Here is a 72,089-nt window from a genome sequence, read left to right as displayed (position 1 = left end):
CTGGTTCCCACCACTGCTTTGGGGATTACAGAACTTGCCACAACCCTGGCTCATACACAGAGGGCGCACAAATGCTGCTTTCCTCTGCTTTTTTTTCCCTCTGAAAAACTCGCTAGCTTGTGTTAGCTCTATTTAGCTGGCTACATTTTAAAGAGTTGGTCTTTGTCCAAACTATTCAGATGCTGCTTTCACGAATTTCTTTCAAATTCATTGTGATACACATTAGTCCTTAAAGAGGCCAATAGTGTCTATGTACTTTTTACCTTTTTTTTAACCTAATTAATTCCCCAAATCCTTTCTGTCAATACTCCGTAGTTTGACCTCTGGCTGCCTCATCTATGGGATCACTGTACAAGCCATCTGCACCTCAGCTTTAAATGTCATGGGAACAAGACATTCCAAGTTACTTTATTAGGAAGGTCCTCCTCAATCTCTTCTCTCTTCTCCTCATTCTCTCGTCATCTCTTTGCATTGGACGGTAGCCTCATTGTTCTCTCAATGAATCATGGGCACATGTCTTTCATGATCGTCATCCTCTCAGAATTTCAGTGTCTGGCTCACATCAACACCATCATCCTGGAAACCATAGACCCACTCCAATTCGCATAACGGCCAAACAGATCCACAGATGACCCAATCTCATTTGCACTCCAAACTGCTCTTTCCCACCTGGACAAAAGGAACACCTATGTGAGAATGCTGTTTATTAACTACAGCTCAGCGTTCAACACCATAGTACCCACAAAGCTCATCACTAAGCTAAGGATCCTGGGACTAAACACCTCCCTCTGCAACTGGATCCTGGACTTCCTGACGGGTGGCAAGGGTAGGCAACAACACATCTGCCACGCTGTTCCTCAACAAGGGGACCCCTCATGGGTGCGTGCTTAGTCCCCTCCTATACTCCCTGTTCACCCATGACTGCATGGCCAAGCATGACTCCAGCACCTTCATTAAGTTTGATGACAAAACAATAGTTGTAGGCCTGATCACCGACAACAATGAGACAGCCTATAGGGAAGGAGGTCAGAGACCTGGCAGTGTGGTGCCAGGACAACAACCTCTCCCTCAACGAGAGCAAGACGAAGCAGCTCATTGTGGACTACAGGAAAGGAGGGCCGATCACGCCCTCATTCACATTGAAGAGGCTGTAAGGGAGCACTTTGAGAGCTTCAAGTTCCTTGATGTCCACATCACCAACAAACTTTCATGGTCCAACACACAAATACAGTTGTGAAGAGGGCACAACAATGCCTATTCCCCTTCAGGAGACTGAGAAGTTTTGGCATGGGTCCCCAGATCCTCAAAAAGTTCAACAGCTGCACCATTGAGAGTATCCTGGCAGGTTGCATCACCGCCTGGTATGGCAACTGCTCGACATCCGACTGTAAGGCCCTACAGAGGGTAGTGTGTATGGTTCAGTACATCACTGGGGCCAAGCTTCCTGCCATCCATGACCTCTATACTATGTGGTGTCAGAGGAAGGCCCCAAAAAATGGTCAAAGACTCCAGTCACCCAAGTCATAGACTGGTCTCTCTTCTACTGCACAGCAAGTGGTACGGGAGTGCCAAGTCTAGGTCCAAAATTCTCCTTAACAGCTTCTACTCCCAATCTATAAGACTGCTGAACAATAAATCAAATGCCTACCCGGACAATTGGCTTTTGCATTACTTTTTTTCTCTGCTGCTACAGTACTTGCTGTTTATTATCTGCGCATAGTCACTTTACCCTTACCTATATGTACATACTACCTCTATCTCGACTAACCTGTAACCCTGCACATTGACTCGGTACATGTGTACCCCCTGTATATAGCCTCATTGTTGTTATTTTACCATTTTAAAATTCCTTGACTATATTTTAAAACTGCATTGTTGGTTAAGAGCTTGTAAGTAAACATTTCACGGTAAGGTGTTGTATTCGGCGCATGTGACAAATACAACATGATGAGGTCATACTGTAGGCCAATATATAAATAACCCACACATGCAGCCTTATAATTTCCTCCCAGTAGTTCTACTCCAAGACTCATACAAAGCCACATCACCCAACAGAGCCTCCCTCCAGCACACAGCCCATCACCCTACAGAGCCTCCCTTCAGAATACAAAGCCCAATCACCCACAGAGTCTCCTTCCAGCAGACATAACCACAATCCTGTTGGAGAACCAAAATAAGAAAGGGATAGGAATGAAAAGAAAAGGAAATAAAAGAAAGTGGTGGATCAATGTAAGAATCAGTGTTCTAGTGTCAGGAGGATTGACTGGCATTCTAGTTTCCCAGGCAGCCTCCAGCCTGGCCCGGCTCCGATGGGCTCCGTGCTCACAGGGGGCAGCTCCACCCAACTCCTGCTGGCTTCTTATGGGCTTAGGCCACTGGACTGGTGGCACCTGTCTCCTCTTCAGCGCCAGCCTGGCCGGGGAGACTGCGCCGCTAGCCCTGATCCCTGCACTAATTACGCTCAAAGCAGCCTGGATTTATTGTGCTCTTCTGCAGGCGCCAATAGAGTCGCAGCCTAGCAGCTCACTACTCTAGACGTCAGATTTGATTTGCCTCTCTATCTGGCCTGGGGGCAGCATGTGGGATGTGTCGTACATGTTGGAGGACACCAGAGAAACACCTATGTACTGTTCATCTTCGAGCTTGAATTGGTCTGTCATGTCTAGAATAAATACATTTTCTTCCATTGGCAGGACACAATGATGACCTGGTTCATATCTTCCTTTGAGAACCCCAACCCCTCCAAGTCATATTCTGATGTTACTACATACAAAATGCTAAAAAGAAAATCACTGAATTCAAGTGTGAGACTGAAAATAACACAGATATTTCAGTAGCTACATAATTTATATTTGGAATAAGAATAGCCTTTATGTTAATTACACCAATCATAACTAAGCAAAACTTCAGCTAATACACTAGCTTAACCTGTTCAACTCTATCGCCCTCTGGTGGCATTTTCTAAAGGACGTGTAATTTTGTATACTCCTTTTACCTAATGGTGACTCTCTAAACATGCGCAAATTCCCATAGGAACACAGACATTTTGAAAGTGCAGGGCTTGTGAAACGTACTTTTTCGGAATAATATACACTGCCGTTCAAAAGTTTGGGTTCACTTAGAAATGTCATTGTTTTTGAAAGAAAAACACATGTTTTGTCCATTAAAATAACATCAAATTGATCAGAAATACAGTGCAGACATTGTTAATGTTGTAAATAACTATTGTAGCTGGAAACGGCTGATGTTTTAAGGAATATCTGTCACGTCTGCTCCCGCTCTTCCCCCCTCTGGCGCTTGAGGGCACCAGGCTGCCCTGCATCACTCACTCCTATCATCTATTACGCACACCTGGCTTCCCTCATCACGTGCATCAGCGATATTGGACTCTCCTGGACTCACCTATCATCTGTTTATTACCTCCCCTATATTTGTCACTTTCCCTGCTCTGCTCCCTGCTGATGCATTCATTGTTTTTTGACTGTGTTACCTGTTTGCTGACGCTGTTACGGTCTTGTTCCATGTCTCTTCTTTATTAAATGTTTTACTCCCCGTACCTGCTTCGTCTCTCCAGCGTCATACCATGTGACAATATCTACATAGGTGTACAGAGGCCCATCATCAGCAACCATCACTCCTGTGTTCCAATGGCACGTTGTGTTAGGTAACCTTTTGCAATTATGTTAGCACAGCTGAAAACTGTTGTAGAGCTTAAAGTTTGTTCTGTTCTGTGAAGGGAGTAGCACACAGAGTTGTACGAGGTCTTCAGTGTCTTGGCAATTTCGCTCATGGAATAGCCTTCATTTCACAGAACACGAATAGACTGATGAGTTTCAGAAGAAAGTGCTTTGTTTCTGGCCATTTTGAGCCTGTAATCAAACCTATAAATGCTGATGCTCCAGATACTCAACTAGTCTAAAGAAGGCCAGTTTTATTGCTTCTTTAATCAGGACAACAGTTTCATCTGTTTCATAATTGCAAAAGGGTTTTCTATTGATCAATTAGCCGTTTAAAATGATAAACTTGGATTAGCTAACACAAAGTGCCATTGGAACACAGAAGGGATGGTTGCTGATAATGGGCCTCTGTACGCCTATGTAGATATTCCATTAAAAAATCTGCCGTTTCCAGCTACAATAGTAATTTACAACATTAACAATGTCTACACTGTATTTCTGATCAATTTGTTAATGGACAAAAAAAATTCTTTTCTTTCAATTACAAGGACATTTCTAAGTGACCCCAAACTTTTGAACCGTAGTGTACATATGAACAGGAAGCTGAAGTCTCTACCTATCCATTGATTTAAATACAGTGGGGGAAAAAAGTATTTAGTCAGCCACCAATTGTGCAAGTTCTCCCACTTAAAAAGATGAGAGAGGCCTGTAATTTTCATCATAGGTACACTTCAACTATGACAGACAAAATGAGAAACAAAAATCCAGAAAATCACATTGTAGGATTTTAATGAATTGATTTGCAAATTATGGTGGAAAATAAGTATTTGGTCAATAACAAAAGTTTATCTCAATACTTTGTTATAAACACTTTGTTGGCAATGACAGAGGACAAACGTTTTCTGTAAGTCTTCACAAGGTTTTCACACACTGTTGCTGGTATATTCCATGCAGATTTCCTCTAGAGCAGTGATGTTTTGGGGCTGTTGCTGGGCAACACAGACTTTCAACTCCCTCCAAAGATTTTCTATGGGGTTGAGACCTGGAGACTGGCTAGGCCACTCCAGGACCTTGAAGTGCTTCTTACGAAGCCACTCCTTCGTTGCCCGGGCGGTGTGTTTGGGATCATTGTCATGCTGAAAGACCCAGCCACGTTTCATCTGATGGAAGGAGGTTTTCACTCAAAATCTCACGATACTTGGCCCCATTCATTCTTTCCTTTACACGGATCAGTCGTCCTGGTCCCTTTGCAGAAAAACAGCCCCAAAGCATGATGTTTCCACCCCCATGCTTCACAGTAGGTATGGTGTTCTTTGGATGCAACTCAGCATTCTTTGTCCTCCAAACACGACAAATTGAGTTTTTACCAAAAAGTTATATTTTGGTTTCATCTGACCATATGACATTCTCCCAATCTTCTTCTGGATCATCTACATTCTCTCTAGCAAACTTTAGACGGACCTGGACATGTACTGGCTTAAGCAGGGGGACACATCTGGCACTGCAGGATTTGAGTCCCTGGCGGCGTAGTGTGTTACTGATGGTAGGCTTTGGTACTTTGGTCCCAGCACTCTGCAGGTCATTCACTAGGTCCACCTGTGTGGTTCTGGGATTTTTGCTCACCGTTCTTGTGATCATTTTGACCCCACGGGGTAAAATCTTGCGTGGAGCCCCAGATCGAGGGAGATTATCAGTGGTCTTGTATGTCTTCCATTTTCTAATAATTGCTCCCACGGTTGATTTCTTCAAACCAAGCTGCTTACCTACTGCAGATTGTATGTCTTCCCAGCCTGGTGCACGTCTACAATTTTGTTTCTGGTGTCCTTTGACAGCTCTTTGTTCTTGGCCATAGTGGAGTTTGGAGTGTGACTGTTTGTTTGAGGTTGTGGACAGGTGTCTTTTATACTGCTAACAAGTTCAAACAGGTGCCATTAATACAGGTAACGAGTGGAGGACAGAGGAGCCTCTACAGGTCTGTGAGAGCCAGAAATCTTGCTTGTTTGTAAGTGACCAAATACTTATTTTCCACCATAATTTGCAAATAAATTCATAAAAAATCCTACAATGTGATTTTCTCGATTTTTTTTCTCATTTTGTCTGTCATAGTTGAAGTGTACCTATGATGAAAATTACAGGCCTCTCTCATCTTTTTAAGTGGGAGAACTTGCACAATTGGTGGCTGACTAAATACTTTTTTGCCCCACTGTATATCACCTGTCTGATTCACAGTTCACTAGATAGCAATAGGTGATCACATGATGTCTCTTTGTCACTTGGATCCAGTTGCGTCTGGTTTGGATAGTGAGTCCCTGTGCCAAAGTGGGAGAATGGATTTTCAAACCTGACATCTTAAAACAACCCTAGCAATCAGGTCTTTCAAGTTATCAAGTTTGTTTTTTGGAAATAAAAATAAATAAACAATCCAACAATTACTGGTCTATAGAGGGACCTCTCTTTGGGGATGTTTTATTGCTTATTGTGTTTTCTAAAACCGAATTTGACAGATTGACCTGTATTGTATTGTTAGGATATTTTTTATTGGAATCAACTAAGAAATATTTATAACGTCACAGTTCCGGTTATATACTGTATTCACCTGATTATAACCAGGTAAAGTATTTGTTCCACTCCAAAGGAAGCGAACCGTAAAACACACAGACCGCTGTGCAGTGACCCTTCATACAGTAGCCTATTCTCTCTAACTCTTTCCTTTACCCTGAAGTTGGACTGGGTCATTAATTTTACTAGTTCCTTATGGCTTAATACATCCTTTGATGTTTTCCAACACACTGCACATAACAGTCCCCCTGTACTTCTGGTCACTTGTGTGTGTTGAAGTGACAAACAAATAACCCATGTACCGTGCAGTTATCAAAACACCATGCAGAGAAATGTTATAAAAGCAAAGTGGCCGAAGCTCTTGGCCCTCTGCCATCATATACTGCTGAGATAAGGTCCCCTTTTGATGATGTCATCGGAACGAGGCCAGCTCTGGGAGGTCAGTGTACTCTTGACCCGGGCAACACATGCAAGCACACTTACTGAATATAATGGGTCAATTGACACAGGTTCGGGTCTGTGGAATGAAAAATATTCCTTCCTTGTTCCTTTCATTCAGTTCTATCACATATGACACCACCCAGAATGTATCATATACCTCACTGGTTCCAAATGTTTTCAAATAAATAACCTGATAAAAATCATATTGATAACATTGCATGAAATCTCATTGAATAATATCACATCATGATTCAAGGGGAAACTCCTAGCTTGATACATGGGTACAATAAATCTCTTTAGCAGCAATACTCAGTTAATGCCATTTCTTATATATTATCAAGATCTGATTTTGATATGAAATACACTATATATACAAAGTATGTGGACACCCTTTCAAATTAGTGGATTTGGCTATTTCAACAACACCCGTTGCTGACAGGTGCATAAAATCGAGCACACCGCCATGCAATCTCCATAGACAAACAAGCTCAGTGACTTTCAATGTGGGACTGTCATAGGATGCCACCTTTCCAACAAGTCAGTTCGTCCAATTTCTGCCCTGCTGGAGCTGTCATGGTCAACTGTAAGTGGAAACAACTAATAGTAACAACAACTCAGCCGTGAAGTGGTAGGCCAGTCAAGCTCACAGAATGGGACCGTCAAGTGCTGAAGCCCGTGAAAATGTGCCTGTCCTCGTTTGCAACACTCACTACTGAGTTCTAAACTGCCTCTGTAACCTACGTCATCACAAGAACTGTTCGTCGAAAGCCTCATGAAATGGGTTTCTATGGCCGAGCAGCCGCATACAAGCATAAGATCACCATGTGCAATGCCAAGTGTTGGCTGGAGTGGTGTAAAGCTCACCACCATTGGACTCTGGAGCAGTGGAAACGTGTTTTCTGGACTGATCAATCACGCTTCACCGTCCGATGGATACATCTGGGTTTGGCGGATGCCAGGAGAACTCTACCTGCCCCAATGCATAGTGCCAACTGTAAAGTTTGGTTGAGGAGGAATAATGGCCTGGGGTTGTTTTTAATGGTTTGGGCTAGGCCCCTTAGTTCCAGTCAAGGGAAATGTTAATGCTACAGAATACAATGACATTCTAGATGATTCTGTGCTTTCAACTTTGTGGTAACAGTTTAGGGAAGGTTTCATCATGACAATGCCCCTGTGCACAAAGCAAGGTCCATACAGAAATGGTTTGTTGAGATCAGTGTGGAAGATCTTGACTGGCCTGCATAGAGCCCTGACCTCAACTCAATCAAACACCTTTGAATTGATTTGGAACGCTGACTGTGAGCCAGGCCGAATCACCCAACATCAGTGCCACTCACTAATGCTCTTGTGGCTGAATGGAAACAAGTCCCCGCAGCAATGTTCCAATATCTAGTGGAAAGCCAACCCCAGAAGAGTGGAGGCTGTTATAGCAGTAAAGGGGGACCAACTCCATATTAATACCCATAACTTTGGAATGAGATGTTTGACAAGCAGATGTCCACATACTTTTGGTCAGTTAGTGTGCGTGGTTATTTTTTCTGAAACTGTAAAATGAATAAATGATGTATTCTTATAAAAGGTAAATCATGTTTAAAATCAGGTATGGCCCTCATATCATCCTGAATTTCATTTCAACATGGTATTGTTTTGAGTTGTTTACACTCTACAGATTGGCAGGATTGTCCGGAACTCTGGCAGTCTCTATTGGGGTGCCACAGGGTTCAATTCTCGGGACGACTCTCTTCTCTGTATACATCAATGATGTCGCTCTTGCGGCTGGTCATTCTCTGATCCACCTCTACGCAGACAACACCATTCTGTATACCTCTGGCTCTTCTTTGGACACTGTATGAACTAACCACCAAACGAGTTTCAATGCCATACAACTCTCCTTCCGTGGCCTCCGAACGGCTCTTAAATGCAAGTAAAACTATATGCATGCTCTTCAACCGATCGCTGTCCGCACCTGCCTGCCCGTCCAGCATCACTACTCTGGACGGTTCTGACTTAGAATATGTGGACAACTACAAAGTCCTAGGTGTCTGGTTAGACTGTAAACTCTCCTTCCAGACTCACATTAAACATCTCCAATCCAAAATTAAATCTAGAATCGGCTTCCTATTTCGCAACAAAGTATTCTTCACTCATGCTGCCAAACATACCCTCGTAAAACTGACCATCCTACCAATCCTCGACTTCGGCGATGTCATTTACAAAATAGCCTCCAACACTCTACTCAACAAATTGGATGCAGTCTATCATAGTGCCATCTGTTTTGTCACCAAAGCCCCATATACTACCCACCACTGCGACCTGTACGCTCTCATTGGCTGGCCCTCGCTTCATACTCGTTGCCAAACCCACTGGCTCCAGGTCATCTACAAGTCTCTGCTAGGTAAAGCCCCACCTTATCTCAGCTCACTGGCCACCATAGCAGCACCCACCCGTAGCATGCTCTCCAGCAGGTATATCTCACTGGTCACCCCCAAAGCCAATTCTTCCTTTAGCCTCTTCGCCTCTCCTTCCAGTTCTCTGCTGCAAATGACTGGAACGAACTTCAAAAATCACTAAAGCTGGAGACTCTTATCTCCCTCACAAGCATTAAGCACCAGCTGTCAGAGCCACTCACAGATCACTGCACCTGGACATAGCCCATCCGTAAATAGCCCATTCAACTACCTCATCCCCATACTATATTAATTTATTTATCTTGCTCCTTTGCATCTCTACTTTTTTCATTTTACCTTTATTTAACCAGGCAAGTCAGTTAAGAACAAATTCTTATTTTCAATGACAGCCTGGGAACAGTGGGTTAACTGCCTGTTCAGGGGCAGAACGACAGATTTGTACTGTGTCAGCTCGGGGGTTTGAACTTGCAACCTTCCGGTTACTAGTCCAACGCTCTAACCACTAGGATACCCTGCCGCCCCTTGCACATTTATCTTCTGCACGTTCCGGTGTTTAATTGCTATATTGTAATTTACTTCGCCACCATGGCCTATTTATTGCCTTACTTCCCTTATCCTACCTCATTTGCACATTGTATATAGACTATTTCTACTGTATTATTGATTGTATGTTTGTTTATTCCATGTGTAACTCTGTGTTGTTGTATGTGTCAAACTACTTTGCTTTATCTTGGCCAGGTCGCAGTTGAAAATGAGAACTTGTTCTCAACTAGCCTACCTGGTTAAATAAAGGTGAAATATATATATATATATATATATATATATATTATTTTTATTTTTTAAATAGGCTGATAAACTGTCTTGTTTCTTATTGACCAACTAGTTCCTTATTGCTTACAGGTAAGAGGCCTTCAAACCATTCACCCAGCATCCCAAAGGGATCTTAAAAAAAACAGACCATAGTGTTTGACCTTTTCAAGAGACTCTTGTACCAACAGGCTAGGCTCCCCTTACAACTCATATCAGCTTCCATTGAAGTCCAAACAAAGGCTCAGTAATAGTATCCAAATAATATTCAAGCTCTGTGTAGGAGCCCTGCTGCTAGAGCCAAGGTACCAAGACATTGTGGGACGTGTGAATGTTGCAATGATGCAGAACCAGCCATCCAGAATTAACATTTTTGCGTCAGACACAGTCAATACAATGTATCAATTCAATTGGTGTTCTCATTCTTCATCCTCGCACAGTATTTATACATAGAGAGAGAGTACACTATGAGAGTACTCTATGAGAGAGAGAAACAAAGTTGTCCTTTTAAGATATTATAATTGATCACTTCTCAGATATTCTCAGTTGTGTTCTATTAGAACCCTGATTTGCTTGTCAGAAATGTGACAGCCTTAAGAACCTGTCTGTAACACTGTACAGTATCAGTGGTCTTTGTGATTAAAAGTCTGGTATCCTCTCTATTTTTATAGATTATAATTTTAATTGACACCGCGAAGGATGGTACCTCCAGGGGAGTAGCCCATTACGACTGCATTTGTAAATATTTAGGCTAAGCCACATTAAGCTGATTTTCTCTGCAGGTCTGCTGTGAACACTTGAGACTAACTAAATCTGCTTTCATTTTTACTGTGCCACTCCACGCGAGCTTCACATTCCCCATGGGAAAATGTAAATGCCTGATCATCAGGATTTCTTTACATTAACAAATGTACTTTATGGACGGTTTCTGATTTTATTCTGCTTTTTTAAACTCTGCCTTGGCGACAGTGTCAGGAGTATGGCGATTTCTTTTGGAATTGGGTATGGTATTTTTGGGGATCGTCATATTAGACGAGAGAGGGACGCTTTCTTTCTTTCTTTCTTTCTTAGGAAGTTGGGAAAGTCTGGGAAGGCCTGTAATAATTGATTTGAGGAGCCAAGAAGCCAAAGGTTTCTAGCTGAGTGTGAGTCTACTGGTCTATTGGGTGAATGAGGGATCCAGCACCAGGTTCTTGTGGCGAGACATTGGAGATGTTGCTGTGAAAGGCTAAGCTCTTCGGGTGAAGGGCTGTAGTTGGGCTCCGAAGGAACAATTACTGGAAGAGTTAAAAAGGGTTCATGATGAGCATTAGGCTAGAAGTTGAAACAGAGATGTTTGTTTTTCCAAAATACTCTAGTCTGTTTTAGATGTTGAGACATTTTTGTGAATCTCAATCAAAAGGTCGGATGCAGAAAGAGAAAGAATGCCTGTGGTTGAATCTTTGATCCGTTGTTTCAAGGTGCAGACCCAATCCAAAACATCCAAAATAAGGGAAATAGGATTCAATTATGAAATTATCCTAAAGTGTTTTGTTTCCTCCAAAGATTTAACAAGACCAACATTTTGGGGAAGGCATGATAATAGGGTTGTCAAAACATAATCCTGGAAATATTTCACCATCCCTGAATTTTTTTACAAAGAAGATGAAATATGCTGTAAATTAATGGGCGACGGTGTTTATTTAAATTGTGGTGTCATCTGTCAAAAACCCCTCCTGCTTCCCATCAACCCTCTGTCCAGAATTCTTCCACATGTGTAGTGCAACACAGCATTCAAACGAATTGGTTTCTGTGATTCCATCTCCAACGTTAGGAGGGCTGTTACCCCAGAAATCCCTGCACTGAATCTTCTATCTCGGGCAAAATTCTTAGCACAAACCAGCCTGAAGAGCCAATGACGAGCTGGTCACACAAGTATTATGTTTTATGTTTCCCCATTACTGTCTACTGTTTCACATCGAGGTTAGGACCATCAAGCAAACTGCAGCTTACAAAAGAATGGGCCCATTGATTCCCTGAGGAATAATTTTAGTGAAGGGAGAATTTAGAACATGCCAGTTAAGAGAGAACTAGCTTCTTCTCCAGTTCTTTGATCCATGACTGGGGCGCCTCAGTCTTAGTCAGAGGGGATAAAGGGGACTCTAGACTGGCACCGATTCATTCCCGTCAGCTCAATGTGTGGGAGTGATGAAGTCATATTTAGAAAGATGTTTGTTTGTTTCATTCCGGAGCATAAGATGGATATGTCGGCTGCCTCCTACCTGGAATTCGGAACAACATAATTAATCCGTGTCTGTTTTCAGATATGCCAAAGTAAGATAAGCAATACCTGTGAGATAAACACAGTAGTTGTTCATTTCAAAAGCTATTGGGTCGTTCCACTTCAAAAAGCAAGAACGAGAATTTCGACACCCACCATTTCAGTTCTGAAATTGTTCTGTTGTTAGATTAGCAATCCTGCAACATTATTTTGTTAAAAATTAATGTAATCACTGAGAAATTAACCTAATTGATTGCACCCAAATTAGCCATTTTAATTTATAGGATTCACATAATATAGAAGAAATATAGTTCCTAACATTCCATTTGGACCAAACCTTTTTCTAACAAGGAGTTAGACATGAGGAATCCAAAGAAATGGTGAAAAGCCACCCAGTGATCCCCCACACCCCACGCCAATCCCACCCCAACAATGAGTATATACTGAGTATACACTGAGTATACCAAACATTAGGAACAACTTCCTTATATTGAGTTGGGGCATAGACTCTACAAGGTGCCGAAAGCGTTCCACAGGAATGCTGGCCCATGTTGACTCCAATGCTTCCCATAATTGTGTCAAGCTGGCTGAATGTCCTTTGGGTGGTGGACCATTCTTGATACACACGAGAAACTGTTGAACATGAAAAACCCAGCAGCATTGCAGTTCTTGACACAAACCAGTGCGCCTGCTACCACAATCCATGTCTCAGTTGTCTCCAGGCTTAAAAATCCTTCTCTAACCTGTCTGATTCCCTTTGTATTGTTTCTTCATCATTTTTTCTCAATGAATTTGATGTTGGTTTTTTCCCCAGCTTCAGAGACATTAGTCATTGAAGCTGTTGGTTTTATGTCCCATTGTACATCCTAATATTACCAGGTTCTGACCATTAGACGGTAATGTTCCTGCTATTAGGTGACCCCTCCCCCCTATTTTTAAAGGGAGAGTTCACCTAAATTACTAAATTACTTTACCGTTCAAAAGTTTGATGTCCTTGTTTTTGAAAAAAAAGCTATTTTTTTGTCCATTAAAATAACATCAAGTTGATCAGAAATACAGTATAGACATTGTTAATGTTGTAAATGACTATTGTAGCTGGAAAAACAGATTCTTTTATAGAATATAAAAGAACAGTAGGCGTATAGAGTCCCATTATCAGCAATCCTCACTCCTGTGTTCATTTTAAAAGGCTAATTGATCATTGAAAATCCTTTTGCAATTATATTAGCACAGCTGAAAAGTGTTGTGCTGATTAAAGAAGCAATACAACTGGCCTTCTTTAGACTAGTTGAGTATCTGGAGCATCAGCATTTGTGGGTCCGATTACTGGCTTCAAAATGGCCAGAAACAAATAACTTTCTTCTGAAACTTGTCTAGTTGTGACATTTTTCTTTGCAAATGCACAACATCAAAATCATAAGTGCACTTATAAATCTATACATTGCATGACCTTTATATGCAATATGCATACTTTTAAAAAACAGTGACATATCATAGGCTTATAATTTAAACAGCTGCAGATTAGTGGCTGTTATACAGTACAAGGTTGTTAGCATTCAGATAGGTCATGTTCATTGGAGTACGCACTCAGCACTCTAAAACAACACTGTAACACTCCTGTCGTCCATCACCTGGTCATGAGCTGTGCAGCACGTTGTACTGTGGTGAACTGTCGACACCTGACTAGAGGAAATATGTGCTCTCTGTGTGCTCAGCCTCTTAGTCAGCCAGTAGAAATATCGTACTACGTTTTTGAAATCCCCCCTTCACTTGAAACATCTTGGATTTCAGAGATCTTTTCAGGTAGAATTTTTTCTCCATCCAATGGCGATGAAAGTAAGACCAATGTAACCTGTTACCAGGTAAATATGCCTTCAGAAAGTACCAGGTATATACTCAAACTGTATGTTGAATATCTAGACATACTAAAGTATAGGCCTACTCTACTGTATTCAGAGTTCATAGAGTGCATAGATCCAGAATTTTAAAAAAGCCAGTCCTCCGACAGGCTTTGTTACATCGAGGCATCACTTCATTTCACATAAAAACAAATTTGAGAAAATGGCTCCACCAGGCCTCATTTGTCAGCCAGATCATTTGACTAGTTTTGTGTAGAGTTGACCCAAATCATGACCCGCTGTCATTGTGATCAGAGAATGCAAGGTGCACCCAGCTACCTCCCCTGGCCCCGGTCCTAGCCGGTTACAGCCAGAAGAATGGAGTGCACAGAGAGAGAAGGCACTGACAGCTGTGGAATAGGGATGAGTAAAATGAATACATGGGAACACACAGCGAGGGAGACAGTTGCTCAACCTGTCGACAGAGTCTTCATAATTCAATAAGTCAAGGTGAAGGACCATTCCTGTGTCACTGCAGCACATCCATAAATACATGCATATGTCAGGCTTGTGAGGGGGTTTTTCATGGTATTCTCGCCTGTCTCTCTCAACAGGTCTGCTAACGTAATTGAAAACATTGTGAAGGAAAACAAGAACCACTGACACAAGGAATGTCTCTTTGTCCTGGTCTGCTATGTGTGTGTTTGCTCTCCTGTTTTAACACGTCGCCAGAATCTCCCAATCCGTCTCCGGGTCAACTCCTTTGACAATGCACCCCTTGTTCCTAACAGTCTCTCCAAATGAAATGATCTATCACTACTTGTGTTTGATACAGATGATGACAATGTTTGACTGTTTTACATCGCTATGGAAAATACTCTTAGGTGGTATGATTTAACAATAAATATTTGTAAGAGATGGCAACGTATGACTGCTTGGTTTTTTCCTCAGTCAATTTGTCTTTCTGACATGTTGTTTAGTCCAACATAGTTTAGTTAACCTTGATTACAGTCTGGCAAAATTGTCTAATACCTTACCATTCATATCTTAATCGTCTTATCCAAGTAAACCTGTAATAATAAAGATAAAGTACATGAACTAAATCGGTAACAATCATGTTCAACTTCATTGCATTGATCAGGTAGCGGAGATGAGGAGGAGTATCCATGGAGTTGGTTTTATAGTGAAACAAACCTACCGCAGACCACCGTTCCAATTTCCTCTTCAGACTGATCTTCAAATTCCCTCTTTTTGTTAAAGAAAAGCAGCATTTCAACTTTCCCACCATCTCCTCTCAATATCTCTCCCCCAGTCCTCATTGTGACTTAAGTCTCACTTGGAACCAGGCCAGTGTGTTAACTCCTGCAAAATCAATGGATTAACGAATTTCACCCCCCTGATCTTAAAGGGCCGACCTCAGCCAACAAATGATCAAATTCACACAAAATAGAGATCCGCCCCCTCTTCTATGAGAGGTTCCCATTGAAATCCAGCAAGCCACACTTGTTGAGTTCTTGGTGACAGATATTTAAGTGCCTCTTGGTTAAACAAGACCCCCCTATCCACTGGGATTCAATTTGGTTGGCAAACACTGGCCTTGCCGACAAAACCAGCCAGTGTGGGAATTCGCACTAAGGCAAACATCTAGCATTTGTGGTTGGGATTACAGCAGTAGCTAGTGCTGTAGGGTTGTAGGACTCAGTGCATTCCTCAAACTCACTCACATTTCTGCCACGTTTCATTATGTCATTTACTATTGGCATGTCTTACGAAGTTAAAATACAATGGAAAAGAAAAGAAAAAACGAATTGGGATGGACCCTGATTTGCACAAAAACATAATTAACTATAACACTGTTGGTTGACAATGAATAAGACAACATTTAATTCAGTAAATTGAAAGTGTGTTTGAATTGGCATCATGGACTTTGATATTGACTCAAATGAGGACAAATGTGACAGTGCTCCGTGAGGTTCTCTATTAATGTAGCTCACTAAGTAGACTGTTTGAATTGCACAGCTGGTGAGACAGAGGGATGAAAGGCAGTCTGCCCACTGCCTTTCATCCTGGACACTAAATCCCTGTTCTGCTGCAGCTCTACAAGGGAAAAGGTTTCCTTTATACAGCAATACTGTTTAATATTGTTTACTACTGTTGAAAGAATACCAGAAAGATTCTGAGAGTCATTGAGAGAGTGAGACAGATAGCGAGGGTGCGAGAAAGGGAGGAAGAGAAAAAGAGAGCGAGAGAGAGAATGTGAGAGGCAGAGGGAGAGAGAAAGCAAGTAGGTAATAGGCACTGTACACTCACAGGTTGAGCAGAGAATATTTGTGTTAGAATATCTGATTTTACGGGCTACTGCAATAACTACCTTACTTAAGCTAGTGCTGGTTATGACCCATGAGTTCAGCATTTCTGTTGACTCTGAGCCATAGTGTCTGGTACTGTGTGTGGACTCCTTGAACCATGTGCAGCTGTGCAAGGCTCTGAGCTGGAGGGCCTCGGGTGCTCACAGCACACACCATGCTGTCACACTGTTTGTCATTCCACATGTCAGTCAATTCAAGCTCTACCCAGCCAACATGAACACATTTCGGTAAGAGGATACGGTGGAAAGCCAGGGTTATTCCTATCAACGTCACTGTTTCCCATGTTTTAAAGCTTTCCCATGGTTCCCATCAAGACCTTGTAAGTTGTTCCGCTTTGTAGAAATCAATGACTTCCCAATAGTTACTCTTCAGTGAGAGCATGTATTCAATGTTTAATCGGCTGCAAAGGGAACTTGCTATTATGGTCATTTGGACTGTATTAGAATCAACACGTTCATCTGGGTAAATTCTCTGCCTACATGAGCTGGTATTTCTCTACCTCCAGGGTTGTCCATGGATGGCCTTTAGTGTGCCCATGCCCAGCCTCATGGTGTGTTGTGCCCAATCCTGCCCATCCCATCTCATCCCATGGTGGCATCACCCATCCCATCTCACATTCCCGGCGTGGGCCAGAGGCGCCTGGTCTAGCCACAGTGCCATGTGGCCTAATCACGTAAGCACAAAGCCTAATCCTTGCGACAGCTGGATAATCTTTACTGGACAAACTTTAGCAGGATCTGCTATGGACTGCAAACTGCAGCCTCACCGTCCCCATCACCATCCATCTGAACCCCCTGATTGATCAGACTTTCCAACAGGCTACAGGCAGGGCATAGAAAAACCCTAATAATTGTCCCATAGTCAATGATCTTGTAGAGAGACGATTCCATGTTTACTAATTGGCTAAACGCTAAAGTGGGTATAGAATTTCACCAATGTTTTTATTTTGTGTAGATGTTTGCGGTAAATTGTGTCATACAGTATTAATGTTTACCATGTTGAACCTTACCGTGCCCTTTGTTGTTCTTACATACAGCTGGTTGAGATATTACATACAGCCGAAACTAACTTTTGGATATCAGAGCGGCAGTAACTCACCAGCATTATGACCAGGAATATGACTTTCCCGAGTTGGATCCTTTGTTCTCACCCCCCAGGGCAATTTAACTTATCCCAGAGGCTGTTCCAACACACCACCGGCGGAGTGGACTTCTAGTCTGACTTAGGAGGCAGGCACACCATCCACCGCTTCAGAGTATATTATTTGTTAATGTTCAGTCTCTGCACAATAAAGTAGACGAGCTCAGGGCGAGGATTTCCTTCCAGAGAGACATCAGGGACAATAACATACTTTGTTTCACAGAATCATGGCTCTCTCTGGATATACTGTACCCGTCCATACAGCTAGCTAGGCTCTCAGTACATCGCACAGACAGGAATAAAGAACTCTCCAGGAAGAAGAAGGGCGTTTTATGTTTTATGATTAACCACTTGTGGTGTGATTGTGATAACGTACAGAAACTCAAGTCCTTTTGTTCACCTGACCTAGAATACCTCAGAATCAAATGCTGATCGTATTACCTCCCAAGATATTTATCCTTCAGTTACAGTCACAGCCGTGTATATACCCCTCAAGCCGACTCCACGGCGGCCCTCAAGGAACTACACTGGACTTTATGAAAACTGGAAACCACATATCCTGAGGCAGCGTTTTCTGTAGCTGGGGATTTTAACAAAGCAAATTTGAGGAAAACGCTACCAAAGTTCTATTAACACATTGACTGTAGCACTCGCGCTGAGAAAACACTCGACCACTGCTATTTTCTCTTCCGGGATGCCTACAAGTCTCTACCCGCCCAGAACATGATTCCATTTTGCTCCTCCCTTCCTATAGGCAGAAACTCAAACAGGAAGTACCCGTGCTAAGATCTTTTTGATGCTGGTTTAACTAATCGGAATCCATGCTCCAAGATTGTTTTAACCTGGGAAATGTCCTGGATAGCCTTGGATAATAACATTGATGTATACACGGACATGGTCAGGAAGTGTATAGGGGATGTTGTTCCCACTGTGACTATTAAAACCTACCCAAACCAGAAACCGTGGATAGATGGCAGCATTCGTGCTAAACTGAAAGCGCATTTAACCATGGCAAGGTGACTGGGAGTATGGTCGTATATAAACAGTGTTGTTATTCCCTCTGTAAGGCAATAAAACAGGCAAAATATCAGTACAGAGACAAAGTGGTGTAGGAATTCAATGGCTCAGACACGAGACATCTGTGGCAGGGCCTACAGACAATCACGGATTACAAAGGGAAAACCAGCCACGTTGTGGACACCGACATCTTGCTCCCAGACAAGCTAAACACCTTCTTTCACCCACTTTGAGGAAAAAACAGTGCCTTCAATGTGACCCGCTCCCAAGGACTGTGACCTCTCGTTCTAGCCGACGTGAGTAAGACATTTAAGTGTGTTAACCCTCGCAAGGCTGCCAGCCCAAATGGCATCCCTAGCCGCGTCCTCAGAGCATGCGCAGACCAGCTGGCTGGAGTGTTTACGGACATATTCAATCTCTCCCTAGCCCAGTCTGCTATCCCCTAATGCTTCAAGATCTCCACCATTGTTCCTGTACCCAATAAAGAAAAGTTAACTGAACTGAATTGCTATAGCCCCGTAGCACTCACTTATGTCATCATGAAGTGCCTTGATAGGCTTGTTAAGGATCACCTCTACCTTACCTGACACCCTAGACCCACTTCAATTTGCTTACCGCACCAATAGATCCACAAACGATGCAATCGCCATGCACACTGCCCTATCCCATCTGGACAAGAGGAATACCTATGTAAGAATGCTGTTAATTGACTATAGCTCAGCCTTCAACACCATAGTACCCTCCAAGCTCATCATCAAGCTCGGGGCCCTGGGTCTGAATTCTGCCCTGTGCAACTGGGTCCTGGACTTCCTGATGGGCCGCCCCCAGGTGATAAAGGTAGGAAACAACACCCCCACTACACTGATCCTAAAAACAGGGGCCCCACAAGGGTGCGTACTCAGCCCCCTCCTGTACTCCCTGCGCAATTGAGAGCATCCTGTCGGGCTGTATCACCGCCTGCTTCGGTAACTGCACCGACCGCAACTGCAGGCCTCTCCAGAGGGTGGTGCGGTCTGCCCAACGGATCACAGGGGGCACACTGCCTGCCCTCCAGGACACCTACAGCACCTGATCCTCATGGACATCAAACACCCGAGCCACAGCCTGTTTACCCAGCTATCATCCAGAAGGCGAGGTCAGTACAAGTGCATCAAAGCTGGGGACGAAAGACTGAAAAACAGCTTCTATCTCAAGGCCATCAGACTGTTAAATAGCCATCACAAAATCCAAATAACTTCAAAGATCTTCATTGTAAAGGATTTATGCTTGTTCAATGAACCATAAACAATTAATGAAGTAGGAACGGTTATGAAAACTCAGGACACTAAGGATGCATTTCTACTGACTCTGAAAAACACCAAAAGGAAGATGCCCTGGGTCCCTGCTCATCTGCGTGAACGTGCCTTAGGCATTCTGCAAGGAGCGATGAGGACTGCAGATGTGGCCAGGGCATTAAATTGCCATGTCCGTACTGTGTGACACCTAAAACAGTGCTACAGGGAGACAGGTAGGACAGCTCATCGTCCTTGCAGTGGCAGACCAACACCCTCACAGGATCGCTGTATCGACACCCTCACAGGATCGCTGTATCAACACCCGCACAGGATCGGTACATCAGAACATCACACCTGCGGGACAGGTACAGGATGGCAACAACAACTGCCCGAGTTACACCAGGAACGCCCAATGACCCTCCAGCATGACAATGCCACCAAACATGCTGCTCGTTCTGTGCGTGATTTCCTGCAAGACAGGAATGTCAGTGTTCTGCCATGGCCAGCGAAGAGTCCAGATCTCAATCCCATTGAGCACATCTGGGACCTGTTGGATCGGAGGGTGAGGGCTAGGGCCATTCCCCCCAGAAATGTCTGGGAACTTGCAGGTGCCTTGGTGGAAGAGTGGGGTAACATCTCACAGCAAGAACTGGCAAGTCTGGTGCAGTCCATGAGGAGGAGATGCACTGCAGTACTTAATGCAGCTGGTGGTCACACCAGATACTGACTGTTACTTTTGATTTTGACTCCCCCTTTGTTCAGGGTCACATTATTCCATTTCTGTTAGTCACATGTCTGTGGAACTTGTTCAGTTTATGTCTGTTGTTGAATCTTGTTATGTTCATACAAATATTTACACATGTTAAGTTTGCTGAAAATAAACGCAGTTGACAGTGACCTTTCTTTTTTTGCTGAGTTTACATAGACATGGAATCACTGGCCACTTTAATAATGGAACACTAGTCACTTTAATAATGTTTACATACTGCTTTACTCATTTAAATGTATATACTGTATTCTATTCTACTGTATTTTAGTCAATGCCACTCCGACATTGCTCAACCTCATTTTTATATATTTCTTATTTCCATTTTTTTATTTTAGATTTGTGTGTATTGTTATGAATTGTTAGATATTATTACACTGTTGATGCTAGGAACACAAGCAATTCGCTACACCCGCAATAACATCTGCTAAATATGTGTGTGACCAATAACATTTGATTTGATTTGATGTACCTAATTTGTTGAAGTCTGCCATTTCATTTAATGTAGGCTACCTGTGGATTTTGTGAGAAAGCACAGCCTCTCCACTCGTCCAACTGGTCAATATTTCATGCCTCCCTGATGCAAATAACATGTGGAAGTCCGGTGGGGGGAAGACTGTTAAAGTCCTTGTTTTTCAATACTTAGCCCAGATTCTTCTACACTGTAGGTCCATTCACGTCCTCTGAAGAGGGCATTGTACAACTATTGAGTGATGAAGTCAATAGGAAGTGTGTATCCCATATGTCCTTCAACTTTCACATATGATATGCGTTTCTTTCCTGGTTGGATATCTATGGGGATGAATCGTTTTTATTCGGACTCGTCTCTGCTAGAGCATTTAGAGCGTCCAACCCCTCAGAGAACATGATGAATAATGGAGAAATAGAAGGAATTTCCTCTCAGAATAAAATGTTGCTAACCCTGCATCTCTCCTGGCAAGTGCACCAATTCCCCCGATGCAATCGCGAGATCATCAGCTCTGCCAAGAGTATAAGGCTTCTACACAGATCTATGTTTATCCAATCCCCCTAGAAACACTGCTATGGGATCTCCAGGGCTTTTCGCACTCCCTAAGTATGTAAGCCAATGAAAGAAACACATTCTCCATTATTATTTATATGTATGTATTTATTTTGATGATACTTCTCCTGAAGGAATATTTTTTTTAAAAGTGAAAAACAGTCCCAGACCATAATTCCACCTCCGCCAAACTTTACAGTTGGCACTATGCATTGGGTTGGGGTAGGTAGCACTCCCCTGGCATCCGCTAAACCCAGATTGGTCCATTGGACTGGCAGATGGTATAGCGTTATTCATCACTCCAGAGAACGTGTTTCCACTGCTCCAGAGTCCAATGGCGGCGAGCTTTACACCACTCCAGCCGACCTTTGGCACTGCACATTTTAATCTTAGGCTTGTATGCGGCTGTTTGGCCATGGAAACGCACTTCATGAAGCTCCCATTGAACAGTTCTTGTGCTGACATTGCTTCCAGAGGCAGTTTGGAACTCGGTAGAGAATGTTGCAACCGATGACAGAAGATTTTTATGTGCCACGCACTTCAGCACTCTCAAATCAAATCAAATCAAATTTTATTTGTCACATACACATGGTTAGCAGATGTTAATGCGAGTGTAGCGAAATGCTTGTGCTTCTAGTTCCGACAATGCAGTAATACCAACAAGTAATCTAACTAACAATTCCAAAACTACTGTCTTATACACAGTGTAAGGGGATAAAGAATATGTACATAAGGATATATGAATGAGTGATGGTACAGAGCAGCATAGGCAAGATACAGTAGATGGTATCGAGTACAGTATATACATATGAGATGAGTATGTAAACAAAGTGGCATAGTTAAAGTGGCTAGTGATACATGTATTACATAAGGATGCAGTCGATGATATAGAGTACAGTATATTCGTATGCATATGAGATGAATAATGTAGGGTAAGTAACATTATATAAGGTAGCATTGTTTAAAGTGGCTAGTGATATATTTACATCATTTCCCATCAATTCCCATTATTAAAGTGGCTGGAGTTGAGTCAGTGTCAGTGTCAGTGTGTTGGCAGCAGCCACTCAATGTTAGTGGTGGCTGTTTAACAGTCTGATGGCCTTGAGATAGAAGCTGTTTTTCAGTCTCTCGGTCCCAGCTTTGATGCACCTGTACTGACCTCGCCTTCTGGATGATAGCGGGGTGAACAGGCAGTGGCTCGGGTGGTTGATGTCCTTGATGATCTTCATGGCCTTCCTGTAACATCGGGTGGTGTAGGTGTCCTGGAGGGCAGGTAGTTTGCCCCCGGTGATGCGTTGTGCAGACCTCACTACCCTCTGGAGAGCCTTACGGTTGTGGGCGGAGCAGTTGCCGTACCAGGCGGTGATACAGCCCGACAGGATGCTCTCGATTGTGCATCTGTAGAGGTTTGTGAGTGCTTTTGGTGACAAGCCGAATTTCTTCAGCCTCCTGAGGTTGAAGAGGCGCTGCTGCGCCTTCTTCACGATGCTGTCTGTGTGAGTGGACCAATTCAGTTTGTCTGTGATGTGTATGCCGAGGAACTTAAAACTTGCTACCCTCTCCACTACTGTTCCATCGATGTGGATAGGGGGGTGTTCCCTCTGCTGTTTCCTGAAGTCCACAATCATCTCCTTAGTTTTGTTGACGTTGAGTGTGAGGTTATTTTCCTGACACCACACTCCGAGGGCCCTCACCTCCTCCCTGTAGGCCGTCTCGTCGTTGTTGGTAATCAAGCCTACCACTGTTGTGTCGTCCGCAAACTTGATGATTGAGTTGGAGGCGTGCGTGGCCACGCAGTCGTGGGTGAACAGGGAGTACAGGAGAGGGCTCAGAACGCACCCTGCGTCCTGTTCTGTGAGCTCTTATGGCCTGCTACTTCTCGGCTATGCCGTTTTTGCTCCTAGACGATTCCACTTCAATAACAGCACTTACAGTTGACCAGGCAGCTCTAGCAAGGCAGAAATTTGACAAACTGACTTGTTGGAAAGGTGGCATAATATGATTGTGCCACGTTGAAAGCCACTGAGCTCTTCAGTAAGGCCATTTTACTGCCAATGCTTCTCTATGGACATTGCATGGCTGTGTGCTCGGTTTTATACATCTGTCAGAAACGGGTGTGGCTGAATTAGCACACCACGGGGCCGGGCGTGGGCACGCCTTACCATGGAGCTGGACGTGTGCACGCCACACCCGTGACGTGCACACCCACTATGTATTAAATCGTTTTTTACGTCATCAATTTACACACAATCCCCCATAATGACAAAGCAAAAACTGTTTTTTTCAATGTTTGCAAATGTATAAAAATTACAAAAATGAAACATCACATTCACATAAGTATTGAGACCCTTTACTTAGTACTTTGTTGAAGCACTTTTGCAGTGATTATAGCCTTGAGTCTTCTGAGGTATGAACCTATAAACTTGGCACACCTGTATTTGTTTTTCTTTCTCCCATTCTTCTCTGCAGATCCTTTCAAGCTCTGTCAGGTTGGATGGAGAGCTTCGCTGCACAGCTATTTTCAGGTCTCTCCAGAGATGTTCGATTGGCTTCAAGTCCGGGCTCTGGCTGGGCCACTCAAGAACATTCGGAGACTTGTCCCAAAGCCATTCCTGCGTTGTCTTGGTTGTGTGCTTAGGGTTGTTGTCCTGTTGTAAGGTAAACCTCTGCCTCAATTCTGACTAGTCTCCCAGCCCCTGCCGCTGAAAAACAACCCCACACCAAGATGCTGCCAACACCATGCTTCACCATTGGGATGGTGCCAGGTTCCCTCTAGACGGGACGCTTGGCATTCAGTCCAAAGAGTTTAATCTTGGTTTCATCAGACCAGAGAATCTTGTTTCTCATGGTCTGAGACGCTTTAGGTCCATTTTGGCAAACTCCAAGTGGGCTGTCATGTGAAACAAGATTTTTGCTCTGGCTTGGATTTTGCTCTGACATGCACTGTCAACTGTGGGAACTTATATAGACAGGTGTGTGCCTTTGCAAATCATGTGCAATCAATTGAATTCACCACAGGTGGACTCCAATGAAGTTGTAGAAACATCTCAAGGATGATCAATGGAATTAGGATGCACCTGAGCTCAATATCGAGTCTCATAGCAAAGGGTTATGTAAATAAGGTTTGTTTTAATTTTTCATACATTTGCAAACATTTCTAAAAACCTGTTTTGGCTTTGTTATTATGGGGAATTGCATGTAGATTGATGAGGACAATTTGTAATTTAATACATGTTTAGAATAAGACTGCACCATAACAAAATTAGGAAAAAGTCAAGGGGTCTGAATACTTTCCGAATGCACTGTATATAGTGTATGACTAGTAAGGCTAAAATCCACCCATCATTAATCATACATATGTGTTTACTAACTATTGATTCTCATTCTCATTGGTGTCAAATGCATTGAGTGATATGAGTTGGTAGTTGCTCCAAATTGTTGATCGTTCACCACTTTGCTCAGACACCTAACTGACTCGAAGATTCCACTACTATCACATAGCAGACCAGCATTTGAGCTCAAACAAAGTTTTCCTTGTCTTCACAGCAAATACCTTAGCACAACTCACAACCAGATGCGAACAGGTGTAGGATATTACTTTGAACCGGCAACAGGAAATGTAAATTATTATGTGAATTATAATGAATGGAAATTTCTCATTAGGGCAAATCTAGTCCCGTGTTGCCATACCTCCAAAATCTCATCGTTGTCACGGCTCCCTTGGGGATCTGGAGAATTTTGTATTGCAGAAACGGTTTGAATGGCCCTCCTGGCTCCCAGCGGCAAGATTTTGATTGAATTTCAAGAACCTTCCCCCCTCATGCCCGTAGAAGGGATGCTGTGTGTTATATGCATCACTGTTTTCCGTCCGGGTAGTTGTTGACTATGCTACTTGTGGCCGACAGCCTGCAATTTATATGTTCTAAACCGCTCTTGAGACAAACACTTTTTTCATTGTCTCCATTCGTCCACAAGGCTGCTGGTTGCGCTTTGCCTCCCCCCAAAATATTGTGAAGATTGCCCATTATTTTGTTTTTGTAAGGACCCAAACAATGGAGGCAGTGGCAGAACCTATTCAAGTAAGTAAATACATTTTTAAAATGTAAAAACGATTATCTATTATTAGCTGGCTAGCTAGCTGGCTACATTAGGCCACTTTATAGGCTAACTCAATTGAGCTGCTAGCTAGATATCTAGCTAACTTTACACACTGTTTAGCTAAGTGAATGAAATGTAATCAGCTAATGTTCTATTAGCTAGCTATCTTGATGTAATCATTGTAAATGATTGCAATATAATATTCAGTGCTGTCTAATTTGAGTATAATGAAGCCTCTTTCTGATGTTTTCTGTCCTCTGATAATCAAAGCTGTGAAAGCCTGTTTACAGATGAAGAGAGAGGCCCCAAGAGCCTAAGGGTATATCCTATATGCCATGGGTTATATGGATAGGCCTACCTATGGGTGTTTGACTGCAGTTGTTAGGTCAGCTAGCTAACGTTACGTGTATCTGTGTAGTAATATTATTCATACTGTATTTCAGAGCCATTTGCTTTGCTAGTTATAGCCTAATGTTAGCTAGTTAGCAGATTCATGCAGGGTAGTAACGTCATGAGTTGGGATTATGGTTCATTGTTTACCTAGCTAGCTAGCTGCATTTCTTAACAAAAGACTCCACTATGTAAGTAACCATTTTAATAGAACGTCACTGCGACAACTGTTGATAGACATAGCTGGTATATTAGCTCTGGCTATCTACTCCCGTCTGAGTGTGCCAGAACATAGAATAACTGACAAATTTACAAACGCTCAACACCCGATGATTATGGCCGGTGTCTGTAAACGTTGGCAAGAAAACGTAAATTGTTGTCAGCAGCACAGTTGCAGTCATCAATGCTCTGCATAACATAAAAACAGCCTAATCAGCTCTTCTAGGGTGAGTAAAATTGTCACTGAGCTGTTCTCTCATTTATGTCTGGAAGTAGCTAGCAAGCTAGGCAATGTTAACCAGTTAACTTGGGTGATTGACTGCTGTTGTTCAAAAAAATCAAATGTTATTTGTCACATGCGCCGAATACAACAGTGAAATGCTTATTTACAAGCCCTTAAACAACAATGCAGTTTTCAGAAAAATAAGTGTTAAGAAAGTATTTACTAAATAAGCTGAAATAAAAGCAACAATAAAATAACAGTAGCAAGGCTACATACAGGGGGTACAGGTACAGAGTTAATGTGCGGGGACACAGGTTAGTCGAGGTATTTGAGGTCAAATAGGTAGAGGTAAAGTGACAAAGAAATAGATAATCAACAGAGCAGCAGCATAAAAATGGGGGTGTGGGGGGTTGGGGGTCAATGCAAATAGTCTGGGTAGCCATTTGATTAGCTGTTCAGGGATCTTATGGCTTGTGGGTAGAAGCTATTAAGAAGCCTTTTGGACCTAGATTTGGTGCTCTGGTACCGCTTGCCGTGTAGTAGCAGAGAGAACAGTCTATGACTAGGGTGGCTGGAGTCTTAGCAATATTTAGGGCCTTCCTCTGATACCGCCTGGTATAGAGGTCCTGTATGGCAGGAAGCTGGGCCGTATGAACTACTCTCTGTAGTGCCTTGCGGTCGGAGGCTGAGCAGTTGCCATACCAGGCGGTGATGCAACCAGATGCTTTCGGTGGTGCAGCTGTAGAAACTTTTCTGCCCTCCTTTTCCTGTAGTCCCCAATCATCTCCTTTGTCTTGATCACGTTGAGGGAGATGTTGGTATCCTGGCACCACACTCCTCCCTATAGACTGTCTCATCGTTGTCGGTGATCAGGCCTACCACTGTTGTGTCATTGGCAAACTTAATGATGATGTTGGAGTCGTGCTTGGACATGCAGGCATGGGTGAACAGGGAATACAGGAGGGGATTTAGCACGCACCCCTGAGGGGCCCCCGTGTTGAGGATCAGTGTGGCAGATGTACTGTTTACCTACCCTTACCACCTGGGAGTCCAGGATCAGGGAGAGAGTCCAGGATCCAGTTGCAGAGGGAGGTGGTTAGTCCCAAGGTCCTTAGCTTAGTGATGAGCTTTGTGGGCGCTATGGTGTTGAATGCTGAGCTGTAGTTAATGAACACCATTCTGACATAGGTGTTCCTTTTGTCCAGGTGGGAAAGAGCAGTGTGGAGTGCAAATGAGATTGCGTCATCTGTGGATCTATTTGGGTGTTATGCGAATTGGAGTGGGTCTATAGTTTCTGGGATAATGGTGTTGATGTGAGCCATGACCAGCCTTTCAAAGCACTTCATGACATCAGAAGTGAGTACTACGGGTCGGTAGTCATTTAGGCAGGTTACCTTGGTGTTCTCAAGCACAGGGACTATGGTGGTTTGCTTGAAACATGTTGGTATTATAGACTAGGTCAAGGACAGGTTGAAAATGTCAGTAAAGACAATTGCCAGTTGTTCAACGCATGCTCAGAGTACACGTCATGGCAATCTGCCCTGCGGCCTTGTGATTGTTGACCTGTTTAAAGGTCTTACTCACATTGGCTGCGGAGAGCGTGATCACACAGTCGTCAAGAACAGCTGGTGCTTTCATGCATGCTTCAGTGTTGCTTGCTTCGAAGCGAGCATAGAATTAATTTAGCTCATCTTTTAAGCTTGTGTCACTGGGTAGCTCGCGGCTGTGCTACACTCTGTAGTCCGTAACAGTTTGCAAGCCCTGCCACATCCGACGAGCATCGGAGACGGTGTAGTATGATTCAATCTTAGTCCTGTATTAACACTTTGCCTGTTTGAGGACGATGTCATCGATGAACTTATTGATGAAGCCAGTGACTGATGTGGTGTACTCCTCATTGCCATCGGAAGAATCCCGTAACATATTCCAGTCTGTGCTTGCAAAACAGTCCTGTAGCTTAGCATCTGCGTCATCTGACCACTTCTGTATTGAGTGAGTCACTGGTACTTCCTGCTTTAGTTTTTGCTTGTAAGCAGGAATCAGGAGGATAGAGTTATGGTCACATTTGCCAAATGGAGGGTAAGAGAGCTTTGTACACATCTCTGTGTATGGAGTAAAAGTGGTCTCAAGTTTTTTTTCCCTCTGGTTGCACATGTAACATGATGGTAGAAATGAGGTCAAGCAGATTTAACCCTTGTGTCGCCTTAACATTCTGTATACTCCACTTGTCCTAAGGGTAAAAAAATTACCCGCCTTCACTAAATCCCTAAAATAAAGCAGCTTAATTTAATTTCAAACCCCAAATCTATTTTACATGAAGAAGCAACCTGTCATTCATCACAAACTTTGTGAATATCTGGGTTTTCCCTCTTAACAATGCAGAAAGACTGCATTTAATCAGTGAACACCACTTGTTTTTATTACAACACACCTGTCATAATTGTTTTATTTACTAAAGTAGAGATGCATTATTATTATTATTATTACCAAAGGTACTGCATAGGTATAAAAATATTTTGTGTTGCAAGACATAGCACTTGTATAGCCTAAGAAAGTAGCAGAAACGTGCAGAAAGTAGTTTTGAATGCATTTTATTGAAGGGAAACAATAACAGTCTTGATCTTTTTGTCAACATAGTGATATGCTCAAGGTGTATGAACAACACCAATAAATAAGAATAAAATAAGATAATAGATACAAAACAAAAATGTGAAGAACATAAATCAATCAACTCTAACTAGCACATGTAGGACAGTAATCAAGTGTGTGTACATGGACTTTGCAGATGTATTTCTTACATGTGCAGGACATAGTATTTGTTTAACGGTCCTTCTTTTGGGGGCAGAAATGGCAACTCCTCCTCTTACCTACCCCAGCTGCAGCATCAGGTGGATCAGGACAAGATTTAGCCCCCTGAACAGCTTTCACAAGCTCTGCAGAGGCTGCTGTGCGGGGGAGGCGCTCCCTTCTTTGAATGTGTGGGGTTACAAGTGCCTTTCCCAGCTGCTCCAAGAACACCATCCTCTTGTTCCCCTTATCAAGCATCCAGGTAGGATTGATCTTGTTCCATATCACAAAGGCATTGTATGAGGATACATCAATGATGTTATGAAAGATGACCAGGGGCCAGCGGGCAGTCATCCTCCTGCAACTGTAAGTTCCAATCACCTTGTCCAGGTTGTCCATGCCTCCTTTGTTGTGGTTGTAATCCAGGATTCCTGTCCTCACGATCACTGATCTCAGCCGTTTTGTGCAGTGTGCTCAGGAGGACCACGTTCTTGTTCCTCTTTGGAAGGTAAGAAACTAGAGTGGTGGTGGGAGTGAAGGCAAACTTTGATGAAAAGGCCTCTCTCCCCATTGTTGGGAGGAATGCAGGGGGGAGCTCAGGCTTGTTCTTTCTAACTGTGCCAACCATGGTGTTCTTCCTCTTCAGGAGCTGCTGGCTGAGTTCATAAGAGGAGAAGAAATTGGAACACGTTGGATTGTGTCCCCTCGGTCCATCTGTCACATCAAGCACAACCCGCATCCCTGGTTCTTCTCCGGGCCTCTACCAGTCGGCTTCCCTCTGTTGTCGTGCATCTTCCAAGCATAGCTGGATTGTGCGTCACAGGCCACCCATATCGTGATATCATACTTTGCTGGCTTGCTGGGCACCTACTGCCGGAAAGGACAGCAACCTTTTGTCAAAAGAGATGACTATCAGTAATTAGTATCAGTGTCACTGAAAACAATCACAAAAATCTATGATATTACAGCAATACATAATACAACTAACAGTGTAAATCCCTTACATTACAGATATGAAAATATAAATGTACCTCTGAATGGAACCAGTTGCTCATTCACCGTTACTTCAGGCCCAGGGTTGTAGAGGTATGGCAGGCGCTCCACCCACTTCTCCCAGAATCTCTCTTATGGCCGCCAGTTTGTCCCTCACACGTCTTGCAGGTCTTGACTCATGGTTGTCAAATCGTAGCATTCTTGAGAAAGTGTGAAAGACTTTCAGTGGCATCGTGGCACGGAAAATCTCCCTTCCACTCTCTGCATCCCAGAGACTACACGTAGCCTCGCCTTGGGACCTATGCACACCCGCTAAGATTAACAGCCCTATGTAGGCACGCAGGTCAAACTCACCCATCCTTTTCCAGTTGTCTCCATATTTACAGAAACTCTCCAAATTTTTCATCTGCAGGATGATTTTTTCGATGGCTGTTGTGATGACCATGTAGAATGTTGAGTCGATGTCCTGGGCATGAGCAACTGCATGTCTTGTGGGCCCTGAGTCATCCTTGTGACATTTTGTGCTGCCATCCTGCCCTGTTTGTCATATGATGACAAGGACCATGTTATTTTGCTGTTCTTGTCTCTCTTTCAGCTTGGGGGTTTACTTCTTCATCTGAAGACCAGCCCCCCAGCCTCTCCATAAACGCCCTCAAAACTCTGGACGTGAACTGGGGACCCCGATCAGAGACGATGTCCTCATCGGCACCCCGTAGTGCCGGAAGACATGGGTAAACAGAGCCTCCGCAGTCCGCAGTGCCGTAGGGAGACCGGGCAACGGGATGAGACGGCAGGACTTAGAAAACCGATCCACAACGACCAGGATCGCGGTATGTCCCTGGGACAGGGGAAGGTCGGTGAGGAAGTCCACCGACAAGTGTGACCACGGCCGCTGTGGAACGGGGAGGGGCTGTAACTTCCCTCTAGGCAGGTGTCGAGGAGCCTTTCTCTGAGCTCACACCGAACCGGGCAAAGTACGTGGCCCATCTAGCCTGACGCGGATTCATTCTCCTCGCTGCCCGGATAAACTCGAGATTACGATGGTCAGTCCAGATGAGAAAAGGGTGATTAGCCCCCTCAAGCCAATGTCTCCACACCTTCAGAGCCTCGACTATAGCTAACAACTCCCGGTCCCCCACGTCATAGTTTTGCTCCACCGGACCAAGCTTCTTCGGAAAAAAAAGCACAAGGGCGGAGCTTTGGTGGCACTCTGGGACAGCACGTCCCCGACCCCAGCCTCGGACGCGTCCACCTCCACTATGAACGCTAAAGAGGGGTCCGGATGCGCCAACACTGGCGCATTGGTGAACAGCTCCTTCAGACGACTGAAAGCTCTGCCCCCCTCTGCTGACCAGTGCAAGCGTGCCAGTCCTCCCTTGAGCAGTGAGGTAATGGGAGCAGCCACCTGACCAAAACCGTGGATAAACCTCCGGTAGTAATTGGCAAACCCTAAAAACCGCTGCACCTCTTTTACCATGGTCGGAGTCGGCCAATTACGCACGGCTGTAACGCGGTCACACTCCATCACCACCCCGGAGTTGGAAATGCGATAACCCAGGAAGGAAACGTCTTGTTTGGAGAACACACATTTCTCAGCCTTGACATATAGGTCATGCTCCAGTAGTCGCCCAAGTACCTTACGCATCAGAGACACATGCGCGGCGCGTGTGACAGAATAGATCAAGATGTCATCGATGTACACTACCACTCCCTGCCCGTGCAGGTCTCGGAGAATTTCGTCTACGTAAGATTGGAAGATGGCTGGAGCATTTCTCAACCCATATGGCATGACGAGGTACTCATAATGGCCAGATGTAGTGCTAAATGCAGTTTTCCACTCATCTCCTCCCCGAATACGCACCAGGTTATACATACTCCTCGGGTCCAGTTTTGTGAAGAAACGTGTCCCGTGAAATGATTCCACCGCCGTAGCGATGAGAGGTAGTGGGTAACTAAACCCCACTGTGATTGAATTTAGACCTCTATAATCAATGCACGGACGCAGACCTCCCTCCTTCTTCTTCACAAAAAAGAAGCTCGAGGAGATGGGTGACGTGGAGGGCCGAATGTACCCCTGCCCCAGAGATTCAGTGACATATGTCTCCATAGCCACTGTCTCCTCCTGGGACAATAGGTACACGTGACTCCTGGGAAGTGCAGCATTCTCCAGGAGGTTTATCGCGCAGTCCCCTCAACGATGGGGTGCTAATTGGGTCACCTTCTTCTTACAGAAGGCGAAAGCCAAATCGGCATATTCAGAGGGAAAGCGCACGGTGGAAACCTGGTCTGGACTCTCCACCGTAGTCGTACCTACGGAAACTCCTATACACCTGCCTGAGTACTCCTCTGACCACCATCGATGAGCCGCCTGTCTCCCTGAAATCACCGCGTTGTGATGAGCTAGCCACGGAATCCCCAGCACCACTGGAAACGCAGGTGAATCAATAAGGAATAGACTAATCCATTCCTTATGACCCCCCTGCGTCACCATGTCCAGTGGCACCGTGGCCTCCCTGACCAGCCCTGACCCTAATGGTCAGCTATCTAAGGAGTGCACAGGGAAAGGTTGGTCTAACGACACCAGGGGAATTCCTAGCCTTAGGGCGAGCCCATGATCCATGAAGTTCCCAGCTGCGCCTGAATCGACTAGCGCCTTATGCTGTAGAGAGGGAGAAAACCCAGGGAAAGAGGTTAGCACAAACATTTGGCCGACAGGAAGCTCTGGGTGAGTCTTGTGCAGACTCACCTGGGGTGAACGATTAGTGCTCCGCCTGCCCTCCCGACTCCAAGACGAGCTCCTCCAGCACCGGTAGGCCGTGTGTCCTCACCGACCACAACTGGTGCAGGAGGAAACTCCTCCTCCGGTCCCTCTCGATGCAGCCCCCCTAACTCCATGGGGATGAGAGCAGGAAGGCCTGGGGGTGGAATCAACAGGGCCCGTTCCGGACGCCCGCGGGTAGCCAGCAGGTTTTCCAGACGAATGGACATGTCTATCAGTTCATCCAATGAGAGAGTAGTATCCCGACACACTAGCTCCCTGCGGACATCCTCCCTGAGTGGAGGACGTCCGCAGTGGTTCATCAAAGCCCTGTCGTTCCACCCCACTCCCGCGGCCAAGGTCCGGAACTCCAGGGCAAAGTCCTGCGCGCTCCTCGTCTCCTGTCGCAGGGGGAACAGCCGTTCACCCGTCGCTCCGCTCTCCAGTGGATGATCGAACACAGCCCGGAATCGGCGGGTGAACTCGGGATAGTGATCCCTCGCTGAGACTGGGCCATTCCACACTGCATATGCCCACTCCAGGGCTCGCCCCGTCAGACAGGAGACAAGGACGCTCACGCTCTCCTCCCCTGAGGGAGTCGGACGGACGGTAGCTAGGTATAATTCCAGTTGGAGGAGGAACCCCTGACACCCAGCCGCCCTCCCATCATTCTCCCTGGGGAGCGCCAGATGCAGGGCCCCGGAGCCGGATGCTGAAGCAGGGGTAGGTGGTGCTGGTGGAGGGGGCGCTGGAGATGAGGTGGGAAGGCCGCTCCTCTCCCATCGGTCCATCCTCTCCATCATCTGATCCATGGCGGACCCAAGCCGGTGAAGAACGGTGGTGTGATGGAGGACCCTCTCCTCCATCGATGGGAGAGGAGGTGTGGCTGCTCCTGCTGATTCCATATATTGTAGATGCGGGATTCTGTCACGGCTGGCTAGGTGTGTAGCGAGGAATCAGGTGCAGAGAGCAGAGAGGTCCAGGGGAAAAGTGCACTTTAATACGGCACCAAAATGAAATGCCCAACACGCAGTGCGCAAACACTGACCAACCCAAAACAACAGGTAACAAGGTCCAGAGCACTAACAACACCAACGATACAACGTGAACATCAAAATAATCCCGCACAACAAAGGGGCGGGTTCCATACGCTAAATAGGGAAGAAAATCAAACACACACAAAATAGGAACAGGTGTAACAAATGAGACAAAACTAACCGAAAAGAAAAAGGGATCGGTGGCGGCTAGTAGGCCGGTGACGACGACCGCTGAGCACCACCCGAACAGGCGGGGGGTGCCAACTTCGGTGGGAGTCGTGACAACCACCCCATAGCACTCACTTCCGTCATCATGAAGTGCTTTGAGAGACTAGTCAAGGACCATATCACCTCTACCCTACCTGACACCCTAGACCCACTCCAATTTGCTTACCGCCCAATAGGTCCACAGACGACGCAATCGCAACCACACTGCACACTGCCCTAACCCATCTGGACAAGAGGATCACCTATGTGAGAATGCTGTTCATCGACTACAGCTCAGCATTTAACACCATAGTACCCTCCAAACTCATCATCAAGAGACCCTGGGTCTCGACCCCGCCCTGTGCAACTGGGTACTGGACTTCCTGACGGGCCGCCCCCAGGTGGTGAGGTTAGGTAACAACATCTCCATCCCACTGATTCTCAACACTGGGGCCCCAAGGGTGCATTCTGAGCCCTCTCTTGTACTCCCTGTTCACCCACGATTGCATCGCCATGCACGCCTCCAACTCAATCATTAAGTTTGCAGACGACACTACAGTGGTAGGCTTGATTACCAACAACGACGAGACGGCCTACAGGGAGGAGGTGAGGGCCCTAGAAGTGTGTTGTCAGGAAAATAACCTCACACTCAACGTCAACAAAACAACGGAGATGATCGTGTACTTCAGGAAACAGCAGAGGGAGCACCGCCCTATGCTCATCGACGGGACAGTAGTGGAGAGGGTAGTAAGTTTTAAGTTCCTCGGCGTACTTATATATACTTATTTTCCACCATCATTTGCAAATAAATTCATTAAAAATCCTACAATGTGATTTTCTGGATTTGTTTTTCTCATTTTGTCTGTCATAGTTGAAGTGTACCTATGATGAAAATTACAGGCTTCTCTCATCTTTTTAAGTGGGAGAACATGCACAATTGGTGGCTGACTAAATACTTTTTTGCCCCACTGTAAGTAGCTTACCAGGTTAGCTGACTTTTTTCAACACAAATCTAATGTTGGCTAGCTACTTGTCCTTCGTGCTAGCGTTTACAGCCATTTCATCCCTTCAGAAATGGCATAATGAAAAATATTGATACGGACAGCTTTGTAGACCTTTTCTCCCCTCTTGCTGCAGCTTTACCTTATTTCATTCTTAAATGTTTTGTCACCAGTGCTTGTTTTGTTGACATGTTTAGTCCTCACCCACTGTTTCTCCTAACGCACAAACCTTTTGAGCTCCACCAAGCAAGGCATTTGATTGTTTTAATGTGTTGCAAGGTGTCACTGATTTACATTGGGTTCCGAACCCTCTTCCCCAGACTTCCCATTTTAGGGAAGCCTGGTTCCCACCGAGGATAGGTAAAATCAAGTCTGACATTTTAAAGTGGAAATGTACTTTTAAACCTTGAATACCCTACAAAATTGCATGTCCTGCTTTGCAGGGAAATTCCCACCAACAAAAGAGTGATCAAATTAAGATACTACATCTGTATTTTCCCTCCACCTGGTGCATTTTATTTTGCTCCTGTTTTGAGAAATGCTGAGCTCACATGTTTTTCCAGGCAAGAGGGACAAGTGGGAACCTTGACAGGTACTTAACAACAATCAAAAACAGTTGTAAACAGGGGACGTTATTGGGCAGGGTGCAGGAAGTGAGCGAGCTAAGGCACATACAGTACTGCCGAGCCTACAGACCCTTCCTATCACACTTTCCAGACAGGAACTGACTTTTTCCCAAAGAGCTAAAAAAGACGAATAAAAAAGTCTAAATCTGTGCGTTCCATAGACCTGTATGAGCTAAGGTGTTTTTACAGGGTAGGGCATTGCCGGGTTTCGTCCTGAGCTTGTCCTTGGACAACAAATATTTTGCCTTGATACTGTACGAATGGTTGAAGCATTCAGATGAAAGGTCTGCAATCATATGCACTGTTGAGCTTTTGCGTAACTGGTGTTTGATAAACACTCTCTGCATCTCTCATACAATTGTTAAATTTCTGTCACTGGCCAGTCTTGACAGTCTCTTCTAGGTTGCATTCTAGTTCACCAAGCAGCAGTAACTCACTTAGTAGTAGCTAAGTGGTAGCAACTTCTCTGGCCCGCACCTCCTGGGCCTCAACACTGCATTCAATTACAAAGAAATTAACTACACCACAATCAACACTCCTTAGCAAAACCTCTACGAATACAGTGCCTTCAGAAAGGATTCATACCCTTTGACTTATTCAACATTTTGTGGTGTTACAGCCTGAATTCAAAATGATTACATATATTTCTTTCTCACCCATCTACACACAATACCCCATAATGATTATTTTTGTTTTACAAATTTAATCTGAATAATCCTTCCACATTTTTGCAAGTAGTGAAAGATTTATTGTGCAAAAAAGATTCACAGCTCCCTGAACAACTGCGCCCATATCACCTATATCAACCATATCGGTGGACATACCGGTATGTCAGATTAGCTCAATTAGCTCAATCACAGCCTCTGAGTATTACAGAAACACAATACTTTGAATGATTAACAGATAGATGTTCATAACAAGTGGCTATGGATGAAATTGATAAAAATATCTGTTAAAAATATTAAAAACATACAAAAACGTCTAATCATTCTCAATTTGGGGTCATAAATGACCCCTGTTGGCACTTTTCTCTCTTTTTTTAAAAGATTTTATGTAATTTTCAGCATTTCAAGGGTTATCTTATAGCCTTATTCACTAAGCTTGACGGCCTCAGACCTATCCTATTGTGTGCCTCAGCAGACCAGAAGGATGAGAATGAGAGAGAGTAAGGGGGGGGGGGTATTTGAGGCGTGTATTAGATAATGTTTTACTATTTTTTAGTTGGTCTGTGCTCTAGCTGCACCCACTTCCTCTATGGTAACAGCTGTCAAAACCTTGCTGGATTACAGCACACCACAGAGCTACAGCTCATATTAGAGCCTGGTACTGGGCAGGAAGTAAGGAGGGGTCCGGGCCGAGCAGGGAATATTCAGGACACACTGTTCCTCAGGGCAAGGCGAGTAGGACCCTGGGGAGTTATATCTAAGACCAGGTCCCTGCTGCTTGTAACTGTAGTGTCTGGTTGATTCAACTACACGTGTTGAGGATACCACAGGGCTTTTCTAGTGATGTTTTAGGTATTAGAACAGATACACTCCCTGTAATTGGGTTTTGTTTTTCACAATCTGATGGGAGGTTATTTTTCACAGACTCAGATTCAGGGACTCAAGTCTCATTCTTTTGGATGAAGTCAGGGCTTCCAGGCTTGTGCGCATGGAGCAATGAGAAGCTTCGCCTCGTGAAGGTTGTTGAGAAACAAAATTCTTTACACATCTGGTAGGGGAATTGGGCTTGTTGAAATAATAGGAGTTCAACAAGGAGATTGTATCAGTTTTGGCAAACATGTCCTGTTCTGTGTAAACCAAAACAGACTGAAATGTTTGTAGTAATATTTCATATTAATGAGTTAGAAAATAATTGTGCTTGACTTTCTGGTAAACGGACACCATGACAGATTGAAATGTTTACTGTACAATGACAGAAGACAATCGTAGGGTTTTATAATAATTTTAAAATGCTACCCTTGGGCATCGGGGGAAGACATTTGAAATGTCATAGCAAATAGTGCGTGAGTCTCCATGCTGTATATGGTAATCCAACAGGAGTGGGTATCAGATTCTAATAAACACTTATTTCGGCATGACTTAACTCAGTTCGTAGACATGACCTTCCTTGTGTGTGACATCACTCCACAACACGGGATGTGTTGTGGTGGGTACCTCTCGCTCTCTGTAGCTTCACTACTCTCAGCACCTCATCTTTATTATTTTGCACGAGGGTTTACCCCCTTTGTAGAAAATGCATTGAAAGTTAAGCAGGAGCGTTACTTTATTCACCGCAAACAGTGATCAGAGTTTTACACACCTACTGTATTTCAGTACCACTACATCACTGATTGATCCCCGTTTAACATGCATCTTTAATCTCATCCAAGAATCTTCTGAAATACCCAAGTTGTGGAAGTCAGCATTTGTCCTACCTCATTGTCCTACCTCTTTAGAAAGGAGGTGATCCTACTCTACTGAATAACGGCCCATATGTCTATTCTGGCAAAGGTATTGGAGTCCCTAGTCATAAGCAGCTTAATAAGGTGTACCTCCAGGAAAACAATATTTTGAGTGGTATTTCAAATCAAATCGAATCAAATGGTATTGGTCACATACACATGGTTAGCAGATGTTAATGCTAGTGTAGCGAAATGCTTGTGCCTCTAGTTCCGACCGTGCAGTAATATCTAACAAGTAATCTAACAATTTCACAACAACTACCTTATACACACAAGTGTAAAGGAATGAATAAGAATATGTACATATAAATATATCGATGAGCGAGGGCCGTGCGGCATAGGCAAGATGCAGTAGATGGTATAGAGTACAGTATATACATATGAGATGAGTAATGTAGGGTATGTAAACATTATATAAAGTGGCATTGTTTAAAGTGACTAGTGATACATTTTTTTTCATACAATTTCCATTATTAAAGTGGCTAGAGTTGAGTCAGTATGTTGGCAGCAGCCATTCAATGTTAGTGATGGCTGTTTAACAGTCTGATGGCCTTGAGATAGAAGCTGTTTTTTAGTCTCTCGTTCCCAGCTTTGATGGATCTGTACTGACCTCGCCTTCTGAATGATAGTGGGGGGAACAGGCAGAAGCTGTGGTTGTTGTTGTCCCTGATGATCTTTTTGGCCTTCCTGTGACATCGGGTGCTGTAGGCGTAAATGGAGGGTAGGTAGTTTGCGCCCGGTGATGCGTTGTGCAGACCTCACTACCCTCTGGAGAGCCTTACGGTTGTGGGCGGAGCAGTTGCGACAGCCCAACAGGATGCTCTCGATTGTGCATCTGTAAAAGTTTGTGAGTGTCTTCGGTGACAAGCCACATTTTTTCAGCCTCCTGAGGTTGAAGAGGCGCTGTTGCACCTTCTTCACCACGCTGTCTGTGTTGGTGGCCATTTCAGTTTGTCCATGATTGTCACGCCCTGACCGTAGATTGCTTTGTATGTTTCTATTTTAGTTTGGTCAGGGTGTGATTTGGTTGGACATTCTATGTTTGTATGTCTAGGTTTTTGTATTTCTATGTTTCGGCCGGGTATGGTTCTCAATCAGGGACAGCTGTCTTTCGTTGTCTCTGATTGGGAACCTGTGTTGCCATCTTAGTGTTATTCACCTTGCAGGACTATTTCAGTTTTCCTTTTTCTTGTTTTGTTTATTCAGTGTTAGTGCAATTATTAAAGATGAACATGTTCCCTGCTGCGTTTTGGTCCGATGATTCCTCTTCTTCCGATGCAAGCCGTTACAGAACTACCCACCACAAAAGGACCAAGCAGCGGGGTAACAGGGAGCAGAAAGTGTTGGACTCATGGACATGGGATGAGATATTGGACGGTAAGGGACCCTGGGCACAGGCTGGGCAATATCACTGCCCCAAAGAAGAACTGGAGGCAGCTAAAGCTGAGCGGCGGCGATAGGAGGTAAGGCAGCGCAACAGGCAAGATAGGCAGCCCCCCCCCAAAAAAATGGGGGGGGGCACACGGGGAGATTGGTGGAGTCAGGCAGAGACCTGAGCGAACTCCCCATGCTTACCGGAAGCATTGTGGTACTGGTCAGGCACCTTGTTATGCGAGGAAGTGCACGGTGTCTCCAGTGCGCGTTCATAGCCCGGAGTGCTGTAGGCCAGCCCCCCGCAAGTGCCATGCGAGAGTGGGCATCCAGCCAGGGCGGATTGTGCCAGCTCAGCTTGTTTGGTCTCCGGTGCGCAGGTTCGGTCCAGGGTATCCTGCGCCGGCTCTGCGTACTGTGTCTCTGGGGCGTTGGGAGGGTTCAGTTCGCCCTATGCCTGCGCTCCGCTCATGCCGGGCGAATGGGGGCATTGAGCCTAAGGGAGATGTGCGTTTTGTATGCACCAGATCTCCAGTGCTCCCCCACAGCGCAGTTCGACCTGTGCCGGCACTCTGGAGGGGCCGGGCTAAAGTGGTCATCCAGCCTGAAGGAGTGGTGCCAAGGCTGCGCACCAGAGCTCCAGTGCTCCCCCACAGCCCGGTTCATCCGGTGCCTCTTCCACGCACCAAGCGTGGATACCAGCCCTGTTTTTAGCCTGGATAATACTCGCCTGTCTACCAATATCGCTTGTCTACCAATATCGGACTGTCTCTCCACAACATCGCCGGTTACTAAAGCACCTTATACCACCCACCACTGCAACCTGTATGCTCTAGTCGCAGCCCTTCAGTCCGGAGGCGCCAAAGTCGCAGCCCTTCAGTCCGGAGGCGCCAGAGTCGCAGCCCCTCAGTCTGCATTCGAGATGCTCGGGCATTCGATATGCTGATAGAATTTAGGGAGCCTTGTTTTCAGATTAGCTTTGATAAAATCCCCAGCTACAATAAATGCAGCCTCAGGATATGTGGTTTTTAGTTTACATAGAGTCCAATGAAGTTCTTTCAGGGCCGTCAAGGTGTCTGCTTGGGGGGTGTGATTATAATCGAAGAGAATTATCTTGGTAGATAATGCAGTCGGCATTTGATTGTAAGGAGTTCTAGGTCAGGTGAACAAAAGGACTTGAGTTCCTGTATGTTGTTATGATCACACCATGATTTGTTAATCATAAGGCATGTACCCTCTTCTTCTTCTTACCAGAGAGATGTTTGTTTCTCTCGGTGCGATGCGTGAAGAAACCGGGTGGCTGTACCAACTCTGATAACTTATCCCGAGTGAGTCATGTTGGAATGTCTGGAAGGCAACCCTTGCTCGAATATCGTCTACCTTGTTGTCAAGAGACTGGACATTGGCGAGTAGTTTACTCGGGAGCGGTGAGCGATGTGCCAGTCTATGGAGGCTGACCAGTTGACCGCTCTGACTGCCCCTTCTGCGGCGCCGTTGTTTTGGGTCGCCTACTGGGATCCGATCCATTGTCCTGAGTTCTTCCCGGCTGTATGTAATAAGACTTAAGATTTCCTGGGGTAACAGTGTAAGAAATACTACATAAAAAATAAAAAAATACATGCAAAGTTTTCTAAGAACGTGAAGCGAGGCGACCATCTCTGTCGGCGCCATGTTGAAATCCATGGCGCCGACATAGATGTAATCATGTTTGAAGGTTTTGAATGATACCCACTGGGCAAAAACTGCTTGAATCAACGTTGTTTCCAAGTCATTTCAACCCCAAAATGTTTTGTGATAAAGTTGAATCAACGTGAAAAACTACACTGAACAAAAAATATAAACTCAACATATGAAGTGCTGGTCCAATATTTCATGAGCTGAAATAAAAGATCCCTGAAATGTTCCATACTCACAAAAAACATATTTATTTCAAATGTTTTGCATAAATTTGTTTATATCCCTCTTAGTGAGCATTTTATCCTTTGTCAAGATAATCAATCCACCTGAGAGATGTGGTATTTCAAGGAGCTGATTAAACAGCATGATCATTACACAGGTGCACCTTATGCTAGGGACAATAAAGTGCCACTCTAATGCACAATGCCACAGGTTTGAGGTTTGAGACAGCATGCAATTGGCATGCTGACTGCAGGAATGTCCACCAGAGCTGTTGCCTGATAATTGAATGTTAATTTCTCTACCATTAGCCACTTCCAATGTTGTTTTAGAGAATTTGGCAGTACGTCCAACCAGCCTCACAACCGCAGACCATGTGTAACCACGCCAGCCTAGCTTCTTTACTTGAGGGATATGTTTGTAATAAAGCCCTTTTGTTGGGAAAAAAATGAATTCTGATTGGCTGGGCCTAGCTCTCCAGTGGGTGGGCCTGGCTCCCTGCCCAGTCAAATCCATAGATTAGGGCCTAATAAATGTAAGGGATTTCTTATTGTTTTCACATAACGTTGAGCCTAAGTCCAATGACAGGGTGACATTTTTGGGTTGATTTTTCATTGAATTCATGTTAGTTGACAACTCAACCAAGTATAAATAAAACCTAGCCATCGAACTGAAGTCTGTGCCCAGTGGGGTATTCACTGTGCCCTGGATAAGAAGTTGCATTGTATATCTGTATTCATAGAGGCGTTTGACATGTGGAGCGTACTGTCTTGGTGCAGAGATTGGACTGTATTGGGATTACTGGTCATGTTCTGGAGTGATTTGTGAACTGCCTGTCAAATCAAACCCAGTGTGTTAAGGCAGATGGTTGTATGTCGGACACTGTAGAGTTGTGCTCGGGTGTGCCTCAAGGACCTATTGTAGGTCCCCTGTTGTTTATTATCTAGATCAACAATATTGGAAGACATATGGAGACTGCTGATGTATTATTATTTGACCCTGCTGGTCATCTACGAAGATTTGAACTTCTTGAAGAACAATCTGGCCTTAATGGCCATGTACTCTTACACTCCACCCGGCACAGCCAGAAGAGGACTGGCCACCCCTCAGAGCCTGGTTCCTCTCTAGGTTTCTTCCTAGGCTGTTGACTTTCTAGGGAGTTTTTCCTAACCACCGTGCTTCTACATCTGCATTGCTTGCTGTTTGGGGTATTAGGCTGGGTTTCTGTATATGCACATTGTGACATCTGCTGATGTAAAAAGGGCTTATAAATACTTTTGATTTGATTTACATTTTTATGCAGATGACACTGTTCTCTATTCAAGTAGCAGCAGTTTGACTTTGGCATTTGATAAAGCTCAAAAACAGCTTTAACATCATTCAACAGAATCTGTATGATTTGAAGCTTGTTCTGAATTCCTCTAAAACAAAATGCATGGTATTTAATAGTACTAAACACTGACAACCGTGTAATTACTACCTTGGAAGGACATTCTATAGATCAAGTCAATATGTACACATATCTGGGAGTTCAAGGGATGAGAAGTTGAGCTTCACCACCCATGTAGAGAACCTTGTCAGGACACTCAAGCTGCGTGTTGGGGTTTATTACAGGCACAGACTTGTTTTTCCTTTGCCGCCAGAAAAGAGACGATTCGTTGTACTTTTCTCTCGGGTGGACATCACTAGCAATATGCAGGCTCTGACACTGGTACATTCTAATTTATTAGGCCATTTTATTTATCCTGTTCTAGCTCAAAATGAAAACACATACAAGCTCAAACCTCAATCTTGTTTTATGCTAACAGTCCCGAAAAATAGAACCCGAGCATGGAAAAAGTTTATTTCCTTACTCAGCCCCCAGGGTGCTGGAATTCTCTCCAAGCCAACCTAAAGCCACAGGACCTGGTGTCCCTGGAGGAGTTCAAAGGACAATTCAATTAACAGGTTGTTGAGACATGTAGTTGTCTCTAGTTATCACCTGGTGTTACTAGTTTGCATTGCCTTATGTAAGGAAGAGTGATGTTTTACTTGACACACACCACACACATGCCCAGTGGTGGAAAAAGTACCAAATTGTCATACTTGAGTAAAAGTAAACATACCTTAAAAGAAAATGACTCAAGTACAGTTGAAGTTGGAAGTTTACATACACTTATATCCTCTTGAAGCTAGGGGGCACTATTTTTATGTTTGGAAAGATAACATTCCCAAAGTAAACGGACTATTTCTCAGGACCAGATGCTAGAATATGCGTATAATTGACAAGTTAGGATAGAAAACACTCTAAAGTTTTCTTTTCTGATTTCTGTGACCAAGTTACCTGATGCTAAGTGTACATATTATTTTGTCGAGCGATCGATAAACTTACACAAACGCTTGTATTGCTTTCGCTGTAAAGCATCATTTCAAAATCTGAGACGACAGGTGGATTAACAAAAGACTAAACTGTGTTTTGCAATATTGCACTTGTGATTTCATGAATATGAATATTTTCTAGTAATATTATTTGACTGTGGCGCTATGCCATTCAGCGTTGCTGATGAAAATTATACCAGATCCGGGATGGGTCATTCAGAGAGGATATTGGAGTTATTAAAACTTGTTTTTCAACCACTCCACACATTTCTTGTTAACAAACTATAGTTTTGGCAAGTTGGTTAGAACATCTACTTTGTGCATGACACAATACATTTTTCCAACAATTGTTTACAGGCATATTATTTAACTTATAATTCACTGCATCACAATTCCAGTGGGTCAACAAAGTCAACGTATTGGAGTGGCCATCACAAAGCCCAGACCTCAGTCTTGTAAATAATTTGTGGGCAGAATTGAAAAGTGTGTGCGAGAAAGGAGGCCTACAAACTTAAGTCAGTTACAAATCTATTGTGGGAAGCTTGTGGAAGGCTACCTGAAACATTGACCCAAGTTAAACAATATAAATGCAATGCTACCAAGTACTAATTGAGTGTATGTAAACTTCTGATCCACTGGGAATGTGATGAAAGACCGAAAAGCTGAAATAAATCATTCTCTCTAATATTATTCTTACATTTCACATTCTTAAAATAAAGTGGTGATCCTAACTGACTTAAGACAGGGCATTTTTACTTGGATTAAATGTCAGGAATTGTGAAAAACTGAGTTTAAATGTATTTGGCTAAGGTGTGTAAACTTCCGACGTCAACTGTAAAAGTGAAAGTCACCCAGTAAAATACTAATTGAGTAAAAGTCTAAAAATATTTGGTTTACAATACATATAAGTATCAAAAGTAAATGTAATCACTAAAATATACTTAAGTATCAAAAGTAAAAGTAAAACAAAATATTTTCGAATTCCTTATATTATTAAGCAAAAAAGACAGCACAATTTTCTTATTTATTTATTTATTTATTTACTGATAGCCAGGGGCACACTTCAACACTCAGACATAATTTACAAACAAAGAATTTGGGTTTAGTGAGCCTGCCAGATCAGAGGCAGTAGGGATGACCTGGGATGTTATCTTGATAAGTGTGTGAATTAGACAATGTTCCTGTTCTGCTAAGCATTCAAAATGTAACAAGTACTTTGGGTGTCAGGGAAAATGTAAGGAGTAAAAAGTACATTATTTTCTTTAGGAATATAGTGGAGTAAAAGTAAAAAATATAAATAGTAAAGTATAGATACCCCCAAAAAGTACTTAAGTAGTACTTTAAAGTATTTTTTACTTAAGTACATTACACCATTGCACATGCCGGCACATACACACAAACACATCTACTGTTTGGTTGCTGTTGCCAGTGTCTTCTGTCTGTGTTGTCCATTTTGTCTTACATAGTTTTTTATCCCAGCCCCGTCCCCATAGGAAGCCTTTTGCCTTTTGCCAGGCCATCATTGTAATGAAGAATTTGATCTTAATTGACTTCCCTGGTTAAATAAAATAAAACAAATACATACAAAAAGTTACTTTGAGTTATGGGGAGAAAGAAATATGGAATATTAGTGTTGTAGAACTTTTACTGTTTGCTTACTTAGACTCGGACCAAGTTCCAATTAGCAATAGCTAAATAACCACTGGGTATGAATGAGACCAAACATTAAAATAATTTAAAAATTAATTTATTATTTCAGATTTTCTTGCCTTTGTTTTTACAAAGATGTTAAATAACTTAAATACATTCTTACCAGTCATTCGTGATCTGTTTATACCTACAGGCTATACACATGAGGTAGAGGAAAATAATTTACGTTCCCATAAGACATGAATAAGTGAACATGGACAAAGCTTTGTTGGTATAGTATTATCACAAAGGGTAATACATGTTTGTTTTGTTATTAGCAAGCACAGCACAAATCCTAACAAAAATGTACACGGTGATTGTGACCCTCTAAATATCATTTGTTGTGATCCTTTGCAAGAACATCAGAGTATACCAATAGTTGAATGAGTTCGCACCAATACTACTTTGTGTTTGGTCAGTGTGTTTATCTGCACAGATGGCTATGTTACTGGGTACAGACAGAACCCATATACCCCTCACCAACCCCTCAAACAAATGGGTCATGCTACAAATCGGGATGCTACAAAAATACTTGTGTAGTATTGTGCAATGTCAATGACATAAAACAGCTGATCATGATCCATTTAATAGCCTTTAGAGTTGCCTTTCGATGTGTTGTACTGTATATAAAACAGTTGAAAAAGGGAAGAGAATTGTTGATTTTCTAAATTTGTTAGGATTTGCTTTGTGCTTAGGAACGGCAAATGTTAGAGTTATCTTTAAGAACAATTATGCTGACTTTACAGTATTCACTGTCTCTTGAAGCCTCCACCGCAAAGAAGCCAAAACCCCATACAAGCCTCAAGAAAATAAACTGAGTAAAAAATACAAGTATATAAAATCAGTTTTGACTTAATGTTATTTACATTGAACACATGCTCATAATATATTTTTAAATAATTTATCTTTCTTTTATTTTCATTTTTCCTATAAAATAGATTTTTTTATACATGATCCTCTGACATCTACACAGTGCAGAGCTATGAGTTCAAAAATAGAATATGAAGGACTAAGACAATGACATTGAAGAACAACCATTGTATCATGCCGTCCTTTGTCTTGAAAAAAGTAGAATATAAAACATACAAAATACATGCAATGTGCATACTGTATTCCTCTCTCCATGACTCTGTTGACCATTTGTATCCATTCAATAAATGACCACTGTAGAGAACCACAGTCTTGGGCAGGGGAGTGTGGAAGCTGTGGGAAGCAGGCATTTATGCTCAGGCTTTCAGCAGAGCCATTATGGTTTCCATGTAGCGTGCAAAGTTCTATGTATATGTTTTGACCAGTCTTTATTTGGCATGTCTCCTCATTTTGAAAATGTTTGGAATTCAGCTCTAGAGGATGAACCAACCAACCTTCGTTAGGCTAGACTCCCTTCTGAGAGCATGCTGCTTTTTCTGAATAAATCATGGTGGGTCAAATCAGATAGAAATCCTGTGAGCGTCACTGATTTAAAACTGTGGGCGAACTGTAGTCTATCTATCATAGTCGGTGGTCAAAGCTATTTTCGAGAGTATTGGCATGCTATTTACTAATGTTGGTACTCGTTTGGCACTTGTTTTTCACTTACTGATGATCACTTACAATCAAAAGTTTACAGCAGCAACCATTTTCATGGTTTAGCCTTATATTTTATATTTTACCACTTGCCTTCCCAGCATCAAATGTCTTGGTCCTAACCTCCTTATTGCTACCAACTTCCTCTTTAATTGTCTGTGAGATTGTACCATGTGCCTCATTCTTGTCTCTATACCACAGGAGAATAAACCACTGCTTTTTACAATAAACAAAAACATCTGCACTGTATATATTCATAAATACAAGGTCTTTAAATACTTTAAAGGCAAATTATAAAGGGCTTCTGGGGCTTCAGTGCGTAAATGGGGCTATCTTACAATGTTGGGTTCCTCACTCAGTAGTTCATTCTCACCCACTTAAAACAAGGCAAAGACGGTATACCTAAAGGGAATCTAAAGATGACTTTGCATCTGACGAGTTATTGTAGCTGTTTACAGGGTTGGCTCTGCCTTTGCCACCAGTCATTTTAAACTTCAAACATCCAATATTAAATGTTAGTCATACAAATCTTACTGTACAACATAATGGTAACCTGCCTTAAAGAAAATTACTGTCAAAACAACACAAAAGGAGATTGTACCTTTGCAGTCACAGAGTTCTGTTAGCTATGCCCCAAACAATGGATAGAAAATGCATAGGCTACAGCTAGAGCATACATTTGCTTTGTTGTCGCAAACACATTTTGTCACCATAATACACCTTAAGCTTCAGCAGGACTATCTGTAAAAGACCGCATTTGCCTCAGGGTGTTAATTTTGAAGCCATTTTGCAGACATGTCAAGATGGATTTTAGTTTCCATAGCATAATACTGTTCATTTTCAACCTCAACCATTTATCCTTGTCAATCAAATGGTGCACTCTAGAGAGAGGAAGGAAGGATATGAGTGTATGTATAGAAATAGGGGTTACATTTCTCTTGTACCCATAGTTTGCTGTTTTCTTTACTTTATAGTAGTATTACTAGCAAGATTGGCTTTTCCTTTTTAAACAGAGTGCTAACTAAGTACCAAGAAGCAAGGTGACATAGTTGGGTTGCTATTACTTAGCATTAGTCAGCTGATTGGAAGATGCATTCTCTACTGGTCAAGTGGTCGGTCTCCTGTTGTCATGGTGACAGTAATAGACACCAGACTCAGAAAAGCAAAGCCATTCTCTCATTGAACTTTCAATTACATGCAGATTTTCAGTTTTTCTTTTTAGTCTTTCTAAATAAGTATAGTGGTTTCAGTTATTCCCTGAACATTAGTTGAGTTCGCCCAAAAGTAGCCTAAAATTACTGGCAAAAAAAATGAAATTTCTGTACTCAGAAATGTATTCACCAACAATTTCACTCTAGCGAAAAAGAATCAAAGACAAATGAGCGTGTTTCCTCTCCTCGGGAAGGAGTAGTCCCAAAGGGTCCATAAATGATCCACAGAGAGACACAAAGGACACAAATGTGCTGCTTTCCAAAGGGCCTTGTCAAAAGAAATTATAAAGCAAAAGAGAGCGAGAACACACAAACAACAATACATTTGTGTAGTTAGTGGTTTGTTTAAACATATTCAGAGAAGTGGCAAGTGTATATAATATCATTATAATACAATTTAATTTATTTACATACATATGCATACACACATTGGTGTGCGAGTGTAAATATGTGTGCGTATAATAAATCTTACACCCTGTCTTCTTAACAGTTTCAGAATATGGTTGCCATGATTGCCATATGAGTTGTCATTTGACTCCCCTGCACCCTCACTCGCTGCCAACACACACATTTCTACATTGGGAAAGGCCCAAAAGCCAGTCTTTTACCATTACAGTCATTCTATTGGATCCTCATTAACAGCATGCTAGCCGGAGACAGCTGCCAAGTGCTGCGTTTTCTCACTGACACATCTGACTGGATGTTGAATAGGCGAGGTAGCCTTTATCCAAGGCTCTAACTCTGCAACCAGAAAGCATGAGACACGTGTTGACCCGGTTGTCAGACAAGGCCAATCTCCTGCTGCAACCCCAACCCCCATTGGCTGGGGCCACAGGGCATTAGAACCAAACCCACACGACAGAAAATCCCTCAAAGTGCTTATAAAGGTCCTCCAACTCCATTGTCTTGCTCTCTCCTCTAAGACTGGGCTACCCTTTACAGGTGTAGACCTCCTCTCTCTGCGTGCACTGCTTGCATTCGACGTAGCAGCACCAGCGCACCTGACACTGGCATGGCCGGGTCACCACGCGGCTCTGGGTATTGTGGCCCCTGCCGCAGCAGATGGCGTCGCAGTTCTTGTCCTTGTAGCACTTCCTGGCCGAGGTGCCTGGCGAGTACTTGCTGGGCCGGCAGAAGCTGGGCGAGTCCTCGATGTGGAGCAGGTCCATGGTGCGTGGGATTGGGTCATTGCTGGGGCCTGGTAAGGGCTGTTGCTGGGGCCGGGCCTGGGAGATTTCTCCCTCCCCCGTGGCCTCGTTGGTGGAGCTGCCCACCTTCAGAGAGGCCTCGTAGCGCTGTTTCAGCTGCTTGCCGATCTCATGGAAGGGCGAGAGCTGCCTCCAGCATGTCTGGACGGTGCAGGAGCCTGAGACGCCATGGCATTTGCAGGTAGTCTCTACCCCGGCTTTGATCACCTGGTGGTGGGAGAGGAGAGGAACATACAGACAGTCAGCCACCACAGGGGATCAAAGGGACAGCCTGAGAACAACATAAAATCAACTTTGACCGACTTTATACTTTGTATAGTAAGCAATGTTTCAAAGAAGAAGAAAACTACTGAGACACTCCCCTGTACTTTCTACAGCACAATGGGTCTATGTAATACGTCCTAATATCATAATTAATAATCTCCAATATGAAGACTTTACTCATATCATACACGGGACATCAATGTATTAAAATGTAATGAGCACCGAGGCCATTCTGCTGATACTCCCACCACAGAGTTAGATTATCAAGAGGCTCTACTTATTGGTGATAAACTGTCATTAACATAATAACAATTTACATGACAACATTGTCACACTGACGTCACTTCCCGACCAAATACCAAAACATGTGGTACACTATAAGCAATAATTTAAAAGAGAATCTTTGTGGGTGGGAGTGACGATACATACTGTTATGATAATATTGGGTAATCAAGTTTGCTTAAAGTCCTCATGGTTATTACTAGTAGTAAGTAGAGGACATAGCTGAGGCACTTTTTCTGAAGAAAAGATCCCTTGAATTCCACAGCCATGGGAAAGAAGGAGACAGGATACCCAGAACCTGGCCCCTGTTCTTGGGAGACAGGTCCATCTCTTTCACCAGGCCAACTCCATAATACTGCAGTTAGGCCAGCACGTGGAAAGCTAAACAAATCTATTTTACGTCAAATATGTTGAGGCCTGAAGATTTCTCAAAATGCATATAATGAGATCTATTCAACAAATGGCATGGAATATGGACTCAGTTCAACTTGAGAGACCACTTCTGACCGTTAATGTTCGACAAAGTAACATTTTCAGGAGTGAAAGGGTTGTTGCTTGGTCAAATACAGCACAACAGTAAATAGTACACGTTGCGACATAGCTTGAACTCTCTGTGGCAGGCAATGGTTCATTTGTGTACAGCTCAGTCAGTATCAACTGACCACAACATAAAAAAGTTGTGTGAAAATCCATAATGCATATTCTCCAAAGGAGGCTTGGACTGGACAGACTGTTTCTCTCCGGGTCTGTTCTCACACACTGGGAAACAGCTTGGGGGATAAGAAAGACGTGGTGCATATTCGCCACACTTGCAGTTCAGTTCAAGAACATTTGAGATGTCAGCTTTAAACTGTTCTAGGGATGCATAGCCTAGCACATTCCAAGGTTTGTGCTTCATATGGGACGTGGTACACCTCACTACATGTGCAAATAAGAAAAAACCTGAATGAAAACAGCGTTGTAAATCTTTTATCACAAATCAAATGTCCTGAGAGAATGGATTTGGAGAGCCGAGTTGAAGAGGAAGAGCACACCATGGGTCTTTGGGGAGAGCTTTCTGTCTGCTAACAATTGGGGAAGTGTGCTTCTGCTATAATTTAAATTCATACTAAAAATGAAAATGGCCACAATATGAGAAAATCTGAGTAAAGCTAACGGATGCCAGGACCTTGACTTTGCTTTGGCTTGACAATTTAAGACCATTCTCTCTTCTTTTTGATTTTACTATTAAAATCACATCCAAGCTGAAAAACCAAACCCTCGTTCCCTCACCACAAACAATTGTCTACTCCCGCCAAGGCACAAACGAAGGCTATTATCTCTCTAATTTGAGAAGGAGAACCAAAGGTTGATAAATGAGAGTTATCTTATTTGACTGAATTTAGCAGTCAATTTAAGTGATTTAGGCTGGCCTTTTATCTTCCTATTAAGTGGGTGCTTTAGAATCTATAGTATGTGTTTAATAACCACAGCATGTGGGTAAATGTTTCTCTGTTGACCACTGGAATGTAGTCATAAAAACTCTGTCATTGTTATTCCTCTCGTGGTCACATTAAATTCCTATCTGGTAATTTTCACTGGTTCTGGTAATTTTGCTGTGTCTTTTTGACTGATGTCAACTTAGAGAACAATAATTTAACAACCCAACATTATATATGTAGAGATGTGTATGTAGGAGAATATATTCACCCTAGAATACGCTCATAGAACTCAACTATCTCAAGAGAGGGCAACGCATTCAGTAGCTCTACAAGGCCTAGATATATCAAACTCCACAATCAATCAATCAATAACTAAATCACTCAATCAACCAGTCAATCAGTCAATCAACCATCAACTATTCATATAGTCCTTTTTACAGCAACAGTGGTGACGAGTTGTGAGTTGTGGTCCCATCACATGAATCAACAATATCAAATGCACTGCATCATCCAACACGGCTCCACTCTACACTCACCTTCATGCCCACATTAGTGTTGTGCATGTCCACGCGGGCACGCAGGTCCTTGTTGGAGCGTTTGCCCAGGAAGTCCTTGACAAACTTGTTGCTGTACTTCAGGTTGTCTCCACAGCCGCCCCACTGCCAGGCCTTGCGGTTCTCCAGGTCTGGTGCTTCATCACAGGTGCAACGCTCCATCCGCCCGGCGCTACACGCCTTGGCCATGGCGTGAGTCAAGCCTGCTGAGGAGACGGCATACAGGAAGGCTGTCTCCTTAAAACCTGGAGAGAGATATGGAGCAAGGGAAAGAATCAGATATCAGTTATAAGCCACCAGTGTCAAAATAAGCCATTGAATGTTGACATCACATTAAAAATAACCTACAACACTCTACTGTACTATCTACTATGGCCATTCAATGTTATACCATTCAATGATGGCAGCATAAATTGCAAAAATGTCTCCCCCTCCACCCATGAACATGAGTTATCTGCATGCTGAAAAGTTTAACTCAGAACATATTACATGTATACTGATATATGAAGTTGAGAAGCTTTTCTTTCCCTACCTCTCTTTAAAATGTTGGCTCTGTAGCGGCCCTCTAAAGAGCAGTTCCACCTCTCGAAGCGGAACTGGTACTGGCACTCCAGGGCGCTCATGCTGATGGCCTCCATGAGGGTCTCGGCCACACCCGGGTCTCGTCGACACATCCGCCTCTGCTTTTTCTCCAGTTTGAGCCGGTCGCACAGCTTGTAGTGGGCCCTGCCCACGTTCTCCTCGGGTTGGGAGCTCAGCGGTAGGATGGACAGGGGTTCATTACCTGTCAGTCTGGGGAGACAGAGAGAGATACCCGTTAGATACTGTCAGATGCTCCTGCTGTGCTCCTGTTGGCAACGCTTTGACCCAAGGGCCTTCCTCAAGTTTATTCCAGGCATTACCTGTCAATCTGGGGGAAGAGAGGGAAATGTTGTACTGTAACACCATTAGGAGGGATCGGAGAATGAAAAATCAACTACGGAACACTCAGTCAGTACTGTGGACTGGAAATGTCAATAAAATAGTATGCTAAGTCCCAGATATAGAAGGCTGACCTTTATGGTCTAAGTCAGAGCTGGTTAATGTTCGAGGGATTTCGGCTGCCATTTTTTGAAGGTTGCATTTGAGTACAATGGTTAATGTTCCGGGGAATGCAATGTTTTCTGGAGATTGAGATCAACATTCACCATGTCTGTGTATATAGCACATTCTCAGCAGCTAAAGAACGTTCTGTGCTGATTTCTCTCTTTCAGGGTAGCTACCAATAAGGTCGCTAGTCATAACATCGCTGGCTAGCTAGCTAGATTGATACAGAGTGGTTAAAGGACATGATATGACAGATTTAAAACAATGGTCCCACACAGTCAATTTGACCGTCACACCACAGGCATGCTAAACAGTAGCCAACCAATGGAGACCTATCATATCCCAGAGGCTAATGACTGTCACTCACGGCAACCAGCGGTGTATAGATTTAAACATGATCACACAGCAGGCTTTACAGCCTCATTATAGAATCCTCATACAAACTTCCAGTGTTCATGACCCTAAAGCTGCAATTCATTTGAAATATAATGAGGCTAAGCTTTGTTTCTAAACACGGTATAGGAGAACATGTGGTAGAGTTGCACTCCTTTCGTCAGTTTATTTAAAGGAAGCGTATATAAAACACACAAGCTAGCCCGGGGTCTGCCGCATAGCTGGCAAAATCCTCCCCGACTGACCAGCGTTCTGAGGTTGTGACGGATAGGCAAAGCAGAGCATTACTTTCACACAGAGACGCAGGGGACATGACTGTCAGTCTGTGACCATGTTGGTCACACCATCTGACAGAATTGGCAGGGTAGATGTTCATTATGTGCAATTTCAGGGCCACTTTTACACCGTTAAAGTGAAAGAGAAACAGAAATGGATTTACAGAAGAATTCACAAACAGACTCCTACAACGGACCCAGGCACATAATATGCCATTACGGAAAGAGTTTAATGCCTTTACAATGTCAATGTTTCCCTGCTAATATTGACACCTGCTATATTTGACAACAATCTGGGGTTGTCCTGACAACAGCCATCAACAAGGGATAAACATATTAGATTTACTCTGGAGGTGACAAGGAGAGGTTGTTTTTCTTCTTGTTTCCTCAATATAACTTCAGTGCTCTGCTCAGTGCCATACGGTGACCTGTCTCTGGCCTCTGCCATCAAAATGTTGGCATTTAGCAATGGGCCTTGAGTGAACTTCCCTTCCATCAATCTCAATAAAACAGCAGAGGTTTATTTTATCTAATGGGTCTAGCATGTCACTAGACAGGAAGCTGAGGACAGGATCCTATTTTAGTTACCTTGTCATGTTCAAGTGAATCTGGTGTATCAGATTTGGATGACACAGTTGTGATCTCAATTCACAAAACAATGAACTGATTGAACCATGCACAATGAGAGTTCAATGCAGACATCACCAGTCACATGGGCAGAACAGGAGGCAATAGCTAGTCTAATGAGTAACTATGACAAGTGAACCGTACAGTAACTCTTCAGTGAGGAAAGATTCCGTCCTGGTCTATAAGAGTAGGACACAAGCTAATGAGAGAGAGAGTGAGCAAGACACAGCCAGCCAGCCAGTCAGCCACTATTAGCATTTAGCTAGCGTGTTCCTGATGCCAATGAACCAGAAACCTATTCAATTCAATTTCCAGCCCATGAGTCATTTGGGTACAACTATTAACCAAAGTCACGGCCATAGAGATTCCTTCCAGATGTCCCAGGCATAGACCATGTTGCAGCGAATGTGAACACTGATTGATTCACAGTCTGTATCTCTTAGAGTTACTGGGTACTTCTGTCATCTGTGTACATCTCTGTGTACTCCTTCAGTCAATTGTGCTACATGTTCACTTTATGACCTCATTTGACTTCAGTCATTCAGAGCCAAACGGCCTCAATGAAGAAGTCACAGAGGTCGTGTAACACACAGAGAGAGAAATCTTTCAAAACTGATAATAACTGATTGTGAAGTGTTTCCCCCGGAGTCTAAAACCATGACAAATATGGTCACATAGTCATACTGCATACCAATATCCTATTATGTTAAGCCTATGTTAGCTTACGTTATTAGCATGTTATTACACATTTTCTGTGGAATACTATACAGTGCTTTCACAACCTACTATGTACATGGCATGCCCCATATGAAGAACATGATCTCAACAGTCCAGTGGGGTAAAGGTGCAGGTTTTGCGATTTGTGTATTCAGATCAGGTCAAATGGCTCCTATCTCTTCTTTTTTTTTCAAAACATGTTTGCCTTTCCTAACTTGTCTGACAACTATGATTTTTTCTAATGGAAACCTTACAAGCTGTGTCTTGACAGAAATTGTTCTCCTTTAGGGAGTAAAAGAGCTTAAGTGCATAGTCGGATAGTCTGGCCTGACTGTGCCTCATTATGTACCGTACGTGTAGAGATACAAATGCTATCTTTATTCATCTTAATTGTTATTCATGTTGATACTATGTGTATCCACTAATGTACGTCTACAACACAGTGAGGAGAAAATAAATAACTTATCAACTCCTGTTGATAAATGTGTACATTGACAACATTTCCACAACACTTCTGCAGTGGGCTGAGGCTCAATATTTGAATGATGGCAACACCATTTAGAGTACCTGCTTAATTCATTTCTACATGCCATCAGGAGAGCCAAGAGAATGGAAACTCCAGCCATCACTCAACAGCCCTATAATACACAGTTGACGTCGGAAGTTTACATACACTCAGTAAAACTCGTTTTTCAACCACTCCACAAATTTCTTGTTAACAAACTATAATTTTGGCAAATCGGTTAGGACATCTACTATGTGCATGACACAAGTACATTTTCCAACAATTGTTTACAGACAGATTATTTCACTTATAATTCACTGTATCACAATGCCAGGGGGTCAGAAGTTTTCATATACTAAGTTGACTGTGCCTTTAAACAGCTTGGACAATTCCAGAAAAGGATGTCATGGCTTTAGAAGCCTCTGATAGGCTAATTTACATTATTTGAGTCAATTTGAGGTGTACCTGTGGATGTACTTCAAGGCCTACCTTCAGCAAATTGCCTCTTTGCTTGACATCATGGGAAAATAAAAAAAATAAAAAAATGTAGACCTCCACAAGTCTGGTTCATCTTTGGGAGCGATTTCCAAACACCTTAAGGTACCGCGTTCATCTGTACAAACAATCGTACGCAAGTATAAACACCATGGGACCACGCAGCCGTCATACCGCTCAAGGAGACGCATTCTGTCTCCTACAGATGTACATACTTTGGTGCGAAAAGTGCAAATCAATTCCAGAACAACAGCAAAGGACTTTGTGAAGATGCTGGAGGAAACAGGTACAAAAGTATCTATATCCACAGTAAAACAAGTCCTATATCGACATAACCTGAAAGGCCGCTCAGCATGGAGAAGCCACTGCTCCATAACCGCCATTAAAAAGCCAGACTACGGTTTGCAACTGCACATGGGGACAAAGATCGTACTTTTTGGAGAAATGTCCTCTGGTCTGGTGAAACAAAAGTAGAACTGCTTGGCCATAATGACCATCATTATGTTTGGAGGAAAAAGGGGATGGCTTGCAAGCCGAAGAACACCATCCCAACCACGAAGCACAGGGGTGGCAGCATCATGTTGTGGGGGTGCTTTGCTGCAGGAGGGACTGGTGCACTTCACAAAATAGATGGCATTATGAGGCAGGAAAATTATGTTGACGCAACATCTCCAGAAATCAGTCAGGAAGTTAAAGCTTGGTCGCAAATGGGTCTTCTAAATGGACAATGACCACAAGCATACTTCCAAAGTTGTGTCAAAATGTCTTAAGGACAACAAAGTCAAGGTATTGGAATGGCCATCACAAAGGCCTGACCTTAATCCTATAGAAATATGTGGGCAGAACTGAAAAAGTGTGTTTGAGAAAGGAGGCCTACAAACCTGACTCAGTTACACCAGCTCTGTCAGGAGGAATGGGCCAAAATTCACCCAACTTATTGTGGAAAGCTTGTGGAAGGCTACCCAAAACATTTGACCCAAGTTAAACCATTCAAATGTGTGCTACCAAATATTAATTGTGTGTATGTAAACTTCTCATCAACTGGGAATGTGATGAAAGAAATATAAGCTGAAATAAATCATTCTCTCTGCTATTATTGTGACATTTCACATTCTTAAAATAAAGTAGTGATCCTAACTGACCTAAGACAGGGAATTTTTACTAGGATTAAATGTCAGGAATTGTGAAAAACTGAGTTTAAATGTATTTAGCTAAGGTGTATGTAAACTTCCGACTTCAACGGTATGCCTGAAACGTAATAATATACCAACTTTACTGAACTTAGATATTGCTGAAGGAATGAAATAAGCGATGTTGCCCATGAGATACAAAGTGGAACCGATTATTCATGAACTTGACAGTCTCAGTAAATGAAGTACCTGTTTTTAGAGAGAAAAAATAACAATTCCTAGAGATTTGACAGATGTAAGCATCACGCTCCTAAAGTCTGTAAGAACAAAAGAAACGTATAGCCTTTGTAATGTACTGTACACAGCAATTCAATTATGTTAGGCACAATGGTTGCTCATGGCATAACTCCAGACCGTTTGCTACCGGTTGTGCTAAACTATACATGGGTGTGCCATTAGTACTAATAACAGCAGTGGTGAAACTCCACAGTCTTCATCTCAATCCTATCACCATGACATGTTACATTCCTTAGTGGACACGACACACATCAGGAGCCTCAACCACTACTGTAACTATCACAGTCTCCTCAGTGTTAACTCTCCATAGAGCACAGATGCCTGGCTGGCTGCCTGCGTGGCCCTGCGGCTATCCAAGACAAGAGTCAAATAAAATGTAATTCCTCAAAAGTGTCTGTGTGCTGTGACGTCTGTCTATCCGTCCGTCAGTCTGTCCATCTGTCTGCTTGCCTGTGTGTCTATCTGAGACACAAAGAAATTCTGAAGCTGGAGGGAGGCAAGAGACAACACTGATTCTTTGGGCTACTGCTTTGCCTGCCTAGCTGTGACTGACTTCCACACGAAGGCATGTTTTTATCCAGTTACCAAGAAGGCTGGGGGGCAAAGTGCGGATAGGAGGAGAGATTTGAGGAAATGGAGAAACACGTCAGGTCTTGCGAGAAGAAGCTACTGTGGCTCCTCTTGTCCATGTTTCCACTATGTGTCAGACCAGTGTACATTAAAATGCTAACACAGATGTGCTTTAATTCCAGTTCCATTTCTGATATCTACAGGAGGAGCTGAGAGGAGGCTATCGGATTAGGTTTTAAAACACTGATTACTTCTTAGAGCTATCCTCAACATGCACTATGGTGGTCATGTTACTTTGAATTGTGCTGCTGCGTGTTGCCTAACAAGCACATTCGAAGAGGTGTTAGACAAAGAAGGAGAACCAAAAGCCGTACAGGCAAACTAGCTAAAGATCAGTTTAAAGATCACTTTACCTCCATAATGTGACCTATAGGAAACCCAATGCAACACACTCACTCAGACGATGCTGAGTTTTGCAGAGCTCAGTGTCACACACTGCAGCGTGAACTCATTTAACTCACTTAGAACAAAGGATGGAGTCGAAAAGAAGAGTATTGGTGCACATACAGTAGCACTCCAGAAACTGATCTTGCAAGATCTTTGGTCTGAAAGTCATTTTTCTGTTTCTGGGAACACAGGAGTTCACAGGTTCTGAGTAGGAATAATGGAAAGCACTGCCCAACAACAATATCTCAATATCTATGATCCTTAAACAAACAAACAAAACTACAGGGTGTACATGGTAAGAGGGTGAGGTATATGTTAACAAGGAGGTATAGTTTGCAGTGTAGTGAGCTACTGCTGCTAGGTCTAGGTCATACACATTAGAATGTAAGAGCATGTAGACCTGTGTTTTTCTATCATGAACTGTTTTCAGAGGCTGTTTCTGTTTGAGGTGTTGGCCCAGCAACACACATGGAACATAACACCAACAGAAAAATAATAAAGTTCACTATTATCCTACGTGAGGTAGGATTCTTACTGCTGTTTGCTCAGCTTTGCTTTTTCCTAACACTCACTCATTCACTCACTCATACACTCCTCACTCACACACAGACATCGTCGACCGAGGCTTCAAACAAGGCTAATCTCACTAGTTACCTTGCCTTCTTCCTCCCTGCCTGTGCCTTTAACGGTGGAGTTTGTTTAGGCCTTTCTCTCCACCTGTCAACACTCCCCATTGCCCGTGACATTTACTTTATATACATTCTCCAATGCACAGGATGGCTGAGTGAAAACGATTCATTACGCAGTGTGTGTGTGTGTGTGTGTGTGTGTGTGTGTGTGTGTGTGTTTAGCCACACAGCCCTGGATCCCTGGAGGAAATCATTTATTCAGACTAAACTTTGCCGTCATCACCCTTCTGGCTTCGTGTCAGAGCACCTACCACGACCCTGTCCTGGACTGCTGCTGCACTGGTTGATAATATGTCTGTTAATGTCACTCTTCGTCTGGGGTTTATGAAGCGTTTATGAAAGGTTATTAAGGGTTACATGTGAAGGGGTAGTACAAGAACATTTAACATAATCAAATATTGACAGGTTGATAATAACCTTGATATCACATAACCTTTGGTCTAATATTGATCATGCTAATGAGTATGTGATGAGTATGCAATGACTCGTTCATTACAAACATATGCAAACATGCCGAGATGCTGGCGAGTCATTCACACTTCATAACATCAGTATGTCAGAAAGGCAGTCCAGTACAAAATCTGCAGTCACAGGGGACTAATAAAAACACATGTTGTGACACAGAGAGCTGCAGTGCAACTAACTGATTGCTCTATAACAAATTTGCTCTTGCTGTTGTGAACTACTTCATGAGTAAGTGATGAACGTAAGACAAAAACCATAACTATTGATTTTTACACCTCCAGATTGTTCATTAACAGTGTCAGGCTACGTTGGCTTTGATTGACATCTAGTGATGCTGAGTGAGAAAAACAATAACTGACCCCCCTACTCCAATCAGATCCATGCTTTTCCAGACTGCAAACCATTGGTGGTTTTGAGAGTTCCAATGGGCATTTGGTACATTACATATTACACTTGGCTGTAATATGAAAATACAGTATTACAATCCCCATTGTCTTTCGCCAATGGCTATTCTGGTTGCACACACTGGCGGACTTACCATTAGACAGAAGAGGCCTCAGGCCTCACATCATTAAGGGGCCTTGTTAGCTGGGCATAATAAAACAATATATATTTGAATTTGTATTAATCATTTCTCTGCTTGCTCCATACTCGGATCGAGGAATAACAAATAAAAAAAAATAAAAAAAATCCCCATCATAATCGGAATGTTTTGTACCAAAGCTGACATGTCAGACAATAGAATAAACACGTGTGGGAGTTAGTTTTATGAGGAGCACAATAGTACAAATAATTGGGGCATATACTGTATGTTAAATAAAGCATACCCAGCCAACTTGACACAACTGTGGAAGCATTGAGTCAACATGGGCCAGCATTCCGGTGGAACGCTTTCAACACCTTGTAGAGTCCACACCCCCAACGAATTGAGGCTGTTATGCGGGGGGGGCAACTTAATATTAGGAAGGTGTTATTAATGTATGGTATCGTCAGTGTGTATCAAACAGAGGCTACTGAAGGTTAAGACAAATATGCAGCTAGTGTGTACCCTTTCACCATCTCCATCCCACTTGACCAACAGGTGTGGGTGTGCATGTGTGTGTGCATATACTTGCATGTCTGCATTTGTGTGTGTTTGTGTGTGTCACGCACCTGCGCATGCATGTGCGCAGCATTTGTGTGCCTGTGTGTGTGTTTCTACGTAAAGTCAACACCTTTAAGAGTCAAGAGTCAACCCTGGCTGAACCCTCCTGAACAGAAAAGCAAGAAACTACAGTTTCTCATTCAGTCTCAACTTGCTGGTTTTGTGGTCTGGTGTCTCTAAGGTCAACTCCCTCTCCCCTCTCTCCCTCCCTGTCTCCCCTCTCTCCCTCCCTGTCTCCCCTCTCTCCCTCCCTGTCTCTCCTCTCTCCCTCCCAGTCTTCCCGCTCTCCCTGTCTCCCCTCTCTCCATCCCTGTCTTCAATCTCTCTCTCCCTGTCTCCCCTCTCTCCTTCCCTGTCTCCCCTCTCCCTCACTACCCCCTACCCCCACTACCCTCCTTTCTCCCTCTCCTCTTCCCCCCTTTCCCGCTGCCTCTCTCTCTCTGCTTTCCCTCTCCTATCCCTCCCTCACCCTCTCACGGGGCTGCTCTCCCCGTTCCTCTCGCCCTCCTCACCCCTACCTACCCCCAAAGGCCAATTTACTCTAAACGAATGCCAATCCCTCCAGCTGCTGGCTCAAAACAAAGCCTGTTCCCAGAGAAAACAAACCACCCAGCTGTCTTTCGAAAGGTAACCCAAAACAATGGCATCCAACCAGACACAGACAGACAGACAGACAGACAGACAGACAGACAGACAGACAGACAGACAGACAGACAGACAGACAGACAGACAGACAGACAGACAGACAGACAGACAGACAGACAGACAGACAGACAGACAGACAGACAGACAGACAGACAGACAGACAGACAGACAGACAGACAGACAGACAGACAGACAGACAGACAGACAGACATGTGAAAAGTGAGCATGGCAAGCAGACAGAACCAGGTTCCATATTAAAAAAGCAGCCCCCGGTCCATATAATCCTATATCAGCACTAAGACCTCCAAGACTCTTTGTAAATACAAGCCCTGGGGTAGTTCACCTTATACCCTGTCTGTTAGGGACAAACTACCATGCTCAACTCAGAAAAGTCTAAATGTGATCTAACCCTATGGTGGTAGCCAGGCTATTGTAAAGATAACAGCCAGGCTATTGTAAATTTTAAAGAAAATTTGGGCTAGGTGTGACCTCTGGAGGGCACAAGCCATCGTCCCACCTGGTGTCTCATGGGCCAGGCCCTGCCAGAGGTAGTAGGGATGTCAGTGTGGTATTCTCCCTCTGGCCTGGTCTGAATCCAAGGCTGCTGCCTAGGCTATGTACTACTACTGACTGAACAGAAGCTCGAGTGAAAGAGAGAAAAACCAACATTCCGACTGTGGTATCCAAGTTATTGAAAATGTTTAGGTCCACATTTGATCTGTACTGGTGTAGATGACCTACGCATGGTTCATAACAACTTTACCAAGTCCACCAATGAACATTACTTTGTAATTGTTGTCATCGTACTTTGCATCATAATGCCCAAGTTGAGTCACAGTTCTGATATGTCCCATTTGGGAAGGTGACTAGAGGGACAGAGATGACATCATGCTTGGTCACATCCTGTATAGGTCAGCTGTTGAAGATAGGGGACTTCCCTCCATCCCTCCCTCACCCCCCTCTAACACTTGGTGAACAAGACGTTGTAGTGTTAACAGACTAGGCATCATATCTTCCCCATTCAGGTAAGGTTCATTTTTCAAATGATAATGACTTACTAAAATGTAAAGTTATATGGGTCTGTTTTGGCACAGAGAGGTTGTGTTATGTGTCATGTAACTGTACAGTATCAATCTCAGGCCTTAAGAAGCAATAGCCATATGACTCAGTCCTCTCTCAACCAATGGCCGATCTTAGCTTTACCTCCTCAATAACCTTTTACTCTTTCCCCCATATCTGGCATAAATTCCAAGTGAAATGGAAACAGTGTCATTAAGTCTGTCAAAAGGAGGACATGCATTTCCATTCTCAACAGGGCATAACTCTGCTCTGTCCTTCCAGCCCTACTGTACAGCAGTCAGGACACACCCTCTACCAGAGTCATTATCAACTAAACTATAGTCTTTCATCTAGAAAATGAAATACATCAGCAGATTCTTATTTCCCAATCTTTTATTCCAAATGCTACCCTGATCTGAACTATTGGCTCTGTAGCCGTGGAGCGGTCTGTAATGTATGCATACAGTATGGGGTTGGTTGGGGAATGAGACCATGGAGTTTGGTAAGAGGTTTAACTGCAGTGTGAGAACTCAAGGCTCCTAGGGTCAGCGGCTCAGTTGTAGTCACTGTGTGACTGGCACAGATTGGGCGCGCCACAACAGTGTCCACATGACTCCCCTGTTCTAGCAAACGTCATGGCACAGAGCAGCGCAGAGCACCCCTGTACCAGCACACTGACTGACCGGCACACCTAACACGTTCAGCCACGGCACACATTCATACACACCCACCGCATTCACACACCATTCACACACCATTCACACACACACGCTCACACGAGAATCCGACCACCACTATTTGGTAAGAAAGAAAGTGAACCCGTGTATTTTAAAAGTGTACTTTTTGATAATACTCTGTACAATGGTTAATTGGTTATGCAGATTTTAGATTTGTAACACACACATTTACTCTTTTACTCTTACTGTACAGTGGGCATTTCACTTCCAAGGGGTATCCAAGCATGTAAAGTCAAACCACTATCAGAAAAACAGTAGCTGTTTTCAACCATGCATTAGCAGCTGAAAGACTGGCTAAGTTTAGTCATTATTAACGGTTATTTACAGTTTCTACTGAGAGATTGCAAGGTTTCCTTTCTTCTCTCTCGATCAGGGAATTCAAATAGAATTACTGGAAAGCCAGCAGAAGCTAAATTCAATACTCAAGCTGTAAAGCCAGTAAGGGTGGTAGTGGTACAGTATATTGCTTGCACTGCAGTCCTAAGTAGAAACATGAATGAATGAAGGTGATAAACTACCGTCCTGTAGCTACACACTGGTTATAACATCAAGGTACTAACTCTTAGTTACAACTGAAGAGATGTCATTTTGGCTCACTTTACATTAAGTACATCCACCTGGATTCAATCAGGTCATAATGAGATTCATATGGTGTTCCATATGGGTAAGAATCAACACACTGAGAATTTATCACCCAATAAAATATGAATTTACTTCATGATTCTGACTTTGGTTTTTGCTAAACATTCCGAGACCTTAACATTTCTCAAGGACTTGTATTTGAATTCCAGCTATGGATCAGAGACAACATGGGGTAACGTGCTGCTTTGTGCTACCTGCCTGTATGGCAAGACTGCATGTAACTGCATACGACCTCCTTGAACCCATCACGACCTGAAAATGAGGTAAGAAGAGTAGAACAGATGACTTTTCGAAGCCAGAATCCAAAGCAAGCATTTGTCAATCTGGCTCATCCTGGCTGGAGACAAGGGCCACACACACGCACACACACAGACACACAGGCGTTCTCCCACAGACTTGGGTAAAAGAGGAAATTGGCCTGTGGTTAAGGACGGAAAACATATGACATGGCAATCCTGCTAATTAACGTCAGATCATCAATCCCAGACCACTAAAAGCATCATGATTCTATATTGGTTTTCCTGTTTTGCAAATTTCCCTTGTCGAGGCTATGTCCCGAGCCCCATCTGTAAAGAACATCATGTGTCTAACTCTATACCTTCTGTTACCAATGAGAATTATTTTCCGTTCCATATCTGCGAACTACCAGCCATGAAGTACACAGCTGACTGGTAAAGGCTGGATAGGAGCAGGAGCCACTCCCTCCTTTTAAAAGACAATATTTCTTAACTGTGGTCGGTCTCGGCATGCTGACGATACCAGAACCTTAAGCCCTTCGGATGTGAGTGGGCCAACACATATTTTAAAGACCTTCCCAAATGCAATAATGCCATGTAATCTTCAACATATACAGTAAAACCATATCATTATACTGTACAGAGTGTATCCAGATTATCCACTACCCAGGCCACTGCAGACATCATCAACTAAAACCTTCACAACAAAGGTGTGTGTGAGTACGCAAACCTCCAAATGATTCAACTCAAAAATATAACTAATCTCACGCCAACAGGCAACATTTGGTAGAGGGACCATTTCCATGACAGACTGCCTTAACCTGCTATTCAAGGAGAAATTAAGTGGAATGAATTCTTATTTCTACAGAACAATACAGCAAGGCCCTGCTGTGAGTGGGCTGAGTTGAGTGACATTGGACATGCAAGTGGATCCAAGTCAGCATTTTGTACTTTACATTTATTTTGACCACAAAATAAAAATCCTGAATTTGTACTTAAGCAGTGTCCAGTGCTTTTAGATTTGGCTGTTTTCACATCTCATTTCCAACTCTCCTAAGGTTACACAAAGGGGTTAAAAGGTGCTGAATGAGACCTATCCTGGGCTCCAGAAAGAGGCTGCTCCCCCCTGTGGTGGCTATGGGCATAGCACCCCTTTCACCAGATGCTTCGTGGGAGGACATAGACCTAACTCTACACAGTGCAAACTCTTACTCATAAGACGAGCTTGAAACAATACTGTGCCAAACATACCAGGATGGACAAAAACACAAAGATAACAAAGCTCTCTCTCTCTCGTTCTGTATTCACAAAGGGCATATGGGTGTTTAATCTAAGCCTCCAGCAGGTTTGTGTGGTGTGATCTCACCACTAGCCAGACTCCATGTGATCACAGCTAACTCCAAGCAGCCAGCGCTAAAAGAGAATCCTATCTTCTTGGCTCACGGTAAAGTGATACCCTTTGAGGTGTGGCTGCAGCCACAGGATATCCTCTGAAGTTGGGAAATCCCTCTATCCCAGGCAGGGAACGATTCCCACTCTGACTGCGCCCTGCCTGTGAGCTAGCCTAGTGTCAGGGCTAATCAGTGCTTAAGGCTTCTGTAATGAGAAGCCTGCCACCACTGTCTGCCAGCCTAGTCCCACAGTCACCCTTATTGACTGGTAATCACCCTGCATCTTTACACAAACCACTGGTATACCAGCAGCAGCACGCACATGAGGGGAGCAGGGGGAAGTGTTTACATGGAGACTGGCTGTTGAGCAGCCTATAACCTCTTGTTTCATCTCCATACAACACTGGAAGCACACCAAATAGAGTTTTGACCTGGTCTTCCGCCCACCACAACAGTGTTAAGACGCTAAGCTAAAGCCTAAACATTAACGCTGGAGACAGTGGAGAAGCAGCACAGTGAGTATATTGAAGGCTACAAATGAATCTGCTTTGTTACGTTGTTTTAGGCATATTGCGACTTCCTCTTAATAATGTGGCTGAAAACAATGACCTTTGGGAGCTGGAACTGAGGGCAGGGAACATAAGGCTGTCGAAGCAATAAACAACCCTATTAACACTCATTGTGATGCCTTAGTGCAGGGGTTCCCAACCCTTTTTCCTCAGGGCCCCCTTTTTCACGTTTAAAAAATGTCACCCAAACACACTAATACAATACCAGTTTAATTGTATTCATTTGAGGAACTTAGAAACATTTTGTTTTGAAGATAATCTCCTGCAATTCTACATATATACAGTAGTTTAACAAGACTCATGACATATTTTAGGTAGGCTATTTCATGATAATAATAATCATAATCATAATCATTTAGGGCTCCCGAGTAGCATAGCAGTCTAAGGCACTGCATCTCTGTGCTAGAGACAGCACTACAGACCCTGGTTTGATTCCCGGCTGTATCACAACCGCCCGTGATTGGGAGTCCCATAGGGCGGCGGACAATTGGCCCAGCATCGTCCGGGTTAGGGTTTGGCCAGAGTAGGCTGTCATTGTAAATAAGAATTTGTTCTTAATTGACTTGCCTAGTTAAATAAATAAAAAATATATAGATAAAAATAATCATCATGGATAAGGAAAATAGTTGACACCAAATGTTATTCCGCTACCAAATATTTTTTATGATGATAATTTATATGAACCCTCAATTTAATTATACATATTATCTTTTACAGAAAGTGATTAGATTAATTGATAGGGACAGTCACACATTGTATAAGATTACTTTCCAAGAAAATAACAATTTCTTTGACTCCTTGACTTTAGAAGGTCGTAGCTCAGCTTCTGAAAGCCATAGAGACAAATCAAAGATATTCCCATGTGCATCAGAGTCACGTCTTCCTCTGGCATTTTACCGTTTGTTTCTAGCCTAAAGCATTGTGGATTAATGCATTGTTTTATATTGGTATAAACAATTGTGAATTGTAAAAATAATTACATTTAAAAATACATTTAATCCTCAAATCAAGGAAAGTCCCCCCACCCTCCCACGGAACATTGGCGCCCGCACCCCCTATGTTGGGAACCCCTGCCTTAGTGATTGGTAATTCACCATATGTAGCGTAGCTGTGGGTATGATTCCTGTATATGCCGCAGCAAGTAAACTAAATAAAAACAAAAGTCTGTTTGAGTCAGTTTAAGGCTTGCATTGAATGCAGTTTACAAGACCACAAAAGGCCTTTCCATGGGCCAAAAGTAGCATTTAAATGAATGAAGTTAGCTTGTTTAACAGCATTCTGCTGAAACTCCTCAAGGTGAACTCTTCAGCTGGGGTCAACTAAGTGAACAATCTCACTCCCTTCACTTCTCGAAAATACAACCCAACAAAGAATATTCCAGCAAGGTACAGTATTGTCTAAGCATGAGAATGAAACTACAGCTAACTTCCCCAATGGTAAGCCTAATGATACTGGGCTGTGAGGGAGAAGCAGCACCTGCCACAACAGGCTCAAAGGGGGAAAGTAAATGAGTGCTCACATTCTTGTGGTAAAGGATGACAATTTGAGTGGGTGCTTGACCACGCTAGGAATCCCACCCCACCTTCTGCCGCTGCAGACTACGGGCAACAGAGACGGTGTGTTTACTTTACACTTACGCTCCACCACACTCGGGAAATTGGGTAAGCAACATCGACCATCTATTTTGAGTAAATCAGTACCCAGGAAGAAGGTCGGAGGATGTGCTGTCCTCGTGCTCATGGCAGATATTTATTTGAACAAGTGTGTGTTAGTATGTATACTCCACTCAAAGTCAGACAGCCCAGGTACAGTGTGTGTGTGTCTGTCTGTCTGTCTGCCTGTCATGGGTAACCAGGCAGGGAGTCTGCAGGGCTAGTCGGCACTGTCTGAATGGAGGAAGGAGGCCAGCGGGCTGATCAGAACAGGCTTTTCTCACTGTAGGAAGTTGGTATTGGTCTCAGTAGGGGGCAGACGTGCTCCCCTCTGAGATGATACCTGGAGAGGATAAAACACGCTCAGTAAGGGACTTGCGAACAGTGGACTCTTGGGTGTGTGTTGTTGCTGTGTGTGCGTGTTTGTGTTTGTGTGTGTGTTTTGCTGTGTGTGTGTGTGTGTTTGTGTGTGTGTGTTTTGCTGTGTGTGTGTGTGTGTGTTTTGCTGTGTGTGTGTGTGTGTGTGTGTGTGTGTGTGTGTGTGTGTGTGTGTGTGTGTGTGTGTGTGTGTGTGTGTGTGTGTGTGTGTGTGTGTGTGTGTGTGTGTGTGTGTGTGTGTGTGTGTGCGTGTGTGCGTGTTTTGCTGTGTGTGTGTGCGTGTGTGTTTTGCTGTGTGTGTGTGCGTTTGTGCGTGCAGGCAAGTGTGCATGTGTGTTGCACTAAGTGTCAGTGGTGTCCAGTTTCTGGGTAGTCGGTTTGGCTTTGGGGCAGTATCAGAAACATTTTCTGTGTATCTATGGCACCTATGTCATCTGTTTGTCTCATGTTCTCTGGTTTAAAGGGATAATTCATTCACTGACACTCATCTCATTCATAGTATCATCACATCCTCACACCAAAGGACCCTTTGCGCTTCAATCTTATTACATGCAACTGGTTAGTTATTGAGGGCCAATGGTTATGTTGTTGGATGGTTATGATCTACCACTATGTATACCTCAAAAGCTCACTTGATACACATGTGACTTTTAGCGATGATGTGGTTTCTATACCACTGGGCTGCTGAACAACTCTCACATGTATCATTTTCAAGACAGCATAACAGTCCAGACTGAACTAGCATAGGTCTAAACTTTACAGTAAGAACACTAAGTAATGACAGTTACCCTAACATTAGGGGGGTTACTTGTGTTTATTATCTGTAATAACATGTCGGATTTATGGTGATAGTAACTTCCTCTATCAACATACTGTACCGGTCAGGGGACATAACCTTTTCAGGAGTGACACATTAGATCTAAACGGACACTCCTATCATATCACAAAACCTCTGGCAATGCAAACCATGATCGTGATCCAAAAAGTAATTATTTCCAAACAGCGCTATTCCTTCCTTCCACCCTAGTCCGCTTTGTCCGGTCCTTCCTAATTTATTGGTTTCCTTATATGAGATCTGAGAGAAGGTTAGACCCAATTCAGCAGCCCCTGAGGCATAACAAACCAGTTTACAGCTTCATAATGTCCAACGGGGCCTGGAGGGCCCCTCCCATCCCTGTGTCCCCCCACTGGTTCACAGCTAAACAATGCCCTTATCGTATATAGGCGGCAGGTGGCCTAGTGGTTAGAGCATTGGGCCAGTAACCGAAATGTCACTGGTTCGAATACCCAAGCTGACAAGATGAAGAACCTGTTGATGTGCTCTTGAGCAAGGCACTTGACCCTCATTTATTTCAGGGGTGCAGTACTATCGCTGACCCTATAAAATAACACATTTCACTGTACCTATCTTCTGTATATGACAATAAAACATATATCTTTATTTGATACCCCTGGAACTATACTGCTGGTGTTATCACTCACTCTAATCACTCCACAATTTGTTAAATACAGGTTATAAAGCCCAGTTAAATAAAGGTTCAATTGAAATACAATTAAACCAGCCTAAATATTTCAGTGCTGCCAGGAGTCCACATTTGTTAGTGTGAATGACTCAAATCAACTTCATGTGATCTATTGTTTGCAACACGAGGTGGTGGTGATTACTTCTGTCATCAACAATCTATTGTTTGTATATTTTAGACAGAATGTGATTGGAATGATATGGTGTTCATGGTAGAATAAATTATCCCTAAAAATAATATTACGATTCTGACTGAACTCTCATAGTTGCTGTAAGGTTGCAGGTGCCACTGAGAATAGATGAGTGATATATAAACCACCAACTGGGAAGGAACTTTGTGTTATAACATATCCAAGCTACAACAAGCCTGCTGTAGGCTACTTGTATCCTTCACACAAGAGATTTGAAGGTGATATTGCATTTCTTTTCTTGCTATCTATAGGTTAATGGTCTTCCACGGAAGTCTGAATCCTAATTAATGAAATTCATCAGAAAAGACAAAGGCTGCCAGTAGACTCGATATATTGAGGTGGTCATAGCAGGCTACACCTTAAAAACGAAGGCGTTCCCTGGGAATAACGTGTTTAATTGTTCATTAAATGTAAAATATATATATACTGTCCTTGATATGATAGTATCTCATGAGATTGGGCAATGAACTGTAAATGCTGGATACATTCTTTCAAACTGTTTCTAAACTTAGTGGGAGCGCGAACCATATGTCAGAATTTTCTCTATATCGATGTTTATGCTAGACAGGGTGTTTTTTATGCAAGCTGAACAGACGTTTCAGACACCGGTTAAGTGAGCTGCATTGCTTTATTGTAACCAGCTGTCGCGACTGAAGCCTTCACTCACCTTTCACCCCATGTCTGTTTTCAGAGCCGACTTCAACAAAATAATCACACTACTCTGCTACTTTTCATTCAAATATGCCTGATAGGCCTATCAATGGCTTAGCGTAGGATACCTGTCAGAAGACTAGTAGCTTTTGGGATCAACTTTCTGTTGAACAACACTTACATAAGGGTTCTGTCAAAACTAGCCCTATTAGATCCATGTGCATGTGTTAGGCAAATACATGCTGTGTGTCTAAACCTGCCCAGAGACAGCTGATTATGGTTATTTTACTGTAGATAATCCCAACTCCTACTCCCCTTAAAAATATATATGTTACAGCATATTACCCACCCCAAAAACTTCGGTAGCTTGAGCTATTACACCGGTCTGTAAACCCACTGCAATGCCGACTAATTAATCTCACATCTACCTGCTCTCACCACCCGCAGTGACAGCCTACTCCGCTACCCAAGTGTCTCTGAACTGACAGTTCTGTGCAACAATGTTGCGGATACTTGAAATAAATCACAATATAGCTACAAGGACACCATGCAGTAAGTAGCCTAACCTATTCATTTGCACCACGTTTGATAATACTAGAGGACACATCAACAGGGATGAATGAGAGTGCCATTCTTATGCCATATTTACGCGATACGAAAGTTGAAACAATTGAATAAACCGTATGCTAATATAAGTAAAGCAATTTATCCGCTCTATCAAAGTTGCTCTAAGAGCGCATGATATCTCGTAATAAACTCTAATCAATGACAGTGTCATGAACATGTGGATGGATACAGTGCCTACCCGAAATAAGCTGTTGTCGGTCCGGGCAAATTGAAAAGGTAAACTATAACTGTGAACGATAACCATCCCAGGAGTAGGTGTCCATCCAGCATTTTGCTGCGGCTCCAGGGCAGATCATTTCGTTTCTCCTGAGTAGCTGTATAAAATCCCTTGTTGTACGTTCGGCACTTCTTATAGAGAGAGGACATTTGCGCTCCTCCCATTAGCGGAGAGCAAATCTGAGTGAGGGAAAGGGAGTAGATGTGTGTGTGTGTGTGTGTGTGTGTGTGTGTGTGTGTGTGTGTGTGTGTGTGAGAGAGAGAGAGCGAGAGAGAGCTTGCATTGTGAACCTGTTTGTTACAGATTATAAATATAAATGACTTTCAATATTTTAAGTATCACTGATGTTGTCAAACTGATGTTGTCACACACACTCACAGCCTACCTTGACAGATTGATCATATATACCTGTTAAAAGTTTTTGTTATAGGCCAAAAATAATATTATTATGGACTAATTTGTCAAGAACATATATACATCATATACATCAAAACATATTATATATATATATATATATCATTGTAGAATAATAGTGAAGACATCAAAAGTA

The 72,089-nt window shown here is 43.3% G+C and overlaps 1 protein-coding gene across 1 annotated transcript; it reads right to left on the bottom strand.

Moving 5' to 3' along the window:
* Nucleotides 1-45,718: 45,718 nt before the first annotated feature.
* wnt9a (wingless-type MMTV integration site family, member 9A) lies at nucleotides 45,719-71,722 on the bottom strand. Its single transcript, XM_024435912.2, has 4 exons — nucleotides 71,501-71,722; nucleotides 52,715-52,974; nucleotides 52,165-52,427; nucleotides 45,719-49,868 (listed from the first exon to the last, which is right to left on the bottom strand). The coding sequence occupies exons 1-4, from the start codon at nucleotides 71,701-71,703 to the stop codon at nucleotides 49,383-49,385; spliced, it is 1,212 nt and encodes a 403-aa protein (XP_024291680.1). The 5' UTR covers nucleotides 71,704-71,722; the 3' UTR covers nucleotides 45,719-49,382.
* Nucleotides 71,723-72,089: the final 367 nt, after the last annotated feature.

This window comes from Oncorhynchus tshawytscha, linkage group LG10, assembly GCF_018296145.1.
Source record: "Oncorhynchus tshawytscha isolate Ot180627B linkage group LG10, Otsh_v2.0, whole genome shotgun sequence".
In the NCBI taxonomy this organism is placed as follows: domain Eukaryota; kingdom Metazoa; phylum Chordata; class Actinopteri; order Salmoniformes; family Salmonidae; genus Oncorhynchus; species Oncorhynchus tshawytscha.
The sequence above is the reverse complement of the archived record's forward strand: the minus strand, read 5'-3'. Positions and strand labels throughout refer to the sequence as shown.

Coding starts and splice junctions, on each gene's coding strand:
- wnt9a (XM_024435912.2), bottom strand. CDS start 71,703: ATGGGAGGAGCGCAAATGTCCTCTCTCTATAAGAAGTGCCGAACGTAC. Junction 52,975..71,500: donor CCGACAACAGCTTATTTCGG/GTAGGCACTGTA, acceptor CTGTCTCCCCAG/ACTGACAGGTAATGAACCCC. Junction 49,869..52,164: donor ACACTAATGTGGGCATGAAG/GTGAGTGTAGAG, acceptor TCCCACCACCAG/GTGATCAAAGCCGGGGTAGA.